The sequence below is a fragment of the Chrysemys picta genome, chromosome 9 (genome assembly GCF_011386835.1).
Source record: "Chrysemys picta bellii isolate R12L10 chromosome 9, ASM1138683v2, whole genome shotgun sequence".
Taxonomy (NCBI): Eukaryota; Metazoa; Chordata; order Testudines; family Emydidae; genus Chrysemys; species Chrysemys picta.
The window spans coordinates 95,316,591-95,388,679 of NC_088799.1; the positions used below are offsets into that span (position 1 = coordinate 95,316,591).

The 72,089-nt window shown below is 38.6% G+C and overlaps 1 protein-coding gene and 1 long non-coding RNA gene across 8 annotated transcripts; one reads left to right on the plus strand and one right to left on the minus strand.

Moving 5' to 3' along the window:
• Positions 1 to 832: 832 nt before the first annotated feature.
• On the plus strand, positions 833 to 42,818 carry LOC135973464 (uncharacterized). The gene is made up of 3 exons (XR_010590300.1): positions 833 to 938; positions 38,004 to 38,094; positions 42,682 to 42,818. It is a non-coding gene; the product is annotated as an uncharacterized LOC135973464 (long non-coding RNA).
• On the minus strand, positions 1,882 to 50,220 carry FMR1 (fragile X messenger ribonucleoprotein 1). Of its 7 annotated transcripts, none has more exons than XM_005299010.5 (16): positions 49,740 to 50,220; positions 39,635 to 39,687; positions 37,967 to 38,060; positions 35,559 to 35,630; positions 35,111 to 35,259; positions 32,603 to 32,696; positions 32,398 to 32,514; positions 27,295 to 27,465; positions 27,125 to 27,203; positions 23,620 to 23,729; positions 22,050 to 22,112; positions 16,439 to 16,525; positions 14,876 to 15,071; positions 11,103 to 11,282; positions 9,316 to 9,398; positions 1,882 to 3,805 (listed from the first exon to the last, which is right to left on the minus strand). In XM_005299010.5, the coding sequence occupies exons 1-16, from the start codon at positions 49,788 to 49,790 to the stop codon at positions 3,800 to 3,802; spliced, it is 1,605 nt and encodes a 534-aa protein (XP_005299067.1). In that variant the 5' UTR covers positions 49,791 to 50,220; the 3' UTR covers positions 1,882 to 3,799. The 7 variants fall into 7 exon arrangements, with proteins under 7 accessions (XP_005299067.1, XP_005299065.1, XP_008167283.2 ...); XM_005299008.5 differs by having other exon boundaries at positions 1,882 to 3,810; positions 49,740 to 50,183; XM_008169061.4 differs by lacking the exon at positions 49,740 to 50,220 and adding an exon at positions 49,625 to 49,706 and having other exon boundaries at positions 1,882 to 3,810.
• Positions 50,221 to 72,089: the final 21,869 nt, after the last annotated feature.

Sequence of the window (72,089 nt, forward strand, 5' to 3'; positions counted from 1 at the left end):
GATTTTTAAGATTGAGACAGACCATACCTTGCAATGCCATCCACTCAAGTTAGCATTGCTTCTGAAAGGATGCCTGGAGCACTTGGGATATCAGCTGACTGTTCATATTTTTGTTGTTGTTGCCACTTCAGAGCTTTCATGCCCAAAAGAAGCATCTGAGATGACACCTTCCAGGCTGTAGCTACCGGGGCAGAAGGGGCTCTGAATAGCAACTCTTTCAGTTAAAGTTCTCCCCTGCATAGTCCCTGGCCACCAGAGAAGATGGCCACATTTATCTTCAGTTGTGATACCACATTAAATTTTGACTGCTGCACAGTGAGGAACATCTTGGCCTTATAAAATGGAGACTGGCACCGAAATAAATAAATGGTATGCCAAAATAACCCTTACTGCTTGTCTCTTCCACATCTGGGCTGCTGTCCCTCTCATGACTCCAGTCATCTGCTGGGGGGTGGAGGTGGTTGTCAGACATGGTAACCTGCAACAAAAACTGGGAACAATACGCTGTACATTGGGGCATGGTGACCCACAACAGTTAGGGATGACAGCCTGATACTTCTCCAATCTTAAGTGTGGCAGGAAATCAGTCTCACTGTATTACACCTTCCCAGGCTGCATAAGGAGGAATATGTAACTACAGCTAGTCCAGAACAGCTGCAGACCTAATACTATATTGAGTACTCTCTTACTTGACAGTCTATCCTCTGGTGGTTTATATTTAAATATATTTTACTATTTGTTTCTCTAAATCTGATTTGGACTGCTGGCCTTCCTCTCCTGAGTAGAAAATTCCCTTTGTGTGGGTGTGTCAGTGCAAGCCCTGAGTACTCAGCATATCCCTAGTGCCTGGCAGTGATTCATCTGCCAGGTTGCACTCCGTGAGGGTAAACAGGGGAACCGAAAACTAAGGATTATACCCCAAGATGCACTCAGTGAAGGTGAGCAGGAGAACAGTGTTAGTTTTATTAGTCATTTGTTTTCCCTTTGGGGAATTTCCCCTGTCAATCTGCTAAGGGGGTGGTGGTGGTAAATCCTGTTCTACTAGGTTGAGTATGAGCACTAAATAGAACATCTATTCTCCTTGATGAGGCTACACACTAACTTTCATAACTTTTTAACCTCCCTCCCAATAAAAAACAGCTGGGGAGCGAAGAAAGGAAAAGTGATTTTCTCCTTATTTTTGAAGATACATTTGTTATTTTAGAGGGTTTGTGTTTAATCCTATTGAGCTTAAATCTTTGGCATCATTCACAAATACCTTTCACTGTTTAAAAAAAAACTTTATTTTTTTAAAATAATTTTAATTCATTAGACCATACTTTATAAGTTACCAGTAGGATCTGAACCCAAGCATCAGACATGTTGCACTTTCAAGCTTTGTAACAATGCATGATTTTTCAAAATAAAATTTACATTTAGATTTACAATTTATGTTTCTGAAATTTACTAACACTTAAAAACATTGAAATTTGAAGGGAAAGGGATACATGTTTAACTTTAGCACAGAGAAATACTGTAAAATATGCCATTACCCCAAAATGCATTTGAAAATGGAATGTGATTAGCCCATCAAATTGAAGTTTTAGTAATTAGTAATTCGCATAGAACCTAGTTAGCACCTTATTGAACTCAGCCTTTGAGTGTAAAAAATCTAGTGCATATTATAATAGCTCAACATGTATTGTACCATTTCACCAAAGAGGTTCCGTTTTTTAGCATTATCTGCCAATTTTTGAAAACTGGTAACGTTTCAGAAGCTTTCTACAACATATGGAACAATGGCTACAGTTAAACTTTAACAGAGAAATATAGGCTCTCTCTACTTGTTATAAGTTGACTGTTTTTAAAAGCAATCATTTATAAGGATTGCATCAACATCAGTTAGCAGAGGAAGATCAAACTTTATTGAAACTGCTTGCATACAAAATATATTGCACTATAACCAAACAAATGTCAACATAAAATCCAATCTGTTGTAGCTAATATGTACAGAGAATATTGCCCAAGAGCAGTTACATTACAAGGTCAGTCTACCTTGGTTAATTATCTACAGTATTTTAAACCAAACAGTTTACAGATGATGTGTGCAAGGTACCAATTTCTGTTTTCAAATACTATACATTCCCAAAATAAATAACTAGAAATCAACATTAATGTTTGGCAATACTTTTTAAGACATTTTTATATGTGTTAAATCATGTGCAGTTTGTTGCCATTTTTATATGCGTACTTGTATGCAAGGAAAAACAGTGGAATGAAAAAAGCAAAGAAACAAAACTCACAAAATACATCAGAGGCAAGATCATGTTTGTACAGTTCTGTACATAATCAGTGGCACTCCTACTGGAGTAATTTTAATAAAAATAGAATAGATTAAAATGAAAGTCCTCACACAGTTTTACCCAGTAAATTTAATTCATGATCAGAAATAAAAGAAAAAAGTACGTTTAATTCCCCCTTTATGTACTTTGCATCAAGTTCCCTAACTCCTTCCAAACCTGCTTGTGAATCAGACCTTGTACCTGAAAAAATTATGAATTTGTCCTGCCTCCAATGTTAGTTAGTTAAACTACTCCCTGCACTTAACAGGTTATCACATGTGGGAATGTTGTTCTTATCTCTCTTGAGATAAGCTCCAAATTAAAATTTTAAACCATTTCAAAAAACTTTTGGGAGGATGAAAAAAGGTTATTTTTAATTGGTCATCTGGCCAAAAAGCAGGCACACATTTCTAGCTTGTGAACAAGTTACATTTGTTCCCTCAGTAACGATGAATTTTAAGTTTCCCAGAAATGGAAAGATTTTTTTTTTAAACTTCTTGTACTGTCTACAAAAAAATTACACCCCCGTCTCAATAACACTATTTGCCAAATCTTCAGTGCAAAAGAAATTTCCTATTCTTATAACTGCCTAACCTGATGCTTATGTAAGGAAAAAATTATGGAAAGCATGCATTCTTCTATAAAGTACTAATGTCTGACAAGGTTTGCTACATATATTTTACATTTAGTGTTTCCAACTCATCTTCCCTGATTTCTGCATTCAAATATAATATTCCTACCTGCCAAGATATAAAAAAGGCACAGATCATACAACTTTTTTTGCTAATGAAAATGACAATTGTTACATCACACATATTTCAGAGTCCACTAAAATACTGAAAAAGTGGACCAAAACGTGAACTGACACAGGACATAAAACGACATAGCATTTCATGAAGAACTTGTAAGTTAGATTGAAAACAGAAGCCCAATTTATTACTGCAAACACTATTTATTCTGAAAATTGAAATTGAGCAGTGATTTTTGACCCAATGCGTTAAAATGGTACAACTGAACAAAAAGTATACCAATGCACAGCTCAGTATTTTTAAAACAAACAAAAAGAATCTTTCATTGTTTGAAGTGCAAGATGTACTTGAAAGCATTTTTCAGAAGTTCAGATATTTTTATGTAAATATTTGTATAACTTCTTATTCTGAAAACAACTGCATACTGCTGATGTTAAAAAAGGCTAACAGAACGTTTATGTTCATTTCATGCCCTGCGCCATTTTGCCTACTATTTGTCTTTGGCCTAACAAGTTTCTCTAACGTGGAATAAGAATCACTGAAACAGTATAGGAAATATGACTTTAGAATTATGCAGTTTAGGGTACTCCATTCACCAATGGTTGCTGACCATCCACACTGTCTGATTTCTCTTTCTTCTGATTACGATCTTTACCCGTGCGCAGTCGACTACCTTCATTGGAGGTATTCTGTAATGTTTTAGCGTGGACGCTCCTTTCATTATTGCAGTCAATTCTGATCTGAAACAAGTTACAGTTATATAAAGCATACCCTTTAAATATTTCTGAAGTTAACTGTTAAAATAGGGCGGTGTCAAATAATTTAGGTGCCATCTTTAAGATTTTATTTAAAAAGGAAGCTAGCTTTACAGAAGTAGGAAACAAAATGCCTTTATGATTTAAAAAAAATATTTCAATGAACACCTGCTACTTTTAAAAACATATACATTTAATTAAGTGTTGGAAAGTCGATCATAATGCACCATATTAGTATAGGAGAACCAGAAAGTAAAATTGATCAGTCTACTATAATTTTGTTGTTCATGCAGAATTGAAAATATATATACATATATTGAAAGGTTTTAAACTTGTTTCAGTTTTAATAAATCAAGATATTCCTAGTCATACAGTTAAAGAAGCATTTTTGAAAATCAACATTGCAAAACTGTGATGCACCTATACTAATAATAATAAAATCCACTCTGCCACCCTTTGTCAAGATTGAATTTAATTAATCAAAAAGAGTTGTGGCTTTTGAAGTGGACAAGAAGAATGTTACGTTTTAAATGCAAGATTTTTAGCTTGATAATAGTACACCTTTAAATCCATTTTTGGCATACTGTTTATTTGAAACTTTACACATTATTTACCTCCTGATTAGCCAGTAATTATCGAGGATTCATCAACATTCTGAAGCACTTATTTTATTTAAGAGTATCATCTCATACAGCTCTCAGAAGAGTAAGAATTCCTGATATGTTGTTAAAATGGAGGCTACTTACCTGTAACTGGAGGTTCTTCAAGATGTGTGGTCCCTATTTGTATTTGACACGTGGGTCCGCATTTGCACAGTATGCCTGAATCTTGAGATATCTAGCAAGCAGTGTCTCTTGGTCCACACATGTGCACTTGTTCTCCTTGTGCTCCGGACTGAGGGTATAAAAGGCAGTGTGGACTGGTGTCTTTAGTTTCTCTTCTTAATGCAAATCCAGTCATGATCGGCAGCAGAGGGGATGGAGGGAGGGTAGTGGAATTAACTTATATTTCTTCTCTGAGTGCTAGTCCCTATATGTATTCTATATGTAGGAGATTGTTAAGCAGTAGTCAAACAGGAAGGAGTGCAAGGATACAATTGGTACAGAGATCTGCAGTACTGGCAGCAATATCAGCAGCAGCCTCTGCAACCTAAAGAGATGTTTTTGCTATTAGTTTTCCCTGATCAATAAGGGCTTAACATTGAGACTGTCCTCCTAGAGGAGTTTGTCCTTGAAGTCTTAACATTTGGCATAGTTGATTAAATCATATTTTGCTAACAGGGCCAGGCAGTTATCAATTCTAAATTGAAGACCTGTTGAAGAAAAAATTTGTCTCCCCAAGAAATCAAGGAGTTCGTTGCCCTTGTCTGAATGTGTTGCCTTGGGATGTAGCAGCCTAGATCTCTCAGTGGTTGCTTGTCAAGTGCTGGCTGAGAAAACAGGAACTTCTCTTCTTTGGCTGGAACAAACTAATGGCTCTCAGCCCTGAAGGTTGCAAAATGTCCAGCAGTTTATGCGGATGAGACCGCGCTTGGGACTGTCGGATCTGTCTCAGCTTTCTTCCTCATACTCAAACGGAGTTAGTAGGTGTTGGCTAGGAGAGGGTAAAGTTCATGCACGGATCCTACGGGCACCAATAATGCTAGTATGCCGGACTGATCCATTGGGGAGGACCCCGGGGCATGGGAAACCACTGGTTCGCTAGGAAGTTATATCTACGTGGATGATGGAACCCAGATCTTCTGGAGCTCCTATCCAAACTAGTCTCCCTATGTGGGGATGAAGGTTCACAGAATCACAGGACCGGAAGGGACCTTGAGAGGTCATCTAGTCCAGTCCCCTGCACTCATGGCAGGACTAAGTAGTATCTAGGCCATCCTGAAAGGTGTTTGTGTTCATCTGGAACCTTCGAGAAGTCCAATGAGAAGGCAGGTTCCTGTTCAATTGGTGGAGCTACCGGTCAAATGCTCTGGCTCATGGAGGGAACAGGGTGGTGACCCAGGGTTCTTGAAGCAGATTATTCAGGAACATTGACACACCAAAGGAACAAAGTCTGACCAGAGAGGAGAGGAGACTGAGAATAGAATGAAGGTCTCTGGGTACTGGTGAATGAGACTGTTGGATCTGACACTTCCCTGGTTATAGTGGACACTGGGTCCTTTTGGGAACATGTCTATACTGGCACAGAGTCTACTCTGGATCTCATAGACTGTGCCCAGTGGGAGCCTATCCTCAGGTTTATGTGACTGAACTGAGATTGGTTACAATGGATCCTTACTTCTTCATGTTACACTCACATAAAGGAGGTTTAAGCGGGCCTAGGTCCTTAGGATCCACATACAAGGACTCACCGGACTTGGATGGAGTCACGGAAGGATCTTTACTTCTGGGAGAAGATTTTGAAGATCTGTCCTTGCCTGAGTGCCCCTTACTCTCATGAGACGCCCCTGAGAGGGATTCTTAAGGTTTAGAACTTGTAGCCTTAGCTCCTGAGCTCATACTTGCCTATCGACTGAGCTCGGTGTATAGGGGGGTCTCCCCAGCCCAGATCCGACTGGGGTCACATGGTCTTTACCATGGGATGTTTACTCAGCTGGAGCTCTTGAACCTCACACGTTTGGGAAGGGAAGGAGTGGCAGATGCTGCACTTAGCGGAGATATGAGCCTTGCCAAGGCAATAAAGGCAACACTGATGTTTGTTGCCTACTGAAAAGAACTGTGGGGGGGGGTGAGGCAGGATATGCAGTGTTTAAACCCCAAGACTCTCGGGTCCTGTCCACAGGGAAAAGCTTCCCAAGGTGGGGAAAAGCTAGCTAAGCTATACTAACTATGCTAAATGGAGTAATAAGGAACTGAAAAGACGATGGTCCACAGTGCCCCTTATAACCTTGGTTTGGAGCAAGAGGAGAACAGCTGTGCATGTGTATTCTAACAGAGGCTACTTGCTAGAAATCTCTGGACTTGGACCATGGTGCACATGCATACCAAAGTGTTGAATATCCAGAGGGACCAGCACTTGAACAGGTTAAGTGTCTTCCTGACAGAAAATTTCTCAGTTTTATTTCCTTCAAAAATATTATTTAGCAAAGAGAAAATGCACATTTGTAAATCATATATCATTGCAAAATTCCGCAAACAAATGTTTTATTCTTCATGTTTGTGTGGGGGAGAAGGCACCAACTCTACCAACTCCACTTCTCCCCATCCAGGAAATAGCTTTTTGGCCCCGGCTTCCCAAAACCTATTCACCTCACTCAGGAGTGGGAGCCTCTCAGAAATGGCTTTTTATTTCTTCAGAAGGGCCTTCCCAAGCAAAGTTGCCACAAACTCTCCAAGCAGAGACTTCACATATCGCCATGCAGGAGGAAGTAGAAGCAGTTCATCTTTTCCTTCTATTGGGGCAGCTCTTACTAAGTGGCAGAAGACTCTCTGCACATGCCTTAGGCCTGAAGTACACTGGAGGTGCTTCCAGAGAGGACACTACATACACAGGAAAATACACATTCGCAAGCTGGTGTTTTGTCAAACACCAGAAAGGGAACATTTACTTATCATAAAAGATTTGAAACAAAATTAAGTGTAGAGAGATTTTCTTAAATACTAAATATGAATTCAGTGTCCCTTTATGCGGATTTTAATTTGTTTTCTAAACAGTTACTCACTTCTTGACTAGTTCATTACAAATGTTTCATTTAATACCGTAACTAAATTTAAAGATCTACCTTGTCCCCTCTAGAAAGCTATACTGGTTTCTTACCACAGGGTACTAATTTTTCATGCATTCAATAATGCTTTTTCTAATTTTTTATAGTTCCTTCTCTTCTCCCCCGGTTATAGTTCTAAGTACATAAGACACAAAGAGACAAAAGGTATTGATGAAAACTAGGAAAAGCCAAGAAAACTAAACTGAATTTAAAATGAAGAATGAGTTAAAAAAAAAAAAAAAATTGTAAGTACATCACAAACAGAAAGCCTGCCAAACAATCAGTGGGGCCACTGGATGATCAAGGCGCTAAAGTAGCACTCAAGGAAGACAAGGCCATTGCGGAGAAGCTAAATGAATTCTTTGCATCAGTCTTCACTGCAAAAGATATGAGGGAGATTCCCTCAGCCATTCTTTTTAGGTGACAAATCTGAGGAACTCTCCCAGATTGAGGTTTCCACAGAGGTGGTTTTGGAACCAAGTGATAAATTCAACAGTAATAAGTCACCAGGACCAGATGGTATTCACTCATGAGTTCTGAAGGAACTCAAGTATGAAACTGAAGAACTACTAATTGTGGTATGTTACCTATTATTTAAATGAGCTTCTTTACCAGATGACAGGAGGATAGCTAATGAGAGACCAATTTTGTAAAAAAGGCAACCCTGGCAATTATAGGCCAGTAAGCCTAACTTCAGTACCAGGCAAATTGGTTGAAACTGTAGCAAGGAACAGAATTATCAGACACAGACGAACACGATTTGTTGACAAAGTCAACATGGCTTTTGTAAAGGGAAATCATGCTTCACCAACCTATTAGAATTCTCTGAGGGGGTCAACAAACATGTGGATATGGGTGATCCAGTGGACATAGTGTACTTGGACTGTCAGAAAGCCTTTGACAAGGTCCCTCACCAAAGGCTCTTAAGCAAACTAAGCAGTCATGGGATAAGAGGGAATGTCCTCTCATGGATCAGTAACTGGTTAAAATACAGGAAACAAAGGAGAGGAATAAACGGTCAGTTTTCACAATAGAGAGAGGTAAATACTGGGGTGCTCCAAGGATCTGTACTGGGACCAGCGTTGTTCAACATATTCATAAATGATCTTGAAAAAGGGATAAAATAGTGTGATGGCAAAGCTTGCAGACTGTACAAAATTACTCAGGAGAGTTAAATCCAAAGCCAAGTGTTACAAAGGGATCTCATAAAACTGGGTGACTGGGCAAGAAAACAGAAGATAAAATTCAGTGTAGATAAATGCAAAGTAATGCACACTGGAAAACAAATCCAACTGTACATACAAAATTATGGGGTCTACAGTAACTTACCACTCAAGAAATCTTGGAGTCACTGTAAATAGTTCTCTAAAAACATCTGCTCAATGTGCAGTGTCCGTCAAAAAAAGCTAACTATGTTAGGAACCATTAGGAAACAGATAGATAATAAGACAGTAAATATTATAATGCCACTATATAAATCCAACACCTTGACTATTGAGAGTGGCTCTGGTCACCCATCTCAAAAAAGATACATTAGAAATGGAACAGAGAAGGGCAACAAACATGATTAAGGGGGTATGGAACAGCTTCCATATGAGTAGAGATTAAAAAGACCGACTATTCAGCTTGGAAAAGAGAAGACTAAGAGGGGATATGATAGAGGTCTATAAAATCATGAATGGTGTAGAAAAAGCAAATAGGCAAGAGTTATTTACCCCTTCACATAACCAGGGGTCACACAATGAAATTAATAGGCAGCAGGTTTTAAACAAAGGAAGAAAATTTACCTGAAGTGATCCATCTGCTGTTCTCCCTTTAGAATCTCTTGAATTACGTTGACGGTTATCTGTTCGTGACTGTTCATCATTTCCTATAAAGAGAACTTAATATTCAGCAAAGTTGCTTCTCAGCACTGATTTTGTAAATTTTCCCCCGATTTTTCTCTAAGCAGTTAAAAGTACACAGTCAGTATGGAGTTACTATAAAGCTAAATAGCATGAAAAATATTCTTATTGCTTAGATGAAGTAGAGCAGAAGTTTGCAAACTATGGCCCATCATTGGTTCCCAGAGTCTTTTGTGGAGATCTGTAAAATGGAAGAAAGAACCATCCCATGGATTGGGAAAGTGACACACAGAATGAGAAAGATGAAGAATCAATTTTTGTAGGGTATTCCCTATTCAATTTTTTCTACTGACTATTTATGTATTTTCCAAGCTCAGCTTTATTGTTCCCAAAAATATCATTATATGTGGCATGATTCCCTGCTCTTGATATGTCAAAGTAAACAAAAAGTAGCCCATGGAAAAGAAATATAAGAAAATCTCTATTCTGAAGACTTCAAGTTGTATGGTACATAACCAGAATGCTAAATTTATCAAACATTATTTAAAAGTGAGAATTCAAGTTAAGGTTTAGATTTCAAGTTTGTTTCTCGCACTTCACTCCTGCTAATTCTGTCCTACTGCATATATAAATTACAACACTAAGTTTTAGTCATAGAAGGATATAAGAAGAAAAGACGGGCGTAGGGATCTCTCAGGCAATTGCTGCAAGAGTACTGTATGTATTAGTGTTACATGGCCAAGAGTAGGACAAACATTGATTGACTCAAAAGGCTTGATCCAAATCCCACTGAAGTCTATTGGAATATTTCCACTAATTGCAATGTGCTTTGGATCAGATTTTCACTGGGAAGGTGAATGATATACAGTGGAGTCCCTAGACAACTGAGTGGGGGAGGGAAGCCATGTGTGATATGTGGAATGTATAAGACTGAGATAATGTGATGTGTGGTCCATTAATGAGTATGTGAGATTGTGAGCCAATACGTGGCATTCGTTTTGGGTAGCAGTATTCAATATTCAAATGTTGGATGGAGAGTTATAAATTAGACTCTGCAACTTTTCAGTAAACTCCAGTACAGTCCGGAGAACAACTGTCTTCTTACTTTTCACCTTCAAAATGATTTACGAACACTAAATAATCAGAGTACATCAAGTCCCCTTCAATGTTTTAGGTCTGAAACAAGGTGTTGCAATATATGAGCTGAACTGTCAGGAGAGCAACAAACTATAATCCAAGCTATTTATTAAAGGGGATAATTAACTTCTATAAATCAAACTACAGGGGAGTCGCATCTTACGTGGGAGTTAGGTTCTGAAGTCAGTGCGTAAGGCGAAAATCGTGTATAGTCAAACGCTCATTGAGTGGAATGGCAGGCAGAATCGCCCGCACTACAGGTACAGTATTTAAATTGTTATTTTTCTCTTTTTTGTTTTGTTTTGCCAAGTGCATATAGTTAAAATTGTGTAAGTTAAATGCGCCTATGATGCGACTCCACTGTATTGCAATCAGTGGGTCTCTAAAACAGTGGTTCTCATTTGTTTAGTAAAGCTAGTTTAATTAAATTAAAATTGACACTATTATTTGGCAACCAGAACATGCCATATTTGACAATTCAGGAATACTACACAAAAGAATGATGAAATGAAGAAGTGAATGGAGCAGAATTCTTTATTCAAAAATCCAATATTGAATTACTTTTCTTTTTTGAAAACTAAATCTCAATTTACCTTTGAAACCTCCACGACCCCGCCCACCTTGGCCTCGTGCACCACCTCCACGTCTTCGTCCATCTCCTCTGCGAAGGTAATTGTCTCGTTCTTCTTCTGCTGGAGCTAACGACCAATCACTAAGCTCATCTCTGTGATCAGATTCTGTTTCAGAAGCATTTGATGCTTCAGAATTAGTTCCTATCAAGAGTTAAAAAAAGTAATTGTCTATTTTCATTAATGGACTATTGTAGAAATATCAACCAACTAACACTGCAACAAGCTTCCTTTTATGAGTGAATTTAAAATTCTTGCTCTACTATCAGTAGAATTTGGTTGACAGAAATAAAGCTCTTAGTTACAGAGTTTATGTACCAATTTACCTAGGTAACATGAACGTCAACCTCAGAAGAAAAGCTTCCAGTTCCCAGGGGCAAGTCATGTTCTATATTTACCCACCAGGCAGGGATAATTAAATTCAATTATCTTTAATGGTAAACTTATGAAGTTCAAAATTAAAGATCACACTCTGAACAGACAAAGCCAAGTTTGAATACAGCACTCATTTTTATCAAAAGGCTTTTGGGGTCCCAATATTTTGTATGTTATATTCATAATACATAAAATATACTCCAGTGAAGTTCAGTGGCACATTGCAGTAGCCATATTAAAAGTGACCTTAAAATGTAGAACTTTGGAGAAGTACTAAAAACTAGCTCATTCACTTTTTATCTGATATTGTACTGCTGAAGCTAGATTTTCAAACTTGACAAAAAGCATACCACTGCTGAATAAAGACTCAAATTAGCGGATGGGTGGAAATTCCATAAATCCACTTCAATTTCTCCCTGCCATGATATCCTCCATTTAAAATGAACTTGAATTCAGTTGGAGCTGATGAGTGCTCTGCACTTCTGAATATCAGACCATTTTTTTAGGTGTGGGTTTTAGGAGCCTACCTTTAGATTCCTATTTTTGAACTTCTTGGCCTATTAACCCCTGAATGGAGAAAGTAAAAAGAAGACAATGTGTGGTGGCCTGATGTGGGAAGCAGAAGTGGGTAAAGGACTAAAAGGAGTTTCTTAATCAAATTTGCTGTTATTTTTTCCAGCCCCCAAACACTGACCGTCTTGTATCCTCCCAACCCAGAAAATAGTAAAAGAAACCCAAAGAACCTCCCGCCCCAAAGCCTGAAAGGTATTATTAAATGAAACACAACAGTATATAATTCACTTCACTAGCGTATTTTTTCTTTGAACTGAAAAAAAAGCACAAATCATCCAAAGTGAAAAGCTTGTAATTCTAAACACAATAGCAACATAAAGAGTACCGCTAGTTAAATCTTGGATAATATGCTTTTATCAACTTATTTGCTTTTTTTCCCCCATTACCTAGCACAGTGGTTCTCAAACTTGGGCCGCCGCTTGTTCAGGGAAAGCCCCTGACGGTTTGTTTACCTGCCGCATCTGCAGGTCCGGCCGATCGTGGCGCCCAGTGGTCACGGTTCGCCGCTCCAGGCCAACAGGGGCTGCGGGAAGTGGCACGGGCTAAGGGACGTGCTGGCTGCCCTTCCCGCCACCCCCATTGGCCTGGAGCGGCGAACCACGGCCAATGGGAGCCGCAATCGGCCGAACCTGCAGACATGGCAGGAAAACAAACCGGCCCGGCCTGCCAGGTGCTTTCCCTGAACAAGCGGTGGCCCAAGTTTGAGAACCACTGACGTAGCATATTATGCAATTTTGACCAAACCATCTCAAATGTGCTAAGAACACACATGACTAATGCTTTGATGGCTGGACAAAAATGGAGGTCATTTAAAAAAATTTAGAAAATTCTGAATTAAACTCTCCTATCTTCCATGACTGTACTTTCACTTTTCTACCATTTTGAGGCAAACTAACAGTCTTCTTCAAAAACAGACTCTGAGCAGAAATCTGGATCTTGGATTCTAAATGCTACAAGGGAAGGAACAAACTCCAGACAGCTGTCCAGGTGCTATGTTCTGCCTCTTCCTATTCTGTGTTCAATATATGATCTCCATTTGCATTTAGAATCTGTAATGCTGGTTAAGCAACTGTAAAGTTCTATTAGAAAAGTGGTTATTACACACACACACACATATATATATATACACACATTATATATATATTACACACACACACATACACACACACCCCTATATCTATCTAACTAGATATATACAGATTATAGATAAAAATTATCTCTGTGAGGTTATAGTTCTTTAATGAGAACAAGCCAAACTTCTTCAGAGACTACAACCAGCAGCCACCAGCCTGGAATCTGTCTAATCATACTGAACTTTCCCTTCTGTTGCTTTTATAAACTTAGGTACCTATCCATTCAAGCAAGTGTCATTGGGAAACTGGGACATCAATCCCTCTTTTTCAATCAACTAATTATGAGGCTGAAGATATGGAATATCTTCTCTCTCAAGAGCTTTTAAAGAGCATGCTGAACTTCCATATACCAAAAGTTTGGAATGATTTCACCTCAGAAGTTCTTCTCTTTTTCATTTTCTGTTACTTGTCCAAGTAAATGGCAAAGACCTGTATTATACTTTTACTTGCATTCTTGGTAGAATCTTCTGCTACTTGGAATAATATTCTGCAGTTTTCTTTTCAGATGAACAATCAATATTAAGTAGGAAAAAAGTTTTCCTTGTATGGATGGTTGTAGGTATCATAAGGTCATTTATCGTGTTAACTAACCATTTGCACTAGTGTCAATGTTGATTCTTTTATTTATTTAGCCCCGTTTATTTCTTCACTTGCAGCTTATAACAGTGGACTTGTGAGCATATCAGTCTAGCATAGTATTAACCAGGGCAAAGTGCTTCAGTAATTGATTTTAAAAGTTAGTTCTGTGCTCCACTGAAGATGTTAGTATAAAAGAAGGCTGCAATGGTCTTATCAATTTCAAGTCTTTACCTTTCAGTTGTTATGGCATAATTACCAATTGATCTATGCTATTTTCTGGGTATGAAATGAACAGATTGCTTCTGAATGAACAAGATATTAAAGAGCTGCTGGGAGATGTGGCATGTGAGCTTTAAGTATCGTTGTAGTTTCACTTTGAAGATTACACTTTTCCACTGAACACACAAGAGTTCCATTCAGTGGCACATTTGATCGTAAACAATCTGAAGAAAACACTTTTCTGTGCTTCTTGAGATAAGAACAAATTTGATACCTATCTGATTAATATTTATATTATGGTAGTGCCTAAAGCCCAAAATGAGAACTGGAGTCTCATTATCCTGGGTGCTGTACAAACACAAATACAAACACAGTTCCTGCCCTGGAGAGTTTACAATCTAAAGGACACAGACAGTTGAAAGGTTAGGGATAGGAAAAACATATATAAGCAAATGAGCATGATGATGAATTACACAGTTTTGTTAGTTACCTGTAAAATCTTAAAGTTTACATTTTACTTTAGAAGGTTTCTGTTTTCAGTACTTCAGTCCATTTAATTGCTTCTTTTCTATTACTACCCTTCAACATATTAAGATAGATAACAGATATACAAGTTTGGTAATCACTGAACAATAATTACATGTTTTTTCCATGTAGGATATTGGGCAGCCTTCCTATAATTAGTACTCTTGATGAATAACAATTTTAGTCTAATTTTAAAAGCTCCACTATTAATCCCCGGAAACATCCAGTGCTCAAGCACTATGTTTTACTAGATTACAATTTCAGAAAATTATGACAACAAAGTCACTGTCCAGAAGACTAATCTTAAATTACAGACATACTGGTAGTTACTACCTGAAGCATAGCCTGGACCACGTCTGCTGTGCCCTCTGTTTCTGTAGGGTCGACTACCTCGCCCAAGTCCTGGACCATCATCAGTCATATATCCTTTTTCCTTGTCAGTACGATTTGGTGGTGGTCTAGAAGTAGCTCCAATCTGTCGGAGCTGTTCATCGATTTGCAATCTTTCCAAACGCAGTTGGTCTACCTCCTATATAAAATAAACAATTTGTCACATATAATTGCTATTCAATTATTACCCAAGGATGGAAATGTATTAGAAATGTTTTCTAGTTTTTGAAAGTAAACCACAGAGCAACATGCCATGAAAGAGGTTTATATTTGTTGTTTATAAACTCACTCCTGAGAAACAGAGATCAGTAACCTTCAAGTCAACATATTAGAAATATGCAAAATTAGTTGTTGCTAGAAAAGTCCGCAAGGATGCTGCTTTTTCTTTCTGGCCCTAAATATTTCACATTTAAGTTAAGAGTCAAACAACCTGTTCAAAGGTGGAGGAAGCGAGGCACGTGCTTCCTCTAGCTCAGTGGTTCTTATTTTTCCTCTACCAGGCTCCAGAAATATGGGGAGGGCAAGGTAGTCACAAGCAGAAACTCAGAAACCACTTAGATGATTTAAAGATGAGATTATGCATGCTGTTCATCTGATCCTTGCAAAAGGTCAACAGAGAAAGTGCACTGGGAAAAGTTACCTTGGTTGAGTATCATTATCCCAAGAGTCCAAGAATCAGATAGGATACCTGTTTCCTCAAACTTGTTACCACCCACTTAAGATTCTTAAGTAAAACTTTACCATCTTTGGAAACATTAATAGTTAAGTCAGATGGCAGCTATGTAAATGTTATGGATTTAACATTTGCTCCCACACTCTCCTTTTGTGAAGCAACTAGCTGAGAGTTGCAGTCCTGGTGCACCTCTCCTCTGGTCATTGCCAGCCCTGAGTGCTCCTTGTGCTCTGCTGTGGAGTCTAGGCTATTAAGTAGGTATGTAGGCAGAAGTCTCTCTTCCCTCTAATTCCTTTGGTTCTTAAGAGAGTATGCCTTGTGCTGAGGTATTTCTTTTCATGTTCCACCATTTTGTTCAAAGGAAATAGTGAGGAGCACAAAAGAGAACAATTCAGTGATGATTCTTGCACAGGTCAAATCAATTCCATCCTCAAATATTAGCTCAATTGTTTTATCCCACATTTGATCAATTAGCACAGCTTTCTAAAAAAAATTGTAATTTTGTCAAGTTTATGTTGAAGACACTGTTTTTCGATCCTCACTAATATAGTCTATTTGTTCCAAATATTTTATCCAGCACTCAACCTCAAAAAACTAGGACAACTGTTCCCTCCCTGGTTTGGCAGTCTGACACCTTAATAGCACGGTAGGACCTACTGGAGAACGAACGAACGCACGCACACACACAATTTTTGAATCATCTCTACTAGATTTTTAAAATCACCTTTACTAGGAACCCTAAAGGTTCAAGCACTTAAGACCCTTTTTAATTGTTAAATTTCCTTGTCAACTATTACAAAAGCTTTGAAGTAGTGGAATATAATTTTCCTCACCTTTAAATAATTAAGGTGATAATCTAAAAGCACAGTTGCGTTAGTGATGCTGTCCTTGGTTCCCACAAATACAAATGGTACCATTCCCTGAAAAGCAATTACATATTTTGTAAATCCTTGCAAAGATATTTAGACAAATATTACAGTGATCCTAATATTTAATATTAAAGCATGACTACAAAATATATAAAGAACACCCTTCATAATGCCAACACTCAAACTCTAAATTTCAAACACAATTGACCTATCATCTATATTAACAGCAGTAAAAATATAATTACTTACTTGTACCTATAGAAAAATTGGCCTTACAATATTCCACTCATTCAAGGATATAGTAATTTTATCTTGGAAGGGAAAAGTAAATTCAGATCTCATTTTGTCCATTAACAGTCATCACAATAAAGGTGGGCAAGTAAGTTCTGTAGCTGGATAAGTAAATTCTAGACTAAGTTACATTTAGGGAATGTGCATCATAAAGCCACATTTTTAGATCATACTTTCTGAGCCATGTTAAAAAAATCAATTAGCAAAACTTTTCAGCCATCTTATCTTCCCTCAAACTCAACGTAAACAATATTTTTCCATACAGTACCAGCTTCTAGGTGCCTGGTTCTTTTAATCTACAACCTCAGGAAAGAAACCATTTAAGCACTTTAAAACATAAGGCCAATCAATCTGTGCATAAAATAGCACTTGTTTCTCCTGGATCTTATAAAGTAATTTGTAAAGGCAAACGAATAAAAAAATCTTCATTAGGGTGAAGTTAGGACTGCAGGCACACCACCAGTGGTCTGAATGTTCATTACTTTTCAAAAACACCAATAGTTTAAACAATCATTTGTTAGACGCCTCGGAAATTCAATTATGAAGCTGAACACAATAATTCCAACATTTGAAAACATTGACATTTACAGGCAAGTTAAAAACTTAATTCTGTAGTTATAACAACGTAAGTCTCCCATCTTTCCTTGTTTCTTCTATAACTACTTTGTATCGTGTATTACTTTTGGAACAAGGACTGTTCTTCAAGATGGTTGTCCCTATGGGTGGCTCCACTTTAGGTGTCTTGATGCCCTGTGCTTGTAATTGGCTATTTGTGGTAACAGTACCCAGTTGGGCCGCGCACGCACTGTAGCAGTCTCACGCCACACCAAGCGGTTACATAACGGTGCGCAACCAACCATCCCCATTCCTTCTCTAGCTCAGAGAATCGGCCTGAAACTCCGAAGTAGAGGGGAGATGGGAGGGTAGTGAACCTTCTCTTTCTCTTTGAGGAGTGTCCCTGTGGGTGCTCCAGTTTAGGTGACTGTTGAGTAGTGCCTCTCAGTGGAGGGGAGGGGCTTCGGAATTGGTCTACTGATGGTGAATAACACCATAAATCCAAAGTGAGCATCTGATGCTGATTGTTGTTCTAAAGCATAGTGTTTAGTGAAAGTATGGACTGATGCCCAGGTAGCTGCTCTGCAAATGTCAGTGCTAGACCACAGATGCTGCCAGCGGTCTGGTGGAGTGTGTGCAAACTCCCAGTGGAGGTTGTAGATTGTTGTTTTGGTAGCACAAATGGATACATCCAGATAGTCATTTGGATAGTCTCTGTTTTGAGATGATTTGACCCATCAAGCGTGTTTCTGTTATAGAAACAAATAGGCTAGGCGATTTTCTAAATGTTTTTGTTTTCAACGTAGAAAGCTAATGCTCTGAGAACATCCTAAGTGCATAACCAGTGTTGCCTGTATTTTTTCCAAAGCCACATGTGGACAGGAGGGGGGCCTCCCTCTCGTACACATGTGGCTTCGGAAAAAATACAGGTAAGTAAATGGGTTGATTTAAATGAAAGGGGGAGGCAACCATGGATATGAACTTAGGATGTGGTTGCAGGATTACTTTATCCTTTAAAGAATGTTGTATAAGGTAGGTGGTGCCATTAGGGCACCGAATTCTCCCACTCGTCTTGCAGACGTGATGGCAATGCAGAAGGCCACCTTAATGGATAAGTTCAACAAACAACAAGTTGCAAGGGGTTCAACCAGTTTTCCCACGAGTCCACATAGAACAAGGTTGAGGTCCCACGTGGGTGGTAAGGTTTCTTAGTGTGGGATAAGTTTTTTTCAATGCCTTTAAGGAAGCATTTGTTGGGTGGCCAAATAATGATCCCGTCCACCTTGCTGTAGAAGGAGGTAATAGCAGCCAAGTGTACTATGATGGAGCTTGTGGATAGCCCCAATTTTTTAAGTCCTAATAAAGAGTCAAGGATCCTCGGTAGGGGGGACGACTGTGGTAAGATCTGTTTGTCTTGGCACCAGGTGCAGAATTGTTTCCACTTTCTTGTGCTTAGTTTTCGACTGTTCATTAATATATCTTTTACTTCCTCAGAACAGGCCCTGTCGACTAGGAATGTAAATACCATTTAAAAAGTTAACTGTTTAAACAATTAAAAATATTTCATTTAAATGGTTAACTGCTTAAAGGGCCAGCCAGGCCTGGTGTCGGTCTGGCTGGCATGGCTGGGGCCGAGTGGCGTGGTTGAAGCTACTCTGGCTGGCGTGGGGGCCACTGGGGCCAGTCAGCTGGCCCAGGGGTTAACTGGTAAGACTAATGCTTACCGGTTAACTAGTTAACATTACATCCCTACTCTCGACCCCAGTCAGCCATGGAGTAACCAGGCCTTGAGGTGGAGTACTGGAAGGGTGGGGTGACGGACGTGTCCTGCATCCTGTGATAGGTGAGGTGAGGTTCGAGGCAGTTTCACTGCCATCTGACGCAGGTATGGGAACCGTGTTTGTCTGGGTCATGTGGGCGCAATGAGAATGACCCTGGACATGTCCTGCCTGAACCCTGTTTGAGGCTAAGGCTGTATGCCTGCTGGAGAGACCGGGGAAGTAGAAGGGGAAAAAAATTCTTTCCCCCCCAAATGAAATTAGAGTAGGGCAAGGGGATAGGGAAGCTAACTACAACTAAACATACATTACCACTGTGAATTATCTATTATAATTTTTTTCTGAAGGAGGAAAGGGTGCTGCTGATAGCTGCGACTCAAGTCCAAGGCGGTAGAGAAGGAACTGGGGGGCGGTTGGCTGCGCACCGCTATGTAACCGCTTGGCACGTGTGCGAGATTGCTAAGCATGTGCACAGCCCAACCAGGCACTGCTACCACAAATGTCCGATTACGAGCACAGGATGTCAAGACACCTAAATGGAGCACCCACACAGACACTCCTCAAAGAACAACAGATATTCATGGGGAGGTAGTATGCTATTTATCTAAACAGAAGTATTCTTTTTCATGTGGAATGTGTGCAACAAAGTAGTACAGAGCTGGCAGAGCAAGTCTGATTAAAATAAAATGATTCTAATTTTGGTGGTCACTGTTAAATTGAAGTTATGATTAGATAAGTAACTGGAGATTACGATTTTCTCATCACATCACCGGGGGCAGAGTTAAAACTAAGTACACTATCTGTGAATTCTCTTTTCATACGTTTAGGTTTCTTGTAAATTTCATTTTAGCTATGGATGCATGAGTGTACACATTTTATGCAGAAGTGAGAATCCCCCTTCTCACTCCCAGGCTCTCTGCAAAATGCAGGAAGAGAAACATTCTGGCTTCTTCTGCTTTCCAACCTTGTATTTGGAGGCACTGGTGAAATAATTCAAAGGCTTCTGATAAACCATAGCAAGGCTAATAAAAATGTTAACTTACATAAAATAAAGTGACAAGTAATCTTTGACTTAGCGGAGATATTTTCTTCTATGGGCCACGGACCCTCAGCTATAAAAAAAAAAGCTTTTCTTTGGAATAGAATTAATAATCTGATTCTGTCCTTAGTAATACATAAATGAGGGACCGCCAGTCTGGAGCACATAACCCAATAAGTACTCCCAGTCTGTGCCAGCACCAATGGGCCCATTGTGAAAAAACTGCCGAATTAAGTTCAAGACCTTACAAATATTTAAAGGATAGACAACCAATACAGAGGTTCTGTTACTGTAACTGAGTCATTCCCTTCTACGGCAGACAAGAAAGGTGTCTAGTTGTACTGTTGCAGTTGTTAGACACATGCTGCTATAATAAAGGGTTACCTTTTTGCAGGAGTGTCATCTCTCCCAGAAATCCAAATAAAAACTTGCAGAGACTCCATCACAAAAAATTTAGCTGATTGAAGTCATGAAGACAGGCCTCAAGACCAATGGCTTGTAATGTAAATACTAGCATGGGTATAATCAGTGCAGAATCCCAGCACATTCACAAGGAATTTTAAACAGTGGAAACTACTCACTTGTGAAGAAGAACCTTAAAAGATTACTCAGGACATAAAAGCAAGCTATGAAGCTTGTTTAAAACCCCCCTAGTTTACTGAAAATGAGTAATTTCCAAAGAATTTAAGGATGATTTCAGTTCAAATACTCTTGATTTAGGGAGATGGGTTTCCAGGGGAGTCACCTGGATAGGTAGATAGATAATAGGTGAAACAAAGCTTAGCAATTAGAAAGCCTTAGAAACCAAAGCTAATGCCTGCATGCTGTGTGTGTGTGTGTGTGTGTGTGTGTGTGTGTGTGTGTGTGTGTGTGTGTGTGTGTGTGTTATCATTAACAGGTTGGAAGGAGAGGCAAGTTCATACATAATCTGTCATCGGTTTTATCAGTTTGGTAACTACTTTTAACTTACATGCCCATCACATCAGATGGGTACATTTATTTAAATCCAAATAATTAAAAACAAAACTAATAAGTTTAATTTGTTATCCTATCACCCCTATGCTCTGATCTAGTACCATCCTCAGAAATCCTCAAACCACAAAAACAGATGATTCAACTTGACTCTCTTAGTATCTGGAATATTTTCAAGTCTGATTATATTTAACTCTCAAATATACTGCACTGCCATTCTGGTTGCCCAGTACTTGATACTACATAGCAAAATATAACAATTGACTTAAAATTGCATTAAAGATAATAAAAACTGCCAGTTGTGGCTTTCGGCAGTGTATCTCTCTACCTGTACTGGCCTTTAACTTTTATTAAGTAGAAGAACTGGAATCCTTTCAAACTTCTGTTTCAACTGATACATATAAAGCTGTCACAACAGGAAGACAAGTATTTACTCACACAGGGTACCAGACCAATTTTAGTCTCTTAAATTGACTTAGATTTTTTTTTTAATTAACCGAACCTTGCTTCTGTATTCTAGGAAGAAACTCCACATCCTATCTTTGACATCAGTGAAGGATTCTGCAGCGGGCAGACTTAAACGTACATTATTTTGTCCTGGTATTTTAGGGAGGACTACAAACTGTATGTAATCATATACCATGTATGTACTACAATAAGACACCTACAACATAACTACTTCAAAACAAGACCTGTGGCTCTTGTTTATATAATCATAGGAGTTATAAAATGTTGTCAAGTAATTTGTGAACATCATTTTGGAATCACCGTAAGAATGAGAACCCAAAATTGCTTTTAAAGGTTTTAAAAATGAACTGAAAATGCTACCCTACAAAATATAAATAAAAGCTATGGTATCCAAAATCTAATCAAGTATGCATTACGCAACATTACAAACAGTTTAAAAACAAGAGAGCTTAGAAGATTAAATGATTCTTACCTGCCTAGATTTGATCTCAGGTTTCTGTGTTTCCCCTGTTACAGTTGATGACACAACTAACACCTAAAGCAGTGTAAGGAATGCAAGTGTTAGTGATGTCGTTATCTATAAACAGGAGATACACAGAACTCTGAACTCAGGACTTGGCAGGTAAAAGCCTTTCAATTCACCTTTAACAGCTGTATTTTGGATTTGAAAATCATATGCAAATAAGCTTTTACAAGCTAAAAATGTACTAAATGTACTGATGTACTATATGTGGTCATAGCTACTCTCTTGCTTGAATTTTGCAGCTCCAATGGGACCTTATTTTTATATTTTATGCATCAGCCACACAAGAATGCCATTAAAGTTAAGGATGGAATTTTAGCTTGGAATAAAATATTGACCCTTTTTATTTATCCAAACAGTCCAAAACTTCACACTATAAGAAGATTGATTTTGTTACCAGAAGTAAAATGTGAAATATATATAAAATTTAAAATTACAAGTGGAACTTTTAATTCTAAATGCTGGAGGTGGCTATCTTGGGTTGCAGTCAGATGAAAAACTGAGACTGCATTTAAATATTTTCATTCCATTAAATAGTTGTTCAAGCACTATTAAAAGCAGGTTAGAAATTGGGCTACTGTTTCTTCTGTAACAATTTTGCTGTGCTAGTGTCAGAACTGGCTCAACTTTTCAGTAAGAATGTTCAAATTAAAAAAAAAAGAAAAAGAAAATACATTTTACATCTTATTCTTGGTAGTAAAGGTTCCTTACTTGGTAAATTTTTAGATCCTAGGTAAATAAATGAGGGTTTAAACTTTTTTAAAAAAATTAACTATGCTTTTACTTTTGAAATTTGGGATGAAATCTTCATATTTTTTAAATATGGGTATTTTTGTGGTATAAATTTCCTTTGCCTGCCACCCCCTCTTCCCCAAAAGTCCAATTTTCAAGTTATGCAGTTCAAGGCTTCATTGAGACCCTATATCAGGTCAAAAGTCTATTTTAAATGTAAACAGAGTTTTATGCATTCTTCTTATAGCAGATCTGGCATACACCACTATACCAACTGTCCAAACATTTTTAAAAAATACAGATTAATACATACCCTAGCTATTGTGAGCTCATAATCTAATACCTGCAGTAAGGCATTTATAATGAAAGTGCAACCAGACTTAACTAATGCATCAAAAATATTAATATAAAAATGAGAATTGTGAAGAAGTTCAAGATAACAAATTTAAAGCAAATTACTGAGTGTGAAAATAAGTTTATATATATATTTCTGGGATATCATTACACTGTGAAACCAGTATTAATGCTTCTAACAGAAATAAAGAATGTATACATCACCAACTTAAAAGACTTGGACAAAGGGTTATCAATAGTGATATGTCATAAAAACCTGGGCCAATATGTGAAAATTTCCTTTTCAACTCCAGTGAGGAAAAATAAGCCCCATCAGAAAAAAAAAAAACACATTAATTGTACTCTCTTACCACCAAGAACTTATTTTACTGCTGGATATAGTAACATCACCACCAATTAACACAGACACAGAACACATTTACTATAAACATACCTCTTCTTGTGGAATATTTTTATCGTTTTCAGCTTCAATTCTCACTCTCACAACACCCGATTTGTCCACTATCTCCTGAATCAGTTTTCCATTTTTTCCTATTACTTTTCCTACAGAAAGAATATACAGAACATTCTACCTTTAGGCTTCTTCCCCAAAAATCTGAAAATATTACTATACAGTAATTTAGTAGTAGAATTCAATAACAATACAAAGGACTTGCCAACACTGATCTAACAGTTTATAACCAAGATTTAGTCAATGAGCCATGAACTAAAATGTCTACGTAACCTAACGTATACATTTTGGTAACCACTCCAAAGTAGCCATATCATCCTATAGGTAAATAGTATTTAATTAAGCAAGTTTAAAATATTTAGATAGGCGTATTTGATAAACAAAAAAACTAGGAAAACTAAGAACAAAGGAAATTCAATCACAAAAAACTAAATTTGTGTAATATGAATATTTAGTCTTAATGCTACATATCTTAGTCAAAGTGAAAGTTCACGCTGTTTTAGATTCTCACTCTTCTTGCTTTTGTGGGCTTAATTTAGAAATTTAAAATTGCATACAAATATATTCTGGGGCTGAATGCAAATTTTCTCCTTTTACAGTACTACAAGTTTACCAATGACAAAAGTGGTTAAACAAGCAAAGAGCAAAGCAAATTTGATTTGCTAGGTCTTCAAAATTTCGGTCAGTATTACGTTATTTTTTTATATCAGAGAGGAAGTTCAGATGGCAAGACTGATCAAATCCTCAGAAGCAAGTTTAGTTTTGATATATATGTTTGGCAAGATATTTCTGTCTATAATCAGAAAGTAATTTTTTAAAAGAGCTGGAAAGAACTATTCAGAATTAGTCTTACACAAAAGCTTTATAACCAAAAATGTGTATCTCAAATAGACTGGAGGAATAGAAATTTATCCAAGGAAACAGAAGTTTTAATTTGAGAATACTTAAAGCTAATTAAAAAACAAACAATGGAAAAAAATCACTTAATGCTGCTCTTAATAACTAAAATAAGAAACTAAATATCCAAAGGCAGGCTAGTGCTGCGGTTTTATAAAAGTAATTAACAAGTTACCTACTGTTAGCCAGAATATTTAAAATTTTAATTAAAAAAAGATTAATGCAAATGAGATAGTGTGTGTAACAAACAAAGAAGATGAGAACCTTTATCATAAACCAGCCTAAGAATTTAACTCTGTTTGTTAAATATTTTTAAAACTCGTGTGTTGAATGTAAGGGCAAAAAATAGCCAATCCAAGACAATTATTTATTTGTATTGCTGGTCTGATTTTATCCAGCAAGAACAAAGTGATTAAAACCCACTTTTAATCACACAGGACACGGTTCATATCTTACAACATAATGGAAGTTTTGCTAATATTTTCTTAAATTCCTAGATATTAACCAGGGCCAGGTTTTTACGTTACATGCAAGTTATACATCGATTTTTATTTTAATTTGGCCCAAGTATTACTTATAAGTAATGATAATTTTAGGCTGATTTTCATATTTTCCATTTTAATTTGAAAATATTCAGAGAAAGCTTGACACAAGTATTGCTAATTTGTTCTTCTTGACCACGATGATTGCTCTAGGCCCATTACTAGCAAAGCTGAGTCAAAAGCTGCTTTTGAATACTTTAATAATTTATTTCATCTGTTGTAAATGTTAGCAAGTTACCGGTAAACATAATAAATGCATATGAAGAGAGCTACAAAAAAATCTTATTGGACATTTACAAATTTCCAAACACTATAAGAAACTAAGTAATTCAAAATGCAACTGCTTATTTCAACAACTAATAAAATGCTAATCTTCCCCCTTCTCTAAAACTTATATATTATTAATCAGTATGAAATATAGACTCGCGTGCTCAAATGGAATCTATGCTTCAGTCTTTAGAATTCATGTAGTCCTTAAGCAGGCAGTGTGTTTTCATATGGACTTAAACTCTTAAGAAATAACAGTTACTATAAAAAACTCATTTTAAAATTCAATTTATAGTCTAAACAAAAGTTACAAAAATATTACTACATATAATTATATTTTAAAAATAATTTAAGTGCGGACAGCAGATTTTAACCGAGACAGAAAATTTAGTTTTCTGTCACGCTATGGGTAAACTAAGTGTGTACTTTGAAAGAGAAAAAAAAAAGGAGTGCTAGTGTTCCTCCAAATATTACTTATTTTGGATATATATTAATAGGTACATTAACAAATGTATATTCTTTCTGTGGGATCTAGGTCAAGAAACAAGACATGAAGTAAAAAAGATTGCTCAAATATAAAATGTAGTTTATTTTTAAAATATTTTTATTTTTAAAGTCCTGAACACATGGAGCAGGAATCAATTAAAAATCCAAATTAAATTCAGTCAATCAGTCTACCCCTTCTGCTTATCATCAGTGTGAACTACAGTTGCGAGAAATTCACAGTAACATTTATTCAATCAATTAAACAGATGAGTAACATCCTGGTACTTGTCTAAAAGCTCATACAATTCAGACCATGCCACTTCAGTATTGCTTCCAAAATCTGCTCAACATGCATTGAAGATGTCTGCCTTTACAAAGATTGGTGCACATATGTATCTCCAAAAACATATACACTTGTTATCCGTTATTTAAACTCATTCCAGCTAGCAAGCAAACCTAGATGACATTTTTCTGTTGATTTACAGCCATGGATATTGCTGAATTATTTTCAATAAGCTATTTCTTAACTGGGGGTTGATCCATGTTTTAGAGTCTTAACACTTTTTATTGGAAAACTGCTATTAGATGGTATCTGGATCTTTTCCTAGTTCCACTGCTGTCCCTATATAAAAGCTTCACAGGTAAAGGGCAATAGAAAAGATAAATGTAGCAGGAAATTTTGTGAAAAAGCCCGATAGCTTGTTGTATAGCAGAAGCCATATTTCTCAACATCGTTCAGGAAATTCATGTATATCCTTGACAATATAGAAACCAACCTACTTTTTTCACCTTTTTTCTAGTTGGAAAGCTCCTTTTTGGTTCAGAATACCAAAACAAGTGACAAGGAATATTAAAGTAACTGAATGGGTAATTGTAAACAAAGACTGTCTGCTAAATACAAATCTACAAAAAGGTCTGTTTTCTCTATACAATGGATTTTCACAATTGCAATCAAAAAGTGATTGTGGGAGAGTCATATTCCCTGGTGACTCATTTGATTGTTTAAGTCAAGGTTTCTCAACTTAATTTCTAGTAAACTTATGTACACTGAGGGCAAGTGAATCAGGATTCAGTTTCTTAGCAAAACCAATATATTTTAATAAAACTTTCCACAAGATTCTGTAGGGAGCTGAAAACTTCTATGCAATAAGAGTAACCAAAACCCAATCACAAAACAAAAGAACAAGCATCTCCAAAATGTTAGACTGTCCTCCTTGTATTGTTTCTAAAAGTTAAAACAATTCTCAACTAATGTTTTTCTACCATTTCAGAGCTAAACTCCAAAACTGACATACCTACTAAGTTTCTTGGGACTTGTATAACATCTTCAGCAAATTCAAGGTAGCTTCTTGCCTTTTTCACTGCATCTTGATCCTAAAAAATAGAAAAAAAACATAAAAGGGGTTCAGTGTTTTCCAAGAGCATGTTAGTTTTATTAAATTGTATTATTTGTCTGGAAGCTTACCTCTCCATAAATATGGAATGTGCAGGTGTCTTCATCAAGATCAATAGCAGTCACACCAGGTACTTTTCTGGCTTGTTGAATATTAGCACCATGAGTGCCAATGGCCAGACCCATTAGGTCTTCACGTACCACAAACTGTTCATGAAATCGTGATGCAAGCTGCCTTGAGCTCTAAAGAAAGAATGCATTCCCAGTTAACTTTGATTTTTTAAAAAGTATAGCAGTTTACATTGATTTAGGTAACCAGATACATATCTAGGCTACCTTCCTATTTTCCACATCAGTTAATTTCTGAAGTTCAAGGAGAAACTGCCAAACATGTACAATTAAAAAAAAAACCAGACAAACTGACAGAAGCCTTCACCAAATTTTGAGCTAAGAAGGGTAGGGACAGTAATCCCAAAGGTAAGGAGAAGAAGAAAAATTACAGTTAAGTCTTCTTTTCTCCAAAAATACACATCTCTGCATGTATAATAATCCTAAAATAAATCTAGATACTAGTAGTATTAGAAATACTTTTTACCACTATATATATATTTGAAGTTGCCTCATAAATGGTTTGCATCTATCAAATGTGTCATTCAGTGGTAAAAAGTGGAATCTTTTTGCTTAATGTGTCATTTTCGGATCCAGGTAAGAAATCAGATAGTGTGTTTTTACAAGATAGTAAAGTTGAAAGATCCAAAAAAAACCAAAACACAGAAAAAGTGCCCTCGTGAAAATCTGAGAAAAAAAATGGTAATTGCTCAAACAGTCCCTAGCTTCAAAGTTACGACCATGACAAAATAAACTGTATGAATACATACTGTCCACAAACAGCAAAAATGAAGAATCAATTTCTATGTAAGACAATGCAAAAATAGATGAGTTTGCAGAAGTGAACAAGAGTTTGACAGATGACAAAAGCCCTAGGGATTTTGGTACAGTAATCATTGGGACTGTCAAGCGATTAAAAAAAATTAATCGCACTGTTAATAGAATACCATTTATTTAAATATTTTTGGATATTTTCTACATTTTCAAATATACGAATTTCAATTACAACACAGAATACAAAGTGTACAGTGCTCACTTGATATTTATTTTTGATTACAAGTGTTTGCACTGTAAAAAGACAAAAGAAATAGTATTTTCAGTTCACCTAATACAAGTATTGTAATGCAATCTTTATCATGAAAGTTGAACTTACAAATATAGAATTATGTACAAAAATACTGCATTCAAAAATAAAACAATGTAAAATTTTAGAGTTTGCAAGTCCAGTCAGTCCTACTTCTTGTTCAGCCAATCACTTGGACAAACAAGTTTGTTTACATTTGCAGGAGATAATGCTGCCCGCTTCTTGTTTATGTCACCTGAAAGTGAGAACAGGCATTCTCATGGCACTGTTAGCCAGCGTCACAAGATATTTACGTGCCATATGCTCATGCTTCAACCACCATTCCAGGGGACATGCGTCCATGTTGATGATGGGTTCTGCTCAAAAACCGTTCAAAGCAGTGCGGACCAATGCATATTCATTTTCATTATCTAATCAGATGCCAACAGCAGAAGGCTGATTTTCTTTTTTGGTGGTTCAGATTGTGTAGTTTCTGCATCGGAGTGTTACTCTTTTAAGACTTCTGAAAGCATGCTCCCTACGTCGTTCGTCTCAGATTTTGGAAACCACTTCAGATTCTTAAATCTTGGGTACAGTGCTGTAGTTATCTTTACAAATCTCACATTGGTACCTTCTTTGTGTTTTGTCAAATCTTCAGTGAAAGTGTTCTTAAAATGAACAACATGTGCTCAGTCATCATCCGAGACTGTTGTAAGATGAAATATATGGCAGAATGCAGGTAAAACAGAGCAGGGGACATACAGTTCTTCCCCACGCAGTTCAGTCACAAATTTAATTAACACATTTTTTTTTTAAATAAGCGTCATCAGCATGGAAGCATATCTTCTGGAATGGTGGCCAAAGCATGAAGGGGCATACGAATGTTTAGCATATCTGGGACGTAAATATCTTGCAATCCTGGCTACGAAAGTGCCATGCAAATGCCTGATCTCACTTTCTGGTGACATTGTAAATAAGAAGAGAGCAGCATTCTCTCCCGTAAATGTAAACAAACTTGTTTGTCTTAGCGATTGGCCGAAGAAGTAGGACTGAGTGGACTTGTAGCCTCTGAAATTTTACACTGTTTTGTTTCTGAGTGCAGTTATGTAACAAACAAAAAAAAAACCCTACATTTTTAAGTTGCACTTTCAGGACAAAGATTGCTGTGTAGTACTTGCATGAGGTGAACTGAAAATTACTATTTCTTCTCTATCATTTTTACAGTGCAAATATTTGTAATTAAAATATACATTCTGATTTCAATTACAACACAGAATACAAGATAAATATGCAAGTGTAGAAAAACATCCAAAATATTTAATTAATTTCAATTGGTAGTCTCTTGTTTAACAGTGCAATTAAAATTGCAATTAATTTTTTTTAGTTAATCGCGTGAGTTAACTGTGATTAATCGACAGCCCTAGTAATCACCCCTAGCACTTCCACAGATAAAGAAAGTCCAAACTCAGAGTAAAGAGCTGAGAGGTGCAATAGAGAATGTGAATAGCTTTATTCTGACAATCATGTACCATTAACAAGATAAAATGTGCACCCTGTCTCAGCAGGGCAGTAATAATGATTCTGTAGGCCAAATTGGGCCTTCAGTTACACCTGTGCAGTGCAAGTGTCTTCAGTTAACTACTGTTACATCTTTGCATGTCCCATTAGTTTTAAATGCAGCTATACAGGCGTAACTATTGGCATAAAATGGTCTGCAGATTTTTATTTTTTTAACTGGAGATTTTGCAGAAAGAAAAACTAAAAATCAACTTTCAGATCTGAAGGCAAGTTTGCAGAACTGGGACTCAGGAAAACACAATTTCTACTGATAGTAAATTGGCTTTTTGATCTCTTGCGGTTCACTGAATTAGTCATATTAGCATATGATGGATCTTTAAGACAAATACAAAACAAATGAAACAATTCTTCTTCTTTATACATCACAGTTTATTTTGAGTTACTACCATGTTAATGGAAGTGTACATGATAAGTAGCAATCCACAATACAAAACAAAAATAAATTTCCATGATAAAACTGTTTTAAGTAAGCACTGCCAAGAGATAGGATATTTATACTGGCAAAAAAAAAAAAAATATGCATGGAAGAAGGTACATTCTGGTCACTTTAAATCATTTAAGCCATTTTAAAAAATAAACTGTTGATAGATATCACAGCCAAGTTTCATCCCACTATACTACAACTATAGATTTATCCCACTATTATAGTGGATTCTCAACTGTTTTCCACCCAGGACCCCAAATCCATTCATGGTTTCTTGTCAGGATTCACTGAAATTCGCCAATCCTTTGCGGTTGCAAAGAGCTTCAGAACTGAAGTAACAGCATGAGCCAATGGCTGGTTTTGAGTGGAAGCTGAAAGATGACAGTGATAGCTGGTGTGTGTAAGGAGGAGGGAGAATTAAGTTTAGGAATGAAGTGTTTCTGCTTCCTACCCATACAGTTATTAGCTCTGGGGAAGTAACACGTCAAGAGGCTGTGTTCTGAAGCACCACTTCCCCAGCACCTCACATTGCATGGGCAGGGGACAGAGAAAAAGAATGGAGCAGGGGGGCTGTAGTTGGCGTCAGGAAAGGTCAGCAGGACAGCGGGAGTTGAGTTGCTCTTTTCCTAACTCATGGCTTGGTGCTAGCGCTGTCAAAATTGTACTACTCTTAGGGCTGGTCTATGCTTGGGGGGGGGGGGGGGGGGGGGGGAGAGGGGGGGGGAAATCGATCTAAGATACGCAACTTCAGCTACGCTAATAGCGTAGCTGAAGTCGAAGTATCTAAGATCGAATTACCTGGGGTCCACACGGCACAGGATCGACGGCCGCGGCTTCCCCGTCGGCTGCGCTACCGCCGCTCGCTTTGGTGGAGTTCCGGAGTCGACGGTGAGCGCATTCAGGGATCGATATATCGCGTCTTAACGAGACGCGATATATCGATCCCGGATAAATCGATTGCTACCCGCCGATATGGTAGTGAAGACGTACCCTTAGTTTCTCAACCTGTGGGATGTAACCCAACAGGAACATTCATGTAATTCACTTGTCAGTTGAATTCCGTGAGTTGTGAAGTCCTGCACTATAATATGTTTCATGAGTTTCTTCTCACTTTAAGCTAAAATGAGAAATTAAAACCTCTGAAAATATAGGCTCCAATACAATAGAACAGAGGTGCCATTTGCCAATATGAAATTTTAAATAGTAATAATGATCATGATAACAAATAAGTTCTTGTCAGTTCTCAAAATTCTTTACAAATGTGGGTATGAGCTTTGATTTACACTTAGGAAAGTAAGAAAATTTACTTTACAACGAAATAAGTATTTGCTTGCCCACTCTTTTCCCATGTACAAACACAAGTAAGCTTCCAGACACTCAAAACATTCTTAAATCATAATATAGTATGTCATATATTTGTTGTATGATGATTTGTGAATGGTGTATCTACTGACTATAAATACTATACCCTTTGCTCTGCCTTCCTTCATTTTCTTCTCCAATTCATTGTTGTGCTCTCTTTTATGCCACACTCTAAAGCCCTTCATATTCCAGAGTTCCTGGCTCCCACCCTCAACATTTTAAAACCCCATGTGGAAACCTGTTTTTTCTCTGAGGGCTTCAAACACTAACCCACATCAATGCCATGCTATAGCCACTCCCATCTATATTTAAAAACAAACGTTCTAAATTATCACAAATCTCTGGATTCCCCAGCATAGTGTTCTCAAATCTTGGCATTTTAGGGTCCAATGCTATGAAGCAATTATTCACTCCTACACATACCCCTGCTGACTCCAGTGGGACTGGATACCACATTAGACCCTTAAATTGTAATCCCTCTGTCAGGGACTACATCTCTATCTGCACCTGGTACAACACTGAGAATACTGGTAGTACTTAATTATACCACCACCCAGGTAAAAAACTCCTGCCAGTTATAAATGCACAAGTGTTTTCAGTACAGTATTCGGGTTATCTGACGGAGAAACAGATAACATACCTCTAGCTGTTTACTAGCTTCTTCATTCCTCAATATCAGAGATAACTTGGTGCGAAGACTTCGAAAGTGCATATCAATCAACATATTTGCTCGCTTTGTTGTTACTTCATTGATGGACTACGTTATTGATAAAAAAACAAAATAGTTGATTAATCCACTGTTCAAACAAACCCTTACAATAGGTAGTTAGGGAAATAGTACTTACCAAAATGATAAGCTGATAGTTTTCAGAATCATATATTACAGAAAATGCTCCAACTGCCTTTTTGAAGTCTTTATGTGCAGACTCTTTGGCACACCTAAGAATAAAAATGTTACATATTTACAGAATGTTTATTTGATGCATTTGTGGCTCAACCATAAAACGTATCATCTTTCAAACTATTAATGGTAAAATATTTTCTTTGTAGAACACAAGGGTAGTTCTGTAGGAATGCTAAGTTAATATCTGAAAACTATCATTCTACTGGCATGAGTAGATATGGCAACCAGAGTTAGCATCTTTATAGGAAAGATGTAAATAAAAAGCTAGTTCAAATCTGCTGTGTGAAGAATCTAAACTTAAAGATACTCCTTTCTTCTGTAAAGGATGTAGACAATCTTTGGGGGAGGGGAGGTGGAAAACAAGGGGGGGAAGGCAAAGCTTCCTTCCGAATTCAAATATAGAAAATAGTAAAAGGAGATATTCCAGTTGTCTTTCCAGACGTGCATGTATGTGTAATTTATGAAGATGCTAAGCAAGATTAAAAGATTAGTATTCCTCGTATTTTTTGGTCTTCACAAGTGTGGGTATGTGCACACTAAACTTGTTTAAAGGATAATATATTTCTATTAAATGAACATTACTGATAATTGATGGTAGAAATATAATTGATTATTTAAAGAAAAAATTAAGGAACTATTATTAATTCTATCGGGTATAGTAGATTTAAGACTACATACTTTGGATCCAATTCAGTCACATATCAATAAAGGCTTCCAACACAATGACTCATGACAACCATCAGAAAGTGTCATTAGAACCTTGAAATGTACGTCATTTCTTTGGTCTTATGTAAAATATATTTTTCTTCTGCATTTCTGAATGTTAAGTTTTGTCATTTACATTTTAATTATATCTGGCTACATGTCCATATTTCTGTGATAACCACCACATTTAATTTTGAACAATTTATCACTTGGGAAGAGGAGGATAGTTTTCACTAGATTCCTCTCACCACCTACTGTATTGATATAAGCAAACGCTGAATTCTTCATCAAGTGATTCAGGAGGGTTCTCTTCATAAAATAATCTAAGATAAGTGGTGGTATCTTATATAAATAATGGTTGAATAGTAAGATTTTTTTTCACCCATTTTTCCCATAACCAAGCTTTATAGTCTTAGCTTTGTACTTCAGAAAAATATTTACTAAACTTTATCTAAACTATATTAAATACAGTTATTCTGCATTTGATTGACCAGTTGAATTTTCAATTAAATTTAATAAAACAGAGAGCTTCAAGTAAGGAACTATTTCAGTAGAAGCGCTCAGGTTAAAATGTCAAAAGTTTATGATTCACCAGAAATCTGAGATGAAATTATTTCCATGTAATTCATTGTAGCTCATATGTTGTTCCTGCACATGATAGATTCATCTAACATTGCTTTCAAAAAGTGAAATGATGAGCTTTTTAGAAGAAAAAACATTAAGATCTTATCTTTTTAAAAGACTTGTTTAATCTTAAATACTTAAATAAATAAATAAATAAATAAAAGACCCTGAGCTGTCTTTTTTTTAAATGTATCTGTTAGGACCGAGGATTTAGGATTCTATATTTTGCTGCCAGAATTGATGATACAACAAATGAAAGCACTGTAAATGCATCCAGTTCTCTACTCAATAAAATGGGTGGCAGCAAGGTGCATAGGAGTTCACTAAGTGGACTACAGAATATTCCACTAAGCTTATAATTTTGAAGTTTCGAGAGTCTTATGCAATAGAATAGCTTCTTTCTATAAGACCCCTTCTCCAGTTCTGTTTTGGGTTATCTTTTAAAGCTATAAAGGGAAGTCAGAGTTTCAACCAAGGTTTCTGAACTACATTCTCTGGAATTCTCAGGTAATTTCATGTCAGTATTCTACAAGTCTCACAATTAGTTGTTCTTATTTCAAGCCAATAGATAATTGAATAATAATCAGTAATGGCAGAAACTATTTCATCCATATATTCACCATTAAAATAACCTACCCTTAATATGCAACATGGCATTTTCCTCAGCCATTAAACATGTATTTATATAGACACTTGTCATATACAGTTGCTTATCAAGTTCAAAAAAGTATTTTCATGTAATTTTCAAATAACTTGATAAGATACATTCAATTCTTACCAAATTCATTTTTTCCCCTATTCATATCAGAAAACAGTAGAACAATGAAACAAAAATCAACACAAAATCTGTCTGGTTCTATACTGGTTCAAGACAATGAAAACCCAAAAGAAAAAAAATTCCTTATTTCTGCAGGCTTGCAGTACCACTTCAGACATTAATTCCTGAAATGGGTCCAAACTGTTACATTGTTAATGTCTACATTTTCTGCACTTTCATCTGATAATGTAGAAAAATCTCATTTAAACTATTAATGACAATTTTCAATTCCCTCTTCTCTGAGTTCTCATATTCAAGCAAAATTTCAAAATAAATTACGTATACAAACAGATTTGTACTTACATTTGCCTTAAATCTTCTGGCACTTCCAGTTTGATCTTGTGAAAAGTATCTTTTGTTGCAGGTTTGTTGGGATTCACAGATCTTAAACGCTCAATTGTGACAATTTCATTGTATGTAGCATCACAGGCTGCATATTCTATTACATAAAACTGATATAAAAAATAATAAAATCATCCAAGCTACATGTTTAATGACAAGAACAAGAATTGTGCTATGACTGCACTGAGTGTGAAGTATTCATTAATTGTGCAAATAAACTCTGCACTTTTTTAGTTTTAGGTAAAAAGACACTCCTAAATCAAACTTCCTACTAATGGGATAGCCTACATAGTTACTTAAGAATAAATTTAAAGAGAGAAACAAACAACTTCAAATCCGATGTCCAGACAGTTGCAAAAGAAAAGAGAAATACAAGAAAATTGAAGTGTGTATGTATATATATTCCTACCTCACCCTTTATCATTCTCACTTTAGCCAGCCACCAGCAACATGGTTCTTTTTCATTTGCTCTGGAATAAACCTAAACAAAAAAGTATAATGTACAACACTGAAGGATGAGAACTGTTAAAGAAACTTGTGTAGAATTTGCATAAAGCACATCACAAGTCATGACTGATATTACCACTAAATCTGTCCCTGCTATGCAAGAACTTTTCAAACCAGTAAATTATATAGGATCCATAAAATGTAAACAAAGTGCCTAGTTCAAACACCACAGCAAATATAAAATTATAGCCTATATGAATCTGCAAAAGTCAGGACAATCCTGAATTACTCAAAAAAGCAAAGGAATTCTGACTTATACGCCAGCTAATATTTCATTTTCATCTATAACTCTTCTAATTACGTGCAGGTACTGTACGGGTCATGCCAGTGCACAATATTATAGTCAGCATTGACATATTGAACCTTTCTCAGAACATCAATAAAGGCAGGTTTATACTAAAAAGTTTTGCCAGCATAGCAATGTCAAATAGGGATGTGATGATTTTATGTTATCGTTTTTTATACATCATAGCTTTGTGGCAAAAGCCCTAGTGCAGACAGTTTTATCAGCAAAGAAGTGGTTTTGCTGGCATAGTTTATTTTGCTCTCTGAACCAGAATAAGCTATATTGCCATACCAGTAAAACTTTTAAATTTAGACAACATTTAAGAAAGGAGTAAGAAGTTTAAACTTGTAAAATAAGGAAGTCGGATGGGTAATATTAGAGTGACCTTAATTTTTGTATATTATGTTTTCTAAATTGTAATGCTGTAAGACTGAAAGAAGAAGTAATAGTATGTTTAATCAGCCAACTGTTAACTCTGGCTTCAAAACACAAATTGGAGTCAGGTACCCAACTTCTACTGATTGTTGCTCTTTGTGCCTTTGAAAATTCCCCCACTCAATAATACCATGCTATAACCCAATGGTTCTCAAACTGTGGGTTGCGATCCCATTTTAATGGGGTCACCGAGGCCAGCATTAGACTTGAAGGGGCCCAGGACTGAAGCCAAAGCCCGAGGCCCACCGCCCAGGACTGAAGCCGAAGCCAGAGTACTCCAGCCTTCCCTCCCTCAACTCGGGGCGGTGGGGCTCGGGTTCCCTCTGCCCTCCCCACACTCTGGGCAGCGGGGCTCCAGCTCCCCCATACACACTTGGGGCAGCAGGGCTCGGGCTCCAGCCCCCACCCACCCATCCGGGGTCATGTAGTAATTTTTGTTTTCAGAAAAAGGTGAAATGGAGTTTGAGAACCGCTGCATAATCCATCACATTACTGCCAACATCCTGTACAAAAACAAGTTTTAATTGGCATTCAATTACATGAATTTGAACAAAATACTGCCCAATTGTGCAAATGGCTCCAGTTTCCCCATAAACCCTGAAATGAATAGTTCTGTGCCCCTTCAGCAACAGATCTGTCTATCCCCAGCTGTACGTCAATGATGCAATCCAAGAGCTGACCCTGGGTCAATTAAATGTGCGCTTCCCAGCTCCACATCAATTAATTCTCACTCTGTCAGTCACACAATTATTTCTGGGGCCCCCGCCCAAAAATCAACTCTGCATTCCCAGTCAATCAATTGGGGAAGTGAGGAAGACAGCTAAAATCACAAGCAGATGGGTTTCCCCCGGAGATCTATAGGAAGGTCTGAAAACCCATCAAGTTGGCAGGTCTGTTATCAATGGGCACCGAGGGTATTTTTTAGTACATATTACAAAGTTGTAAAAAGCAACAGAGGGTCCTGTGGCACCTTTGAGACTAACAGAAGTACTGGGAGCATAAGCTTTCGGGGGTCAGAACCTCACTTCTTCAGATGCAAGTAATGGAAATCTCCAGAGGCAGGTATATATCAGTGTGGAGATAACGAGGTTAGTTCAATCAGGGAGGGTGAGGTGCTCTGCTAGCAGTTGAGGTGTGAACACCAAGTGAACCTCTGTTGCTTTTTAGATTCAGACTAACACGGCTACCCCTCTGATACATTACAAAGTTGCTTATTTATCTTGAGGTTTTACTTTATATGTATAGGCCCTGTCTATACTACAGCGGAAACAGTTCTGGCTAACATGATTCAAACCCAAGCACATACTAACACACACACTTTTCTTCATCAATGAAGACATGAGGATCTAATTTACAGCACTGTTTGTAAGCCAATTGCTATCATTACCATGGAGGTCAGGGAAATAACTATAGCATACAAATCCCTCAAGTGTCACGGATGTGGTTTACAACTGTCAAAAGAAGCTCTTAAGTAGACTCAACATTATCTTCTCTAACGTTTGATATCAATCAGATGGCATAGTGTTGTACTTATTCCCAGTTACTTAGTACCTTTTTAGAATATCAGCTATTTAAAACATAATACATACCTCTACTTCATCACTTTCATTTATATCTTTATTATAGCCTGCAGGTGGTGGAAACCTCACATCATGGAATGGAATTTGTCTCTCTGGCTGCCAGCTGAAAACAAAAACACAGTGATAGACTGGCCCAGGTACTTTCACTTTCTTTTTAAAAGGATGACCACAAGTGTTTTCTACCTGTAAAGTTCACATCTTTACTTTCCATACATTTTCACACAAAAACATCATGAAATTTAAACTAACAGAATCTACTATAGAAATGTTGCAGAAAAAGTTTTTAAAATGTAGTTAAGCATCTTAAAACTAATAGAAGTATTAAAACTGTATCAGGGACCTTCTTGAAGTCTGGAGGCAGCAGAAAAATCTTTTGGTTCCCTTACCACAAAATAATTCTTCCCAAAAATCAGTATTTTGCTTACAATACTGCCAAACACCTAGAAGTTCTATTTTTATACTAAACAAATTCCAAATTCTTCTATTTTTCTATTTAAAAAATAACACAAACTTTACTGAGTAGAACATATCAATAACACTGACCATTTAAAGGTGTGCAGTAAAGTATTGAAGATTTCATCAACTTAAGAAATATGTGCTGTATGCATGTTATAACCAGGCTAACATGGATATTCAAGCACAATAGCTTAAAGAAAAAGACAGCTTGAAAATCTAGCTAATTTTTTTAAAAAAGTTAAGTTTCAGATTTTAGAACTTATTTTAGTTTAACAATCACATTTTTCTTTATCTTTAAAAAATGTGTTTTTCACTTCCCTGTTGCTATTTGAAAGAACCAAACAAATTAATAGGGGAAGTTGAATGACTTTATAGGAGAAATAGTAAAATTGACTATACACAGAGTATTGAACAAAGTAATAACAAAAGAAGAATTCTCTCTAATTTCAGTTAACAGTGATAGTATGAAGAACGAGGAGTATGTAAATTCTTTTTTCAGACATAAGTATAACAAGTTAAAAGCATCCCTTCAAAAGGCTCTCTTTCCTCGGATCTTATAACACCCGTAGTTTTAACAGACGCTAGCAAGGAATGTCCAAGCATACACTTAGTGATGTCACCTCAACCACAAATATATGCTGGAGAAGGTTTATAGAGGTGTACATTATTTTCCTCCATTAAAAAAAAAAACACAACAGATATATAAATACAGAATATTACAAAGATTTTCTCTTTTACATGCCTCTAAGGGCATGTATTCTTAAAAAAATGGAAAGGGGTGGCTAGCACATGGATTTCTTGCAAGGAGGCTGCCATAGGCCTCAGTGTTGATGCTGCTACATTTTAAAATCAACTCAGAATAACTTCTGTAATAATTTGGTGAGTCTAACATCTCCATTAACAAGAGATACTGGTTGAACTCATGGAACTGCTTTGGAGCCATCCAGACACAATACATAATATTAGTAATGCAGCAATGTTTACCTTTGCCTTTAACAAAACAAACTTATTTTATTACATCTTTCCTAGGTAAAATTTTAAAATAAAATACTATCGTTTTTATTGTGAAGAGCAATAGCATAAACGTTCAGATTTTAAATGTTTTACATTTTTTTTACCCATACCGAAAAAAAGCACTATTTATGTATTACTAAGTTAGACACATTAAATAAACACAGTATTAGATTTAAACATTGTGAAAAACATCAACAGTACACTTACTTGTTTTCAAATGCAACTGTTATTGAATCTTCATGTACATCCTTTACAAATGCCTGTATGAAAAAAATAGTAGAATTATGGATAGCGCCTATATTTTAAAAATATTGCCATCTTAAAGCTTCTTTTTTCCACTGACACCACTGAAACAAAAAATTAAGTCTGTTTTAAAATCAGCTGCGCTCTCTAATTTTGCAGTATTTTCCTAGAAGATGGCAATATAGAGACAAAGTTGCTGACATCTTTGTACTCCCCTGGTTTATGGGCACCACACAGTACACTGATATGCTTATGCAGTACTCAAATCATACATGCACTATTTTCTTTTCACATCTTAAAAGGAACAGTGTGTAATACAAACAGAATGTATGAATGTTAAACGCATTATGTTATGTTGCGTTAATAAGGTTTGCCTAAAATTCTACATTTCTTGTAGTTCTAACTGTAGAACTGTGGCGTAAATCAAAAATCCCAACAAATTTTTATTCCCCACCCCCATATCCCAGTACTAAGCTCTCTCAGCTCCCTCCCCATCTCCCTTTTCACCCCAAAACAAATTCCAGTAACACCAACAAGACCCAGTTATACCCAATTCACCCAAGCTTTAGCCAGATTCCCTTCAATCCTATTGCCTGGCGCTCAGCAACTGCCTTTCAAATTAATTCAAGTGGGACATCCTTCCCTCCATTTCCTCCCAAGGTGGTGGCTCTGTACATTTTTCATCCCTAAGATTCTCCTTTAGTATAAGAAGGAAAAGACTTTAGTGGGCCTACTGAACTGTGACTCAGGAAATCTGGATTCTATTCCCATCTCCACCACCAGCCTGCTGGGTGACCATGGGAAAGTATCTCTGCCTTTCCATGCTTCACAGTGTTTCCGTGTCCCCATCTGTAAAATTATGATATTGATACTCATCACTTTTGTAAAGCACTTTAAAGATGTACTGATGAAAAGTGTTATATAAAAAGTTAGATAGTATTATTCAGAGCCTCCAGATAATCGTGGTTATGTGGAAAGGAGTGGGGTAGAAATTTTGAAATTTCTTCCACTAACTAAATGCTTACAAAAGAACTTTTGCAAGTGTCTAAAATAGAAATAAATAAATGTAATTGTGTCGAAAATCTATGATAATTGATGGGTTTTCTGCTTGCATGTGTCCATATAAGAAGTTGATTCATGTGTGTATTCAGGAGCGTTGATGGGGAAAAGGGACATGAATGAAAGGACTATGCTAGTTTGTTCTATTAACAGTGAAGGTATTTTTAGCACATCCGTAAAATGAAAATAAACTAGATCATTGACAGCGTTAACGATTATTTACACCAAATACGTGGAATATTTAACCTTCCCCCAGTTTTGAGACTTCTAGTGAAATGAGGGGACACTTTTATACTTCAGATTCCATAGTAACTTCACTTTTCTTCCAATATTTGTCTTTTAGAAAATACTCCCAAGTATTTTCTTACGAACAGAAGCACCTAAGTATCAAACAAGATCATCAAGAGGGACTACTGCTAAAATGAAGTGCCATAGGTGTACATGAGTACAACCCTGGTTCTAGCAGGAAGTTCAATACTGACTCAATAACCTGCAATGAACTCAATCTCTTTTGAGCTGAGGTCAATGCAAAGTGAAAAAGAGCTCCTTTCACAGCATGCCCACCCTTTAAAGCACTCAAGGAACATTAAAGGAAGCATTAAAGTTATTTATATCGAAGTACCTTCAGAAAGGACACAAATTGGTTATAAAATTGGGCCATATCACTTACAAAGCCTCCCTTTCTATACATACCAAAATTACAGTTAATATTTTTCTCTGGCATGACAGAAAACAAATCTAACATCAGAGCTCAGTGTCTCACACATGTTAAGATAGGTACAGAAATAGTATTTATTTAAAACAACAGAACTTTAGGTTCACATACACCCATGCAGTTATTGCAAATTTTGCATACATCTCATATCCCTCTTTCCTGTGTCTTGGCTTATGATAAGCTCAGGGCCGCAGCAATTAAGGATATGCACTTGACAAATATTAGGATAGACTTGCCCCATTCTGAAACAGTGAACACATTTTCAAATGTTTGACATGTGCAGGTCTGAACCACCTATTGATCTAGATATTAACAGACATGGATGCCTTGACATCTGAAGTATACTGCAATTACTACCAAACATTTTGTATAAACTTATAATTCTGCAGAAAGGCAAAAGAGCAGGTCTATGTACTATTAGTAATAGTCACCTATGCAAAAGCAAAGATAATCTTATCAAAATTATCTGATTACATCATGAAAATATACATCTTAAATCAAGAGCTGCAAACTAGTCTTGAGGGGAAAAGTAAGAATGACAGATGCTAGTGTCAGCAGGAAGAACTTGAACTTCTTAATTAATCTTTTTGGTTTTCTTTGAACCATAATAGGATGAATGCTATATGTCTTTTTTAGTATGAAGAAACACTCTGAGTAGAAGTCTTTCCCTTTACAATGCTAAGCACTTCACCATCTTTAAGGACTCCTGAAGCTGTTCTAAGCACTGAACATGGTCCGTGAAAAATACAGGAAATGGCATGGAGTGAACTGGGATAGGGTTGGGTGGGTAGCAGAAAGAGTAACTGGCTCTTCTATCCACACTCAATAATTGCCAGAACAATGTGTTAATTCCACTACATCCCATAAGGAAACGGCCCAAATGGCCCTAGAAAGAGAATTACAGAAAGAAGGGTAGTCAAATTGAAGACAAGCTCCGTGTTCTTAAAACAATCCACCAAATGTTTTGCTTGGAAAAAGTGAAGGTCACATGAGCAACTGATTAGGACAATAACCTTTGGAGGGATGTTTTTCCCTTTCTTCTCATAGCCTTTAGTCTGAAGTTCCAGTAGATTGAATGGTAACCCCCTGCCATAGTTACTGTCTGTGGTAGCAGAAAGAGGAGGTTGTTGAACCTTTCTAGCTTGGCTGAAGATGACTCAGAGATTGTGCAGAGGATTTAGCATCAATTATTTTCTAGGAGTCTCATCTGTTTTCTTACCATACGAATTTTCCACAGAAAGGAAATCTTCAATGTGGCTTGAGCCTCCACCAAGAGACATGAATGCTTAAGCCAGGAACACTGATTAAGAGCAATACCCAGATGCAACTGCTCTTGCTGTGATGTCCAATGAAGCATGAAGAGTATGTGTGGATGCCACATCTCTCTAATGTCTATCACTGTCTTCCCCTGTTCCTCTATCAGATGGTCCAGAGGAAAAAGCACCTAATCCCAAAGCTGATATAAAGTTAAATGTTGAGTGTACCTGCACAACAGCAAGCACTGTTGAGAATTATATGAATTGGTATGAATCAATTCAGTTCATACTTAGTTTAAAAGAGTTAGTCATGGGAATAAATTCAATTAAAAATTAGGTTTTGCCACAGCATAAACAAGCAGCTCCAGCTAAGTTATGATAGTCTGAATTTTTTTTTTTAATTTTCAGTATTATAGAACTTATAAAGAGAAAAATGCTTGACAAAATATTTTAGCTGGGACCACAAAACCTCTGCCCAAGCACAGAATGGCAGGGTTTCTTAAAATGCATGTCAGCTTAAACACAGCAGTATGATATACATGGTACATGTACTGATGTACTAATATGTTAAAAAATGTATAGTTTAAGTCCAGTTCCAAATTTCAGTGGCAGTGGGGCCATGGAGGATAGTAACTGATGCATTCTAGTGCAAGGAACTAATAAAATCCACTCCCATTGAAAACAGAGTAGGTAGGCTTTGCGAGAACAGTGCAGAGAGAGTTTCCACACTGTTCACAGATCAATAAGTTGCAGGGATGGATTGGGAAAACTGGAATATAAAGATGCAGAGATATGTATATCTCAGGCTCATAGGTGTATGGGTAAGGAGGGATGGCAGACTAGCCTGAGCAAACATGCATGACAGATAGAGTGTGAAACATACTAAAGGTAGAGGGAGACTAAGATGAGGGAAAACAGGGAGAAGATAAAAGGTTGGAGTAGATATAACACCAAGAGGAATGATGTTTAGAAAGAAGTTAGGGGAGGGAGGAACAGAGCATGAGAAAAACATTTAGATCATTATTAGTGGCCGTATCAATTTTTTTTTTCCAGAAATTCATGAGCAGAAAGGTTTGCCCTTACTGTTATAGAGCACAAAAACAGAAAGCGCATAATACATAACTAAAGTCGTTCACTCTACCCTACATGAAAAACTTAAATGTGGTGCACTTTCATCATGGCAACTGAATAACATTAAATCCCTGAGCTTCACACTAGTAACATCAATAAAATAAATAAATAAAACCTGTCCCTGCAACATATTGTGATGTTACGAGGTCTCAAATATGTCAACATTCCCAAACTCTGCAAAATAAAGCTTTACTTTCAGTGATCCAAATAGTATGGCCTAAATTTCATTATTAGTCATTTTACAAATGTAAATGTTATGCTACTGTAAACACCAATATATTTATTATTTCAGTGCTCAAGAGTAGGCACATGAACAATTAAAGATATGGTACCTGTCCCAAGGAGTTTAAAGTGTAAAATCAGATGTAATAACTGGAGATCAGAAGAGGGTAAGGGGTCCAAGAGAAAGAGAAGAGCAGAGATAAAGGTTATAGTAAGAAAAATGGTCAGTTACTCAGTATGGCATATGCACATATTGACCATACTATTACATTAAGTGTTAGGGGAGTTAAATTTATCATTTAATTCGCTGTTCATGGATGGCTGAAGTACTTTTTTTTTCTTCAAAGGAATCAGAAAGAGAAAAGTGAGCCAATTTGGCTAACAAGCCTGGGAAAGGCATTCCACATAGAGTAGCAGAATGGCAAAAAGTCACAAAGGAGCAGCAGGGGAAGGAAACAAAGGGAATGTCCAGGCTGGCACCATTAGAAGGATGGAGGGGATGGGAATTGACAAACGGAGACAAGGTTGGAGATATCTGTTGGGGATGAATTATGTAACCTTGAAAGAAAGGACAAGGAACTACAATGGGGAGCCGGGGGGAATTCTGCAGGATGTGACGGGATTAAAACAACAAATGACAAAGATGATTTTAACATCAGCAGTATGGATGGAGACAAGTTAAATATCCAGAAATCCAAAATAAAAACTGTAGTCACTGAGACAATGGACAAGCAATTGAACCATTGGGAAATTTTAAAAAGGGGCAGATTTTAATAATGTTATGGAAGAAGAAATGGCAAGATTTGGCCACAGACAGGAAGTGGATGGAGAGGTCAAAAATGGATCTACATTACAGACTGACAGGATGCTAATAGTATATCAACAGCAAGAGATAATGGAAGAAGTGGAGTGTCTTTCAGGGAATATCCTGACTGCTTTTCAACCCCACTGGCACAGGATTGATCCCATTAAACAGCTGCATACAACATTTTCTTATCTAATTACAATAATTGAATATGCTCACAGTATATCCTAAGTGGTTTTTTAAGTGACCTCTTTGATCCTTGCAACAGAAGTCCCAAAGACACACCTACTTTAGGAGAAAAACTTAGCCAGTTTTAATCAACATATTATGTTGGTATCAATTTTACATGTGAGACTAATATTATGGGAGATGGGATTAAGCGATAATAGTTTTAGAATGCATTTAAAGATTATGAACACAGTAAAAGACCTAACACTGGTAATTTTCAGTAAAACTAAATAAAACTGAAACAAGTACACTACTGAATGTCTTACTTTGTATATTGTATTGTGCCTTCTACTGCATTTGTATTCATTACAGAAAATTACTTATGGATAGGCATCATGCTTTTCAAGATTGAACATAGAGCTGGAAGCCAAGAACTCCTTAGTTCTAAATCATATTTCTGTCAATAGCTCAGGGAGCAGCCTTCAACAAGTCACTTATCCTAATTTTGTAGATAGGGTAATAAAAATGATCTACCTACTTCGTGGAGGTGTTAGAGGGCATTAATATTTGTACGATTCTTTGAAAATATAAAGTACTAAGATATTATACTAAAATCAGTTCTCTAATATACTGTAGAAAAATTAACTATAGATATATTATCAGCATCCTTTATATTTTCCGTATGTAACTGAAATGAACACAATTTTCTAAAACTGTCACTGTCCTCAAGTGCAATTTTTACCTCTTAAAGTACGTTGACAGGGAATAAATGTTTAGAGGGAAGGACATTAAAACATCACCAATTATTTTGTATATGAGGCTGCAGAACAAGTGGGTTAAACCCTATTAATTTGTTCCCTAGTATAAATTTTCCATTAGATAACGCCCCACACTGAAACACACAAAATTCAAAAACTGTAAGTGTACTTAAGTATTCCTCTCTTAAAATAAAAGAACACTGTACAGCACACATATATTAGTGATGTCCATGTGATGAAATGCATTTATCTTGCATCTTTGACTATTTTACCTGCACTATGCCCCTTAATGCCATATCAGCCAGCACTTAACATTTTTAACCTTCCAAAGAGATTCAGGTCCAAGCCACAAAAGTCAGGCTGATTTCAAATATGCCTAAAGTTCATAGATTTTCAAAATCTGAGGTTTTGGGTCAGGCTCTTCTCCAGCTACAAACCTCTGAACAGCTTTAAAACAGCCACTGAAAAATATACACACAACGTAGTGTAAAAAACGCTTTCTATCCACAAACATGGAACATCCACCCACAATTGAACGGGTCTGAGTGACAATATTAGATCAGGGACCAGCAACTGTTCTAAGTTCAACATCTCATGTCAACAAGGATCTCTAGAAATAAGCATCCTACATTTCAGAAGTGCTGGGCACTCTCAGCTCCCATTGCAATGTGAATAAGAGCTCAGAGTGCTCATCACTTCTGAAAAAACCAGGCCAGAGAGCTTTACCCATTTGAAAGCTAGAAATCCTACCTTTAAAATGTGATTTGGTACTCGTTTCTAGCTATGACAAGCTATGAGGTATCTGCCCTTAAGTTTGTGACAGTAAGATTTATAAAACCTATTTTAGATCATTAAACAGTGTGTATACTGAAGTAAATATTAGATGCCAAACAGACCAAGGCCCCACTGTAATAGACACAGCACAAACAAAAGCTTCCCCAATTTTAAGTTACCTTTTTCCCCTCCACTAATACAACTGGTATTAAAAACAACCTTGGCTTCGTAAAGGGATAAAAAATATCCAACATTTTTAAAAGCTCTCCAGAATATTACTAAAACATTTTATTTTAATATATATGGCATAAAAGTAGTATTACTAATAGCTGGTATTACTGATATGATGGTACTACTGACCTTCATTTGGGATGACCTAAATAATTCTTTGCAAGCTTTACCACCATAAATAACATGGCCATTCCCTAACTCATGCCAGTAAGTGTCTTTATCCTTTGTCTTGTACTCCATACATATTAGCATGTATCCTGATTTAATGTATTTACAGTATTTTTGCTAAGGGTTTTCCAATCAGAGTGAATTAAGGTGACTTTATAGTACTAATTGTAGGATGATCACTAGATATTAACATACCATAAAATGAAATGATGAACAGTTTTACAATATTATAACTCTAGAGGGATCCATCAAGATGCTGTTTAAATAAATTTCTTATTTTCCCATTGGGATAGTCTTGTGTTTAAGCTGTTCTGTTCCTGGCCCCCATCACAAACTTAATATGATGTTAGGCAAGCCAGTTCATTCAGTGCCTCAGTTTCCCCATCTGTAATATAGAGATAATACTGACATCTGACAGGACAGCATGTAAAATTAATCAATAAGTGCAAGGGGCTCAGATATTATGGCAATATAAAGAGGCTATAACTAGATTGGATAAACTATGACTTTTCTGTTAAATACTAATCCTTAAACATTTGAGAATAACTTTTTATTTAAGAACTGGTTTCTACATTTATAATATATGTATTGTTTCCTCTAAGTAACCTTTGGGTCAGAGTTGATCATTTTGCTTGCCATTTTAAACCTTTCTTATTTACCCTTCCTATTTGCTAAAGAGTTTATATGAATTCTAAAATATAAGAAAAATATAATTTTCTGTTAAGAGAAATGTTTGTAAAATAATGTGGATGTACTAAATGATGTTCACATTTAGTAAACAAACTCAGAGTTTATGGAACAGAGTAAGTCATGAACCAACGAAACCTTTCATTCATCATACACCTAACCTGTTCTGGGACCAGAAATGTTGGTAATAAAAAAATATATATTTTTATATATCAGGTGATCAAGTAACCCAGCACATTTTATTTTATTTCTCTAGTGTAAAAAAAAATAAAAAATTGAAGGGATCATGAAATTTACAATATTTCTCAAACTGAGAACTTTCTGCACTGATCTCATTCAAATAAAGTACATGAAATTGGCTTTATTTCTTCTCAGTAATCTTGTCACAGTAGTATATACTTTTAATCAGTTACTAACCAGAGAGAATATATGTTTTAAATGACCTCATTCTACAAAGCCTGCCTACTGTATATAATGTATTTAATTACTGGTAAACAACTAGATACAAAACTACAGTCATTTAAAAACCCTACATCTTTAATTCTTAAAATCCATACTTCATATTTTCAGTTATCTTTTGAACAATCATCAACCCCATAAAGAAAAGACAAAGAAAAGAAAAAAGGGACTTTTGTGAGTGCTCAATATTTTATTTCCTGGTACCTATATACAGATCTGGGATTTCAACTGGAACACTGCAAACCCAACAGATGCTCTATTTAGCACTCATAGTCTCTTCTCACTATGAAAACACATGAGATGGCACCAAATATTAAAACATCCCCCTCCAGATATTTTAAGGGGAAAAAAACCAAAGATTTTAAACAGAATGAACTTTTAAAAACCTGTATATATTGGCATCATTTTAGACCACTAGAACTCAATATTATCTAGGTCCCTGAGCTTCCTTCCTACCTCTTTCATGCTATAATATGTGATGAACTATTCAGTTCTATCCATCTCCAGTTTATTAAGAAACACAGGACACTACTCAATACTAGGCCCAATTCTTGAAGGCACTAAGAACATTCAACACCCATATGAATGGAGTGCTCAGCACCTTGCAGGAACAGACCAGGCCCATTATGGTTAACTGTATTTTGACAAAGCAACAGAGGGTCCTGTGGCACCTTTGAGTCTCAAAGGTGCCACAGGACCCTCTGTTGCTTTTTACAGATTCAGACTAACACGGCTACCCCTCTGATAGTTGTATTTTGACAAAGGCCTGAATCCACTATAGTTGACTCTAATGGGAATAGGCCCTAACCCAGTTTTACTAATGGTTTGGGTTTTTTTTTTTTTTATCTTCTGGATCACAGACCATTACAACCCAAACGATGACCTACTGTATACTGACCAATGCTCATTTCATGTAACAACAGGGGCAATACTAGCCGCTGTAACAATCAACAGGAATAGCTGGCAGTGTGTGTTCTCCACGCTCAGTGAAGGCTCTCCCCAACACCCAACACACACACGCCACCACGTATACATCAAATAGGCAAAACCACATTTTCAATGGGAGCCGTATTGGTCAGTAACGTTTCCAGGACCTCGGGGCAGGCCTGAAGGCCAAGGGATGCTCCAACCCACGTCGGGGCGGGCATCTCTGGCCGCGGCATTAGCAGCACCACTGGGCGGGGGGGGGGGGGGGGGGGCGTTTCATCCCGAATGCCTCGTTAACGAGCTTCCGGGGGCCCGCCCGGCAGGGGCTCGCCGGGGTGCAACGCAAGGCCCCTCGCGCTGAGGCTCTACTCGGCCGCTGATCCCCCCCCCCCCCAGCGCTAGGAGGGGAGAAGCCCCAGCCGTGCCCCCTTCATCTTCCCCGCACACCGGGAGCGGCGAGCCCAGGCCTCCCTGCCCCCACAGGGCGAAGGTCTCACAGGCCCGAAGCCTCCGGGCCCCTGAGCTCCCTCTGTCCAAGGCGGCTTCCCTCATCCGTCCCCCGCCCCCTCCCCTCAGGTACGGGGCGGGAGGAACCGGCTCTCCCAGGCCGCCGTCTAGCCCAGGCCTCTCTCCTTTCCTCATAGGCGGGAGGAGCCGCCGCCTCCTGCCCAAGCCCCCCCCGCGGAGGCCCGGCCCGGGCGCGTGGTACCTTGTAGAAGGCCCCATTGGAGCCCCGCACCTCCACCACCAGCTCCTCCATGTTGTGCCGCGGCGGCTCGGTGCGGGATGCCCAGGCCCGGCACCGCCTCTCTCGCTCGGGGGGAGGGGGGAGTGGAGCCTCGGTTCGCTCCGTAACCGGACGGGTGGGGGCGGGGGCTCGTCGGCTCCGTTCCTCGCCCGCGGCTGCCCGGAAATGAAAGCGAAACGGTCGCCACCCGGCGGCGCGCGGGGGAGAGGGGAGAGGGGCGCCCGCTTAGAATGTAAACATTAAACCCACATCACGTGACGGGCTCCGACGGAGGGGGGGGAGGGGCGGGGAATTAACTCGCGCGAGCACACACCCCGCTCGCGGCCACCTAACGGCCAGCCGGCCGCACCCCGCCCTCACACACACACACACAGCCGCGCTAGCGGCGGCACGCAACCTAACCTCACGGCGCTACGGCGCCCCGCCCGCGCCCTGAGCGACTGCATCGCCACCCAATGGCGGTACGCCATCGACGTGTGCGGCGGCCAATGGGAACGCCCGCTGAGGAGGCCCTGTGACCCGGGAAGGCGCGGGTTACCATGGCTTTCAAAGGAGCCCCTCGGCTCGGTGACCGGCCCGGCTTTCCGGGGAGGCCTTGCGTCGAAGGATAGGGGCGGGGGGGATAGTCCAGAGAAATCCTGGTGACGGTGGGGCGCGTGGGGGAAGGGCGGATGCTGATGCGGCCGCCCGGAGGGAGGGGACGGCTAGTGGGAGATGGCGGCTGAGGAAGGAGGCGTCGCTGTGGAGCCGCACGGCTGGTGAAGCGGCGTGTCTGTGCGGGGGAGCCCGGGGCCAGGAGAAGGCCCTTTGCAGCACCTCGGGCGCGTGGACTGATAAGGGGGTTCGCACTTCCGGTTTGGCCTGAATTAAACCCTGGCAGGTGCTGTTAAGGCCCTTATGGGGCTCTAACCCCCTCTCAGTGCCTCATGCTGGGGGTAAATGGAGGGGGGACCCCGAGTCTGGTCTCTGCCATTTCTCATGGGCTGTTTCTCCGTCTGGGATAGTTCAAAATGTTCCGCAGATCAAATCGGCAAGGGATTGTCAGGAGCCGCTGTTCCATACAGGTGGCATTGTTGGGGAACAAAGTGGTAGGAGTATTAAGTCATTTCCACTCTCGTTGCTTGGACGTTAGTTGGGAGCACCATGCAATACCACACATGGATATGTTTAATACAAACTGCATCCCAAAATAGTAGGTAAAAATGTATGCCGACTGTTCAAGGGAAATAGTATCTGTTGCTTCCACAGAGCTTGACTGTACACAGATGGTCTGGAGGAATCTTCCTGACAGGGGATATGTTCTTGGTGCTGTTCAGTAATCCTACATCAAGGCAATCCGTCTTGATAGTACAGAAATCTCATGTTTGGCAAATGTTCCTTTTGATTCAATGGCTTCCTTTGAGAGTTACAGAAATACTGTCTCTGTCTCGTCTTAGTGCTGTATCTGATTTTACCTCCTACAAGCTGTAGGAGTTATTTAAAAGTGTAGGGTGTGCTGTTTAAATTATGTACAATAGAACCTCAGAGTTATGAACACCAGAGTTTCAAACTGATCAGTCAACCACACACCTAATTTGGAACCGAAAGTACACGATCAGGCAGCACCAGAGACACCCCCCCCCCCCCCCCAAAAAAAAAAGGAGATACACTCCAGTACTGGGTTAAATGTAAGCTACTAACAAAAGGGAAAGTTTTAAAAAAATTGACAAGGTAAGGAAACTTTCTGTGCCTGTTTCATTTAAATTAAGATGATTAAAAGCAGCATTTTTCTTCTGTATAGTAAAGTTTCAAAGCTGTGTTAAGTCAATGTTCAATTGCAAACTTTTGAAAGAACAATCCTAATGTTTTATTCAGAGTTATGAACATTTCAGAGTTACAGACCACCTCCAATCCCGAGTGTTTGTAAGTGAGGTGCTACTGTACTCTGGATGTGCATGCACAATAGGGCCTGAAATTTGATTTATAAATATTAAATGAGACACTCCATTCACATTCATCCAGGGGAGAAGGGAGAACCAGCAGCCAGAGAGGGAATAATTTGTTTTTTTCAGCAATTCATGGCTTGTGGGCTTAATTTTAGAGTAGGTTGGGCAAAGCACTTGCTTGCAATTTGGCCATCATAGTAACAAGGATCTAGTATTTAAAAAATAGGCTTTTAAGGATTATTAAATCAGAGCTATTAATATTAGCCTCCAGATAACATGGCGATATAGGTGAACTATAAATAGATTATATAAAACCACACTAAAAGCACATTAAGATTGCAATGTAAAGCACTCAAAGGTTAGGAAATGCCAGAAGTAAGGTTGCATGAGTGTAAGCATTATGACAGTCTTATTACATTGATCACATACTATTTGCGGCATACTGTTGTTTTTTCTGCTAAAACACAAGAAGAAAAGGAGGGGAAAAAACCTCAACTATTTTGATAAGAGTTTTTTCCAGAACTTTTAAGTTTGTCATGGTTATGACTTCTGTGACAAAACTTTGACTCTCTCTCAAGTTTTTGCACAAAAGTCATGCATTGAAATCCTGGCCCCTTGAAATCAGTGATAAAACTGTTGATGTCTGTAGGTCCAGGATTTCACCCATTGTCTCTTTCATCTTAACCAGCCTGTTCTTGAACACAACACTTCCATGAATGTTTACAAATTTCTGTGTATATACACAGTGTAGCATGCAGGCAGGGGGTGGTTGTTGATATTAAACATTTAAATATTTTATTAAAAGATTTAAACAAGTTTTGATGTAAAAATGTTTAATATCTCATGAGAAACAATGTTTACCAGGACTTGTCTTTTTAAACTAATTTGTTTTGTCATGCTGAGATGGATTTGGAATTGTCTGTAATTTATGAATATTAGGTCATGACCTGGTTACTGTAATGTTTACTGTCTGTCTATATCGAAGGACTTGAAAAAGAACTCTCTGGTAAGCTCATCTCTCTCACCAACAGAAGTTGGTCCAATAAAAGATTACCTCACCCACCTTGTCTCTCTGCATATAATATTATTTCAGTAGCAGGATTGTTAGGAAATGCACCCAGGAAGGGAGAGTCAATCCTGATATACTCTTCTGAGGAAATACCTGAGGGACAATGCAAGGGCCATTCACATTGATACAGAGACTCAGCCCGTTCCTGGTTTTCCTATGAGTAACTCTCGGGTATCAAACGATACAGGTGAGCTGAAAGAGAGCATGTGAGAGGTTAGACCCATCAGGAGGATGGTTAGACTCTAGGTAAGATACACAGGCATCTAGTCTTTTTGTTATAAAATCCTTTTCCCCCTTATGCTGTGCTTTGTTCCTAAGATTTAATTAACAAGACTTCTGTGTTAAGGCTGTTTTGGGTCACTAAATCTCTGATTATAGGCTCCTGAAAGGAAGAACTGCGAGTTTCTGAATCCATTTGGACCTGTTTGGGTATGCAGTGTATTGTAGCTCAGGGCCTGGTCTGGGAATCATAAGAACGGCTCTACTAGGTCAGACCAAAGGTCCATCTAGCCCAGTGTCCTGTCTTCCTACAGTGGCCAGTGCCAGGTGCCCCAGAGGGAATGAACAGAACAGGTAATCATCAAGTGATCCATCTGCTGTTGCTCATTCCCAGCTTCTGGCAAACAGGCTAGAGACACCATGTGATTCTACCCCTTGAATGGTAAAAGTACAAAGTCTAACACTTAAGCAGCTGCACTCAGAGACCAGAGAAGGATCAGAGGAGCAGCTAGCCTGTAGCCATTACACATGGATTTTCTCATCTCTGTCTTTGACAAACAATCAGCCTCTGTCACTAAAGGCCAACTTGTGGCCCCATAAATGAGGCACAGTGGGACAAATATTTGACCTTTGCTGTAACTCTTATTTTAATTGTATAATAAAAATTAGATTATAAAGACATTCTAAAATAAAGGTTCTTTTTCAGTGAGACCTAGGGGTAATCCTATATATATACACATTTTGTGTTGCCTTAACATCAGGATTACATAGAAAGAGCATCGCATTGGGGGTCCTTAATATTCAAGTTCAAAGTAACTGTTCTTATGACGTGTATTTTATCAAACAACTGTATGTGCTTGGAATATAGTGTAAAAAAAGCTGCAGTAGGTCAGTAGATATAGAACTATATGATATCCTTTTCATTGCTGTCTTTTAATATTGCCAGTCTGTTTACAAAAATGGACTGAAACAAAGCATGCATAGTTGGGAATAGGTTTTATGGGGTGTCTGAACTTTTGTGTTCAGCTAACTGTCACTTGCAACAGGTAAATGTCAGGCCATAAAGACAAGAATGAGAAGTTTGTATTTACTTATAGTTGCATTACTGACTGTACTTGAACAGAGTTGGAATAAATTGTTCATACGTAGTAGTGGGAGACAGATTTTTTTTGTGTGAACATGTTTTCTGCATTTGACTGGTGATTTAATCTGACTACATATTTATTCTCTTATTTGCTTTTCCACTACAATTTGTGACTTCCTTTCAAATGTGAAGGGAGGAATCTATTTGTATGAATATTGCTATTCATGAATGAACATGTGTGCAACCATTGAATTTTTGTGTGAATGAGTTTATTTGCATGAGAAATGCTGTGAATCCATCCTTATCTTTTTACCTGGTATCCCCTCTGAGATTACTTACTACATGTAGGACTCTGCCGAAAGAAAGTCAAAACCAATAAAACTGGTATTCGGACCATGTAGCCAGGATCTGTACTACTTGTATAAAAGAGGACAGGAAAAGATGTTAAAATGTCTTAAATTTCTAGTCCAGCTAATCTCCACCCACACTCTGAAGTGCTGCTGTCTCTACCAGCAATTCTTCCTTAACACTTGCTAGCCTATGAATTTATCCTCTTGGCTTGTGAGACGCTCTGTGGAAAATTCTCTTTTTTGCTTTTTACCACCTTTCCCTTTCTCAGAGAAAAGAAACTCTCCCTGCAGTTTGCAGAACACCAGCATGAGGCGCCCACCATCAGTCCCATTACTACAGAACATTCAGATTCCACTCTTCTGTCTCTGTGAGGGCAGGCCTTCAGTTGCTAAGGAACAGTCTAATTCCAAAACATTCCCTCCCTTATCTTGTTAAAGATATATTACCTAAAACATTCTACTAGCATTTCCTTTACAATGTGGCTATCGCCTACTAATTAAACATCTTTATTAAACAGTAAATCATGCACATTGGCATATGAAAGCTATACCTTCAAAAAAAGTAAACATTTGTGTATGTATCTAAAGAGCTTTCAAGTTAATCTAAGAAATGCACCATTATGCTGCATGTTTTGACTCCTGTTCTCAATTATGGGTCTCAAGTGAGACATTTAAAAATAGATCTAAAGAAAATGGAATGGTATAAGCTAGGGCTGGCCAACCTGAGCCTGAGAAGGAGCCATAATTTGCCAATGTACATAGCCAAAGAGCCACAGTAATATGTCAGCAGGCCCCCAACTCCCAGTGCCTCCCGCCCACTGGCAGACCTGCCAATCAACACCTCTCTCCCAATCAGCTGTTTCATGGCATGCAGGGGTGGGGGGAGAGAGAGGAGTGAGGGCACTGCAGGCTCAGGGGAGGGGGTAGGAAAGGGTGGAGTGGGGGCAGGGCCTGTGGCAGAGCCAGGGATTGAGCAGTGAGCACCCCCGGCACATTGGAAAGTTGGCACCTGTAGCTTCAGTCCTGCAGTTGGTGCCTATACAAGGAGCCACATATTAACTTCTGAAGAGTCGCATGTGGCTCCAGAGCCAGAAGTTGGCCACCCCTGGTATAAGCCTTTAGGTGCAAGGACATCCTAACACAGGTAATAGAATTTCTGAAAGACTTGGGAGAGGGATCCTCACTGATTGCAGTCTGTGTGGGAGCAAGTGCTAGCAGCAAAGGAAGACTTGATATAATCAAACAATTACTTAAAGGACCTGTGAAGCAAACAAGAGGAGATAAATGTAGGTAATATTTTCAGAGATTCTTCTGGTGCCAAGTGTAAACAAAGGGAGGAAGAATTTAATACAGAAAATCACATCACAGCTTTCCTGTGTCTTTTAGACCTCCTCCTAAAAAAACCAAACCCAAACCATGTTAGTCACAATGATTTTTGAAAGCAGCTGTCAGCTATGGTTCAGTTTAACACTGTTTGTGTGTCTGCCCTGCAGAATCCTGTTAAATAAATATGTCTTAATCTGAATCACACCATAAAAATGATTACACAGGCCTAGCTGACAGATACTCCTGTTCCTTATAAGAAAGGACAGAGACAGCCATTTGGATCCCAGACAGTCTGATTCTAGAGCACAGGGGGAAACAATTATTGACTCCAAAATAGCTGGTTTCATAAACAAATGGTTTGTAACTGTGGGAGGGACTGTCTCCTCTTATGTAGTACCTATTGCATAGAATATCAGGGTTGGAAGGGACCTCAGGAGATCATCTAGTCTAACCCCCTGCTCAAAGCAGGACCAATCCCCAATTAAATCATCCAACCAATTTTTGCCCCATATCCCTAAGTGGCCCCCTCAAAGGTTGAAATTACAACCCTGGGTTTAGCAGGCCAATGCTCAAACCACTGAGCTATCCCTCCCCCTTCCTCTAAGTTCACACCTCTGATGCATTGTTTCAGGCTGTGAACTCAGAAAGAAAATTGTATTTGGTTACACTTGGTTCACGTGTTTTCTTCATAAACATGACAGCTAGAAACCTACTTTAAAAACTCATTTAGATTCTGTATAAGCTGTTTGTGTCACATGGGCCATGTAAATACATCAAGTAGGCTAGGTTGGGCTAGGGGTTTGACACCCAGATTTAGAACAATGCTGTCCCTGCTAGCCATAATTTATTAGTCTCCCTTTACCATGGTGGTATTGATTTTATTTTTTCTAAAGCATGCAGAATAGATAAATGTATAATTTAGCTCTGACCATCACCCACAAATGAGAATTTCACAACATTCCTTGAGCTGGAATGGAACCTTGCCATACTATTTATCTTCTTCCCTACCACCCTAAAATTCATCACTTCTTATTCTGTCACCATTAACTAGTGAAAATATTTAATCCCTATCTTCTTTATAAACCAACTTGCATATTTGCAGACAGTTGTTTTAGTCTTATTTTCTTCAGATGACATCTCTTAACCTTTCCTCATGGATCTTATTTTTCCAAATGAACATTTTTGTTGCTCTCTTTGAACGGTCTCTACTTTGTCCTTTTTTAAAATGTAGTGGTCACCATAGATTAGCACTTTATCAAAGCCACCTTTCAAAAGAAGACTGCTGTTTATTGACACTTTTGAAACACACCCATTAAAATGCTTAGGGACTCTATCAAAATAGATCTTTTACAATAATTGTGTAAAGAGTGCTTCTCCCTTGACTTCTGTATGTGAAGTATATTGTGTGAAATGTTTTAAGTAAAATATATCCATACACTAAAGAAAGAAGTGGTAATATTTAATTAAAATACATTATAGTACCCCTTTGCTTTCTGAATTCTTCCATAGCCTCTGGCAGTTTTCCAACTCATCTACCTACTCCAGGTTATGGGCTTAATCCTGCAAGGTTCCTCATCTTCCATTCAAATCTGTGGCTCTGACAGTGCTCACAGGAATAAGTTCTACATTATTTTCTGGCACAGCACATTTGGACTACCTTGCTCTTGTCAGCAGGAATGATATAAAAGACACCTGTTTTAAGGAATCTCTAAAGCACTTCTTGTTCAGTGGTGTCATCTCAAAAGGAGTTCTTTAGTTTCTTTTTAACCTTGCTCTAGGTTGGGGATGAGCTAAAATGCTATTTATCTTCAGACTCTGCACCTTTCCCAACATTCTTACACCGTGGTCTGTATGAAGAGACTTTTTTTATGGATCCAGGGTAAAGATGGAAGATGTAATATTACCCCCTTTGTTGTCATTCTGAAAAGCCAATGTTGATAGTTTGATTTTAAAGTGTTTGTCCAGTGGACAAGTTACTATATCTCACCTAAAGCAGAACTATTCAATAGTATCTCAAATATAAAAAAAATTTGTAAAATTAGAAATAGAGAAATAAAGTTCATGGTAATGGCTATTCTCTTCCAGGAAAACTTTTAACAAGAGGACCGGTACATGGAAAACGATATGCAATAGATATAGGTTTAGAAAAAATACTGTGGGTTCTTCACATATGGGCCAGAGTAGAACCCACTGTTGATGTGTACTTATCTCATGCACGCAATATCAGATTTAAAAATCTAACAGCAGTAGCCATTGGGGTTGCACACATGTCCTATGCTGCCTCATGCTCCAATGCAAAGGGATGAAGGGTAGAGTGGCCATGACCCTCCCTCAGTTCCTTCTTAGTGCCTTTGGCAGCAAGATCGAACCCAGCGAGTGTCCAATGTACTATTTTCTCCAAGCTTCAAACATATCTTCTTCTCTAGTTTTGTGGTGAGGAGGAACAAAAAACCCCACAAACAAACCAAAAAACCCACATCCCCTGTACAGTGGGGCCTCATGCCAACTGCTATGGTGAACTCTTAAACCATAAGAGTAGGGGTTTAAATCCTGTCTGAGCTGTGATCGACTCCTTCCTTCAGTTGATAGGCACAACAATGTCTTTTTTGTCTGAGGGAAAGCCATAACCCCTAAGGCCCCTTTTGTTCTTGCTCGGGTTGTTCTATTGCCTGGCATAGACAATTTATTTTTAAAGGATCATGTCTAATGCCTAAGTTTGGACAGTAAGGCTGGCTTTGGTCTAGTTTGAGTGGAATGTTGCCTTAGTGACCTTGTTATTAAGTCAACTTGTTTATAGGTGCTTTATAGCCACAGGATGTGCTTAAGTGGGAGAATATTACATGGAATGGAGTTACTGGCAGACAACGGATACATAAAATGTGATATCAAGAGGCAATTAGAGAAAAACAGGCAAAAAAGTTCCTATGCAGAGAAACAGGTCAAAGTGACCCGGCCAGAGTATGTACGAGTGCCTAAGCAGTGGTAATAAACCAATCAAAAAAGAAATATTAACATGAATATAGCAAAGACAGCAAAAATTGTCATTCAAAGTTCACACGTGTCTTGTAGGAGTTACATAATGGTGACTGGAAAAGAGCTAATAAATATCTAATTTGGATGTGTATAATATGTGGAAGGTTGTAAGAGGCAGTTGGATTTCTCCTATGAAGTTCCATCATGACCCACCTGTGCTCCAGAAGAAGGTAACAGGCCACTGCTTTTTTCTCTGTCATTTCTTACTTTAATAATAATTGTAATCGCAAGGAATGATTGTGGTTAAAATCAAGGTTTGAATTAATAAACCGAGTGTCTCAGACCTGAGTGTGGCATTCTCATCAAAACTAGAGAGACATCTCAGGCTTTGTTTATGTACATTTATAACCCATTTTAAAAATGCCCATCCAGCGCTTTAGTCATCTTTGACATGGTTAAAAATACAATGCAAAGAAAGAAAACCAGGAGTTTCTCCTCATGAAACCAAATGCCAACAAGACCCTGCCTCAGTCACAAATGCCAGCCCTCATCACATCACTCCCTGGGCAAAAATATTAGCTTTTCAATGTTCCCTGAAAGTTAACACCTTTAGGCAATTTTGGACCAATGTGGATAGCAGGTCCCAAAACTGAGGGCTCTTCATAGGAGGATCCCTTCCAGCAGCTCCCTCTTTCATACCAAGGGGACTCCAGTTGGAGTGCTTCTGCTGACCACAACTATGAAAAGATACACCAGGTGATATGAGACCTGCTATAATCTGCACCAATTTCAGATGCTTTGTTTATTTGAAATGTGGTCCCAAATATAGTCTTTTGTAGTAATTTAATCTTGATGCGACAAAGGCTAGATTATAGTAACAAGGTTAGCAACAAAGCCACAGTCTCCAAGCCATATAAAATGTGGGGCTGGGAGGTAGTCTTAGACATGATTATCCAATAGTACCTGTAAAAAGCAACAGAGGGTCCTGTGGCACCTTTGAGACTAACAGAAGTATTGGAGCATAAGCTTTTGTGGGTGAATGCCCACTTCAGACGCAAGTACCTGGACATTCAACAGTATTACATACTAGTCGCACCAGCTTATGGACAGGAAGATACAGGGTCCAAAATATTTCCAAGTGTCCCCAGGGAGGCACTAGACTCAAGCAGAGAAGACTTCCAAATGTTGCCCTGTATGCACCACATCAGACCATTCCATCCACGTCTGTTCAATTTTATCCTCCAGCCAGGTAACTTAAAACCTTTTGCTACAGTATCTGACAAAATCCTAGTGTAAGCACAAAAAGCGCAAAGGAAAGTTGCTAGAGTTAATCTAACCAACAATGTTGAAAACAAAAATCCTACAGACGCCATTTGACACATGGGTAATGATTTTGTGTTCTCATTGCTCTAGGTACTCTTTAATTAAAAGATTCATTGCTCCTCATGTGCGCAGCTCCACTTCCACTTCTCACCCATTTCATACAATTACGCCTACAATAAGCTGGGGATTGGTATGCACTGGCTGGGCTTTATTTTGCCACAAATCCTTTTGTTGTATCAACATTGCTTCCCACCAACCGTTTTCAGTCTTCTTCAGCGTGCTGTGTCTTCCTGATCCAGGTGGCTTTTTAGGAAATCCTTTTGGATTTAAAGCCACTTCTGCTCACTTTCCAGCTGCAATCCAAGAGATCTCTCTCTTTCTGAAATGGAGCAAAGGAAGTGACAGTATGAGTCTAAGATTCACAAGATTATTGAATTCAACAATTTATGGAAACATTTTTTAAAAAAAATACCCTGGAAAATACCTTGACTGTTGCCTAATCGCAAGGCTACTCAGTTATCCTGTTAAAAAAAAAATCATTCTGTCATGCTGTTTCCTTATGAAATAATTGTCCAGCTGTGTTCCTGCCTTTCTATTTGCTCTCCATGTGTTAGAATAATGGGTCTTAATAGTTATTTCCTTCTCACCAAACAATTTTAATATACTTCTGTTGATTCATTAACTCTGATTTCCTTTTTTGGAAGTTGGTGAGAAGTATAAAATTTAATTTTAAAAATATCACATACCATTTGGCTGGTTCTTTCCGTTTCTTGGATCATTAGTACATTAAGCCTATGTGTTATATCAGCAGCAAACAGCATGTTGCTGTCACAAACCGGAGTCCTCTCTATACTAATAGCTAGTGTTCCTGCATTAAAATGTAAACTTTGAGTTAATGAATAATAAACATTCAATTAAAAATTAACTAAATGACAATGATGATATAGAAATGAAAATGGTTCACATAGTATAGCATTTACCATCAACAAGGAAAGTTTACTTTCCTTGCCAGGAGAAATCAATCTCTCAGGTAGTCTTCATAGCAAAGATACACCACTGCCCTCGTAACAGTGATGAGAATTACACTGCAACTAAATACGACAGTGTGACGGGGTGATCTACTGACCACAAGATGGCACCTCCTCCTGGTCATTCTGGGGATTAGCGCTGTATGGCCAATGCCCCTTCCTACAGTTTAACGCCATCTTTTTAGCCCCTGCTCCAGGAACTGCAGCCTCTGCTTCATGACTAAGTCCTCCAGCCAGGTCACTGTGTGGTTTTCCCTTTTGGGGATGTGTATCAAAGTCCCCGCTCACAAGTGGTTTGAGGCAGTCCTCCCATTCACTGCCCCAGCTGCCACTCTTTCAGTGGCTGGTAGGGGAACCCGGGTCTGCCCTGTACCCTGGGTTCTAGCTCAGTGACCCTCTAAACAGCAGCCCAGGTGTGGTTCCCTCCTGCACCTTGCTGCCTTTCCCTTATCCTCTTCCTTAACTGCTAGCCCTCCCCATTCCTCTGGGTTTGCCAGCCTCTCAACTCCCTTCTCCCAGGGAGTAACCATGGGCTACTTGTCTCTATAGTCCCCCCCCAAAACACCTCCCTCCTCCCAGGGAGTGACTGCAGACTACGTCCCTATAGCTTCCAATGTCCTGTCTTTATATAAACCCCACCTGTTCCCACACAGGTGAGATTCCCCTACGTAAGGTTCTCCCCTCCTCCCGCCAAGGCCTAATTCTCCCAGATTGCAGCCTAATTGGCTGATTGGGCCCAGTGGGCCCAATTCAGCTATTGCAGGGACATTGTGGGGAGTACACTCCATCTGTGACAGGCATCCCCGGGTTACAGCCTGCAACTGTGGGACTGCTGTGCCCCTTTAACTCTCCAGCCTGGGCTCTCACCATGCTTTGCTAGTGACAAGAGAAAACACCTTCAGGTAATGTTTTCACTCAGCCACCAGCATACAGAGACACACCCTGCTAAGTTGCATGAGTGTTCTCTAAACTATTCATGAACTGTACAGAGGGAGATACCAATAAATACCCCCAACCCCCAGCCTGGCACCCCAGAAATGTATTGTTTTACACTGCTCAAGACCTTCTCTTCAACAATGTAAGCTTATTAGTTAGTTCACCACTTCGTCAAAGGATAGTGGACATGCACCAGCCCATGTAATCTGAACAGATTCCCCAAGCACGTCAGACAAACTCACTGGTAAAGATAAAACATTAAAATAAGTTCATTAACTACAGAAAGATGGATTTTAAGTTATTATAAGTGATAGTTACCTATCTCTGACCTTTTTGCCTAAGAAAATAAAAAGTAAAACTGCAGTCTAAATACTAAACTCTAGTAGTCTAAACAAGATTTGAATCAAATGGCTTCTCACCCCACTGGATGTTGCAGGCATGTTATAGTTCCTGAATTTCCTTCTCTGCCTGGGACCAATCTCCTCAGTTCAAAGTCGGTCTTCCCAGCATTCTTGTTGCCTTCAGAATAGGTTGGGGAGAAGAGAGGTGGTCTCATGATGCCACCGTCTTATTTTATACTCTCAATTCATGTTCCAGGTACTGGCCCAAACAGGTCCTGGTGGGCCTTGTTGTGTCACAGAGTTGAGCAATCCCCATTGTGTGGTGCTTGCATGACTGTCTCTTACAGAATTGTAAATCTTTTGTTTACAATTCCCCTGCTGGTCAATAGCTCGCAATGGTCGCTTAATGCCCGTTTGGATGTGGTCAATGGCTCGTGATGGTTGCTTAATGCCTGTTTGGATGTGGGTCACCATCTTTGTTGTCACTGGAGAGCTAGGTATCTTCCAAATTCACAACATATTTCAGTAGACAGAAAAATCTCACAACTTCATACACACTAAGGAGATACATATTTTGACAGAACAATGAGTTTCAGCATATGGTATCGTACATGGCATGCTTTGTATGAAATATCACAGCCATATACAAATGATGACTATGGGGGTTTACAGGATGCTACTTTTGAGGTTCAGTGCATCACACCCATCACAGACAAGTTGTCACATTTCACTCCCTATTAAAAGCAGATAGAAGCAGGAAGATTTGTACTTTTGTACTATATTGTTGCAGGAAACAAAGTTGTGATCTTGTATTGTGGCTGTAGATAGAGAATATAAAGTAAGTAAAGAACAAAAGAAGCAATCAAACTATATAGGGTGCTTTTAGTCCTGATTTCAGTTTTATTTTCAGCTACATTTAACATTCTCCACACAATCCCATTTTCAAAAACACAGTTCTTGACATTTCAGTTACATGCTCATACATGTACATTGATGCTGTAGATGTTTTGACCCTTCCATGTTGTGGTTTTCAAAAGCCACTTTATAGGTACATTTATTTTCTGTAACTTTACAAGCCACGCATGAGGGTTTGGAAGGTGGATCAATAGAATAAGTCCATAAAATCCATCCAGATTTTAAATGCAATAGTTGAGTCTTACCACAAGAGGACATCCAAAGACAGTTTGTCTTGTAATGTACTCACTACATTATATTAAAGTGAAAGGTAATATGGAAAAATGAGGAAATACATATTTGGCTTCAGAGTGCCAATGTCTCCCATACACTTCATTATGTTCTAGAATAGGTAATATATTTTACTCTAATGTAGAATTAGCATATATGATGCCATAAAGGATAGCTATAGACTTGTTTAGGACTAACAATATTTGAGGCAGACCCAAGTAATCTATAATCACTCCTAATGCCCTCTACAGGAAATCTTTCCCCTATTACATTGTGCTGGGGCATTTTTAAGCAGTATTATAATATGGTTAAACATATCTGAATAATGGAAACTGCCCCAGAAACCAGGATCTAGATTGCTCTTTCATAGTACTCTTCAAGTCAGGTGAAGAATCAGAAAACTATAAGTCTATAAACACATGCATCAAACCTTTAAGGTGACTTATTAACCCTTTAATTAAGCAACACACATGCTACTCTAATGTTAGTGACTCTTTCACTTTAATAGATTTTTAATTCCCACAGAATTTCAAGACAGTATCATATGTATTGAAAGTGGAACATAGGGTGTCACTTTCTCTTGTCCTAATGAAAATTAGATTTTAGCATCCCCTTTCCCCCCCAAGATTGGCTATGATTCTATCATCGCTTACTTCTGAAAGGTCTCACTTTAATGATTCCCTTCATTCTCAAATCAAACTATATTTTCAACAAAACTATCTGACACCAGTTGTGACATTAGACGGGAAGTTTTCAAAGCGATGATCTGGAATAACTTAATCTTGTATATAACATTAAAAAAAAAGAGTGATATTCATAGCAAAGACCAGAAAGGACCATTGTGATCATCTAGTCTGACCGCCTGCATTACAGGTCATGCTAACTCTCTGAATTAAAATAGTGTTCCAGGAGAGACTTATACTCACAGCCTTGGCATTGCTCCACCCAGTACAGCTTTATAAGTTCATGGACTAACCAACTGTGCCACTGGAGCACCCCCCAACTATATAGTATAGAATTACCCCAACCCCTCAATCTTCTTCAAGTTAGGCTTGTTCCACTTCCATCTTTTCTCAAACACCAGAAAACACAAAGGCCAAGATTTTAAAATGTGGCCTGCTTAGTACTTAGTGCTTTTGAAAATCAGGCAGCTTACTTAGATGCCAGAATATAGATTTAGGAGCCTAACTTTAGGAAACCTTTTTAATCTATCAAAAAATCCTAGAAACACCTTGCAAAAGTGTGAGTTGTCCCTGTGGCTAAGTGTAGCACTGCAGTTGAACCTTGCCTTACTTTTCCCAATTGGGCATCAGTAAATTCATGTTCATATACTGGGGCAATAAGGAACCAAAACAAAGTAATCAAAATAATTGTCTCCCCTTTAATAAACCCTCAGGGAAGGAGAACTTGGAATAGCAGTGTCCAAAACCAAAGTCTCTGCACCTGGTCAAGCTGGTCTTCCAGAGCAGGAGAGAGCTCACCAGCCCTTGCAATCTGTATGGCTTCTTCCCCCTCCCTCCTGTTCCTGTTAAAATAGGCCAGCCCTTGCACAGAGCCAGAAGCCATCTTAATTGCATCCAGGCTGTTTTTGTTGAGAATCCCAGGCTGTCTTTCAAAGGGGTAGGACACTCCTTTACCAACTTAACAGAAATTGGTTTCCAAAAGAACTAAATCTACCTGCCCAAAACCCAGGTTATAAATGGGGACTCTTACCAAGACTTCAGGCAGCACAAAAGTGTACATACTGTACAGTACCTGACATATCACTGAATGATGTTTCAGCCAAATATAACCCCATAGAAATTAACAAAACATTGATACTATAAAAAACTGCAACAATCCATTCAAGTTTACAGTAACAATCAAGATAAACACATGTTCCATCATCCACTGGAACATCAAATCCTCCTAGGTGGAGGCTTCTGTAACAGCACCATGCCCAAGAAAAGCTCTAGGCCTGATGACCTACTGGTGGAAATATACAAGCAATATTCTCAGGAACTTTGCAAACCATTTTTAGTTATTACCTGTGTATTCACCAAAAACATCTTCCCCAAACCCTTTGATCTGGACATTAAAATATTAGCAAAATATCCTTGCAGCTAGACTGCAATGATCACTTAACCAAAGACACAAATACAGTTAGCTAGATTATTCAGTATTAGTCCTTATCCCTTCAGTAATGAGGATCATGAAAGATTAACAGCAGTCTGTTATTCTCTAACTAGGAGAAATCATCATTGCAATATGAAAGCAGATTCTTATGTGCATAGAACTGGTGAAAGCAATTGACTCCACTGAATGGTCCTTCCTTTTTGCCATGTTGAAAAATGGCAAACAGAACACTGCTGGAGCCAATTTAAAATGGTCAAAACAACAACTTCCTTAATTAATTACAATATTATACTTTAAGTGTACTCAGACCCAGACTTTATATTTGTATCAACAAATAAGAATTCAGATATCCAAGTACCTGATTTGTAAGTTCAGTTGCAAGCCCAAATTCAGTTATATGTTAGCATAAATTATTGCAATTGAAAAACTGAAAGTGCAAATATAAAATTGCTGCAACACAATTGTTTGTTGTGTGACAGATCAACAATGATATGAGTATAATGTGATCTTGGAAATGTTCTTCATTTGCAGATAGTGAACTCAGAGAATATGTTAAATAACAGATAATAGCTGTATATTTAGATTTGTCACACCCAGCTCCATTATATTCCCTTTTCTTGTATATTTGACCCCTTTTCTTTTTCTACTTAAGAAAATAACTTGTACTGTCAACAATTGTGTTTATCTTTAATAAAAAGAGTATTTGAAATATTTGGCATATATCCAAAATGTAAGGAATGGTACAGCATTGTAAACACCATTATTGTTCTGGAAGTCATTTTTTTTACATGGAGACAGAGGATTAAAAAAGGATTGTGAGAGATGGAGATTTCTTTGTTGTCTGATAGGGTATGTCTACACTTCATGCTGGGTGTATGATGCCCATATCAAAGAGACATAGTCATGCTAGCTCCCATTAAGCTAGTGCACTACAAATAGAATGTAGCCACGGCAGTACAAGTTGCAAAACTACCAATGGGAGCAATATTGGTCCCGTGGTGCTTTGTGTTGATTACTCTAACCTGCTTGCAAATCCTGTACTTCAGTTTTTGCTAGTTAGTGACTAACACAGAGTAGGGCAATGCGTATTAGTAATGGGCAGATCAGGAAAAGCACTTTCATTAACCAACACCTCATTTAAACAGAAAATTGTGAGGTGGTTCTTACAGTCTCTAGGGAGGCCCACCAATAGCAGTGGACCCACCAATAACAGTTCTTTGCTGGTCATTCTAACTTCATAAATCATTTTAATTTTAAAATGTGTCCCAACTCTATCCTAAGAATTTTTGTTTTCCGTTCAGATATATTGGGCTATATGCACTCTCTGGATGAAGAAATTTCTGTCCTTTCTCCAGCATAGATCATACCTGCATGCTTTCATGACTGCTTGTCTCTAAATATTAAACTTTGTGCTTTAATAAAAAAAAACAAATTTAAAGTCAAGACTACACATCAACCACAGCTGATCACTATATGGCAGACGCTTAGGAGGCCTATCAATGTATACAGTACCATTGGTCTAATCCTGCTCCCATTGAAGTCAGTGGCAAAACTCCATTATGAACAGAATTATTATTTGATAGTAATATTATAGTAACACCTGATAGAATAATTGGTCCATTGTACTGTCTTGCACAAAAATATATGAAGACATAGTCCCCGTTTCAAAGAGCTTACAGTCTAAAAATGCCCCATACATGTTGCAGTTTCCAAACACAACGGGACAAATTAAAGATGGAGACAGAGCAAATCCAGAATAGAGTGTTAGCCTTAACTTGCCTTCTCCTTCATTTTGTGACAATCTTACTCTTCTTTCTCCTCATTGTGAGCTTTGAGGTCTCTTATAGTCTTTTCACTTCTAACGCTTCCATCTGTCTCAGTGATCACATTTGTTCCTGACTCCTTATTTCAGTTTCCCCTCTTTTTCACCTTCCTTCTCAACCTTTCATTGTCCTCTGATTCCTTCCCTTTATGAAAAACATCTGGTATTCCCTATCCTCAGAAAGCCATCCCTCGTCCTACCTGCCTCTCCTACTATTGTCCGATCTACCACTTCTGAACATCAAAACTCAGTGGGTGAAATCCTAGCCCCATTGAAGACAAGGACCATTCCTGCATTGATATCAATGTGGGTGGGTGGAAGGGGGGTGTTAGGATTTCATTGACTATGCAGTTTACAACCAGTGTGTTGACTTCATGTCCTTTCCAAGCTGGCTTCTGACATTTTCACGCTAGTGAAACAGTTTTCACTGTCTCTAATGTGACCTGTGGAACTCTTTGCCAGAGCATGTTGCGAAAGCCAAGACTATAACAGGGTTCAAAAAAGAACTAGATAAATTCATGGAAGACAGGTTCACCAATGGCTATATGCCAGGATGGGCAGGGATGGTGTCCTTAGCCTCTGCTTGCCAGAAGCTGGGAATGGGCGACGGGATGGATCACTGATTATCTATTCTGTTCGTTCCCTCTGGGGCACCTGGCATTGGCCACTGTCGGCAGACTGGATACTGGGCTAGATGGACCTTTGGTCTGACCCAGTATGGCAGTTATGTTCTTAATGACATCTTCCTGGCCAGATCACAAGGCCTCTACGCCAGCCTCATCTTAAAAACATAATCGCATAAGAATGGCCACACTGGGTCAGACAAATGGTCCCTCTAGCCCAGTATTCTGTCCTCTGACAGTGGCCAGTGCCAGATGATTGGAAGAACCTGCTATTTACCTCTTTCTATTGTGAAAACTGACCATTTATACCTACATTTGGTTTCCTATCTTTTAACCGGTTACTGTTCCATAAGAGGATCTTTCCTCTTATCCCATGGCTGATTACTTTGCTTAAGAGCCTTTGATGTGGGATCTTGTCAAAGTCTTTCGGAAAATCCAAGGACATTGTATCAACTGGATCACCCTTATTAACATGCTTGTTGACACCCTCAAAGAATTCTAATAGAATTCTGTTAGAATCTTCCAGTATATCTCTGCTGCTTTTGATATTGAAGAGCTTTCTCCTCTTCTTAGCATCTTATCCTCACTGAGATTAGCAATATTGTCCTACCCTGATTCTTCTACCTCCTGTCCTTCAGAATCTTTCAGTGGGTCTTCCTCTACTTCTTTCTCACTCTGTGGGATTCCCCAGGGTCCTTGGCCCTCTGCTCTTCTTACTTTAGAACCTATCTTGGAGTGGGAAGGAAAGAGGGCATGCCTCATCAGCTCTCACAGTTTCAGCTATCCTCTCTATATTGATGACTCAAATCTATCTGTTCACCATAACCTGTCTCTATGACTTGTCCTCTTGGATATCATGTCATCATTTTAATCTTAATGTGTCCAGAGCAGAAGTCTTTCTTTCCTCACAAATGTTCTCTATCTAACTCCTTCACTATTTTTGTTAACAATGGTACCATCTTCTCCATCACTTGGGCCCAGAATCTCAGTGTTATTTTTGACTCCATTCAAATGGCATAAGTGAGGAACCGATTAGCAATATCATTTTTACCTCATTTAAAACCTTTCTTGTCATCAGTTAGCGACAATCTCCCCACTCTTCCTCCCGCCAAGAAGATAAGCAGACAACCTCTTTGAGCCTTCTTGCTCACAGATTAGTGAATGTTTATAACCAATTTCCTCTTTGTTAAGGTGATATAATAAGAGTGATAATATATGTATCTCATAGAACTAGAAGGGACCTTGAAAGGTCATCGAGTCCAGTCCCCTGCCTTCACTAGCAGGACCAAGTACTGATTTTGCCCCAGATCCCTAAGTGGCCTCCTCAAGGACTGAACTCACAACCCTGGGTTTAGCAGGCCAATGCTCAAACCACTGAGCTATCCCTCCCCCAATGGATATTATACAGATGAGACGTCATGGTAATTTTGCAACTGATTTCAATGGGAGTAAGAAAGATTGAGCAGAAAACAAGTTGGAAAACACTTGAGTTTCCACAAATCAAATATTACTACTTGCTCTAAAAATATTTGTACCCTAACTTACTGATCTGATAGCCTGTGCATACAAGGGAAATTCATATGCATGCCTATTAATAGCTATCATCAACTAGGCTAAAGCCATGCCAACTTCAAATGAAGTATGGTGAGAAAAATACCTAGACTGGCAAAGACCCACAATAAGAGAACGATCAACACTGGTGAGATCAAAGTAATTAAAGATGAAAATGGAAGTACGTTAATGAGAACCAGATTAAGGAATGAAAGACAAATTACTTTAAAAGGGTTATGCATGAAGAAAATCCAAGAGATCCAGGCTGTATCATAAAAACAAACCAGGGTCTGCAGGGCTGGCTATGGCTTTTTTGCCGCCCCAGGCAAAAAAGCCTCCGGCCGCCCCCCTGCCCCCAGCGTGGCAGGGGAGGGCGGCTGGAGCCCTGGGAGGAGGGCGGAGTGCCCAGCCGGGGCTCCGCTCTCCCCGGTGGCCAGAGCACTGGGAGGAGGGCGGCGAGCCCCGGCCAGGGCTCCGCTCTCCCCGGCGGCCAGAGCGCCGGGGGGAGGGCGGCGAGCTTGGCCGTGGCCCTGCTCTCCCCGGCGGCCAGAGCCGGAGTGCTGCACCATGCTGCCCCCCTCCAGGTGCCACCCCAAGCACAAGCTTGGGGGGCTGGTGCCTGGAGCCGGCCCTGAGGGTCTGGTAGCACCAGTCCTAGAAGAACTTGCAGGAGTATGGAGCAACATGAAAAATAAGAAAGCTCTTAGCCTCATTGGCATACCAGCAGAAGTATGGAAGTGCCTGGGGCAAGTAGGAGTTAACAACATATTGACTCAACTGTTTAATTTCATCATGATGGCTGATGCTTGGAGAAAAATATTGGTTCCTGTGTGCTCTAAGAGAAAAGGAGACATACAGGACTGTGGTAACTACTGCATCATTAAACTCATGAGCCACACAACGAAGCTTTGGGAGAAAGTTCTTTATAAAAGACTACAAAGAGACGTAAATGTCAGTGACAATCAGTTTGGATTCATGCCAGCCACATCAACAATGTATGGATGCTAACTTTGCATTAAGATTTCTTGTGAAAAATAGAGAAAAGATGAAAATCCTGCACATAGTATTTCTTCAGACTTTAGAAGGCTTATGACTGACTGTGCGGAGAGAAGTCATCTGGTGGCATGTGAGTATTAAACAGATACCTGAAGACTATATCAAACTTCTCTAGGACATGCACAAGGGGGCTTTTACCAGAGTCAGAAGGCCATGTGGAGAAACAGAACAGTTTCTAGGAAGAGTCAGAGTACATCAAGGCTTGGCACTAAGCCCTTTCTTGTTCATGTTGGCGCTTGATGCACCTACATAAAACATCTGGAGAGTGGCACCCCGGTACATGCTTTTTACAGATGATTTAGTACTCATGGGGGAGAGCAAAGACGAAGTGATAGAAGATTTAGAGAGATGGAAATGCATACTTGAAATAAATGGCAGGACAGTCAGAAGTAAAACAGAGTGTATGGTTTGTAGGTTTGATGATACAATCTTTGTCTTCCTGCAAGGTAAGTGGGGGGGGGGGGGGGCAGCTACCACCAAGCTACTAAGTTCAAGTACATAGGTTTGACAGGATAACGGAGAACTCAACAATGAATTTATAAGCAGAACAGGAAAGGCATGAACTAAGTGGAGAGAAGTAAGCAGAGTGATCTGTGATAAGAGAATGCCTAACAATTGATAAGTAAGATCTACAAAATGGTAATTAAGCTGCATTTTTATATGGCTCCAAATGCTGAACACCGAAGAAGAGTAGTTATATGGATAGACCATGTTTGGAACAAACAAGTTAGGGGAAGTGTGAAGGCAGTACCAATTATAGAAAAGCTGAGGGAATCTAGGCATAGATCAGTGATTCCCAAATTTGTTCTGCTACTTGTGCAGGGAAAGCCCCTGGCGGGCCGGTTTGTGTACCTGCCACATCTACAGGTTCAGCCGATCACGGCTCCCAGTGGTGGCGGTTCGCTGCTCCAGGCCAATGGGAGCTGCTGGAAGCAGCGCGGGCCGAGGGATGTACTGACTGCCGCTTCCAGCAGCCTCCTGACCGCTTGAACAAAAGGAAGAATCTCTATCAGATAACAACCTAAGTGAACAAACAGGTATAACAAACCATAGTTGGGCAAAGTAAAAAAAAAAAAAAAGGCTGGTTTTGTGTCCTCTGAAAAAGTCCAGGTTTAAATTTCCTTTTCTTCTATTAGGCCGTAAAATAGAACCAATTTTAGAACCTTAATAAAAATAGCTTACACAAGCTCTTTCTCCATTGCCACCATGGTTTCAGATGAAGTCATAAAGCTGCAACACTGATTTTCCCATCATCTGTGTGAAAACATGCAATTAACAAGTGATTATTCAATTTGCTTTTGCATTTTCCCCAAAACCGTGGCATGAGCACTCCAATCTTTAACTCAAGTCAAACAAACTAATTATACCTTTCAGTAGATGCAGTT

Bases quoted from the DNA above. Each gene is read 5' to 3' on its own strand.
- FMR1 (XM_005299008.5), bottom strand. From the start codon at position 49,790: ATGGAGGAGCTGGTGGTGGAGGTGCGGGGCTCCAATGGGGCCTTCTAC. The intron at 32,697-35,110 runs GTAAGTACAAAT...TTTTATTCTTAG, and splicing joins CCAGAAGATTTAAGGCAAAT to GTGTGCCAAAGAGTCTGCAC. The intron at 15,072-16,438 runs GTGAGGAAAATT...TATTTTATATAG, and splicing joins ATCACCTTAATTATTTAAAG to GAGGTAGACCAACTGCGTTT.